Here is a 54738-nt window from a genome sequence, read left to right as displayed (position 1 = left end):
GACAGGCACAGGAAAGCAGAGGCGCTGCGGTGCCAGGCTCGTGTCCTTCCCCTGGCAGAGCCCAAGGAAGGGACAGCGCCAGCGTCACAGGGGTCCCCTCTGGGTGCCCACCCGTGCCAAACCCAGGACAGCATCCTGTGGGATCAGGGGCTTTGCTGCCCTCGGAGCAGCAGCAGAGGAGAGGCACAGGAAAGGTTTGGGAGCACGGGTGAAAAGCCGGGATGCAGAAGAATTTTCCTGCGGGGAACAGGCGCTGCTCTGTGTGGCTGAGCCCCTGTGAGCAGAGCGGGGAGGGGAGGGAGGGCTCCAGAACCCAAAGCAGATAGACAGGAGGGGCTGGGGACGGACAGACAGACAGCTTACAGCTTTGACTGAGGTGGCAGTGCAGCGTTCAGCTCCGTACACACGAGGGAGATGCAGCTCCTGTCAGAAAACCCAACAATCTCAATCAGCCACCGAGGCTGAGGGTCCTGCAAATGAGGCGAAATCCGATGTTTCCTTTGTGGAGGAGCAGCAGGGAGATTTGGTAGCGGGGAAAGAGAGATTTAATGATGGCTCTGTCACAAAGCAGTGCATCTTTTTCTGTTTTTTTAACGACTGTTTTACACTGCTGTCACTTGATTAAAGCCCTTCTCCTCACATGGATTAGGTTCTGCTCACCTTTTCCAGCAGCACATCCTTGGATCCCTCATCCATTTAATCTGCATTGTGTGAGTGCAGGGCCATGCAAATACCTTTAACTCAAAGCCCAACTTTCTCTTCCCTTATCCGGAGTCTCTCTTTCCTTCAAAAGCTCTTCAGCAGACTGGGAGCTCCTGGGGAGAAAGGCTCTTTGATGAGGGGAAAAAAGGACCTGTCCTCACTGAAGCTCCCAGGCTCCTCTTAACTCTTTAACATTAAAAATGTTAATTAAAATATCAAAATATGGCGATGTTCTCATGCAAAATCAGGACAGATTTGTCCCACTGTATTCCCACAGCATCAGTCCCAGGCTTTCAGCCAGCTCTGGAGCTGACAGCTCTGGGGATTTTCAGCCAGGAGGAGGAAATGCTCCAGGTGAGTGACGGAGCAGCTCTGCCATGAGGAAAGGGTGGCAGGATTGGGATTGTTCAGCCTGGAGAGAGGAAGGTTTGGGGTGACCTCACTGAGACCTTCCAGTACGTGAAGGACCTGCAGGAGAAATGGAGAAAGACTTTGGACAAGGGATGGAGGGGCAGGACACAGGGAATGGCTTCAAACTGAAACAGAGTAGGATTAGATGAGAGATTGGGCAGGAATTGTTCCCTGGCAGGGTGGGCAGGGGCTGGGCTGGAATTGCCAGAGCAGCTGTGGCTGCCCCTGGATCCCTGGCAGTGCCCAAGGCCAGGCTGGACACTGGGGCTGGGAGCAGCCTGGGATGGTGGCAAGTGTCTCTGCCGGTGGCAGGGGTGGCACTGGATGGGATTTAAGGTCCCCTCCACCCCCTTCCCTTCCTCTGTGGATGCTTTTACGGATATATTTATAAAATAATGGATTTAGGGCAGTGCAAACACATTGAGCCCCTCCCATGTTCACACGCAGACATCGCTCCCCAAATACATAAAACTGCCCCCATCCATTTGTGACCATCAGGGCCCAGAGTGAAATGAAAGCCTGAAATCTGGGAGATTTCGCCCTGGACCCATCTGGGCTGGGGTTTCTCCTGTTTTCCTGCCCTGCACACAAGGATCTCTTGGTGCAGACAGCACTTGCTCCTCATGAATGGGGATCATTCAGAGCTCTCCATAAATGAAGCCTCTATGGCTGTTCTTGCAGGGAAAATATAAAGTTGCTCTGTGTCATTCTGCTATTAATTAGCAAAGATAAATACATTTCAGGTGGATATTTTCACCAGCAGAGCTTGTGGCACACAAGCAGCATTAAAGCCTTGAAAAGAGGGCGAGAGGCAAAGGTGTGCTGGGAGCTCTGGGGCTGCATTGATGCCTCTGGAAAAGCAGTGTTTATTTTTAAAATATGAAACATCATTTCTCCCCAGGCTCCTGAGAAGGAGAACACTGGAGTCAATATTTCAGGAGGAAAATACACATTTCGAGCTCTTCCCCAGCCTGCCTGCAAGGTAAACACACAAACCATGAATGGCCCGTGCTGGCCCCAGCGTGGCCCTGCTGCCGTTGTAGCCTTCACGTGTCCTGGCACAGGGAGGCTTTGCCTCTCCTCCAACACCCTCAAATCCATGGATCCTGACTCCAAAAATGCTGCTTTAAAACACCAAATCCACCCTTTTTTTCCACTGATGGAGAACCAGAAAATTTTGGTCCCACCTTGCTCCTGCTGAAGGCAAAAGGCTCAGAGTCCCCTGTGCTGGGCATTGCTGAGATCACAACTCGAATTTTGGGGGTGGTTTTGGAAAAGAAGGACATTGAAGAGCTGGAGTGTGTCCAGGGCAGGGAATCGAGCTGGGAAGGGTCTGGAGCCCCAGGAAAGGCTGAGGGAGCTGGGAAGTGGCTCAGCCTGGAGAAAAGGAGGCTCAGGGGGGACGTTGTGGCTCTGCACAGCTCCTGACAGGAGGGGACAGCCGGGGGGGTCGGGCTCTGCTCCCAGGAACAGGGACAGGAGGAGAGGGAATGGCCTCAGGCTGGGCCAGGGGAGGCTCAGGGTGGATTTTGGGAAAAATTTCTCAGGGAAAGGGTTGTGAAGCATTGGCTCAGGTGGAATCAAGGAAGTGGTAAAGTCCTCATCCCTGGGACATCTTAGGAGGATGTAGAGGTGGCCCTTGAGGACATGGTCAGTGGTGGCTGTGGTGGTGCTGGGTGCAGAGAAGGACTTGGTGATCCCAGAGGTTCTTTCCAGCCTGAGGAATTCTGTGATTCCAAGACACCCGCGTGAGCTCGGGAGCTGCAGTTTGTCCTCCCCAGCATGGACAACTGGGAATCATCATCTGCACCCAGGCAGGAGAGGCCTTTGGTTTCTCTTCACTTTCAAAACTCTGCAAGATTCCCCAAATTTCTCATGGTTTCTTCATTGTTCTTGTTCCCCTTCAGATCCTCTGTTGTTTTCCAGACAAATTTCTTGGTTTGCAAATCCCTGGTTTGCCAATTCCCCATGACAGAATTCCACTCTGCTGGACACCTTCATGTTGCCATGAGATTCTCCTAGCTAGCTGAGCGTTTCATATAAAGTAGAAGTTTGTACCTTCTCATGCTCTTTTCATGTAAACACCAGCTATGTTCCATAAACATAGACATTGTTTTCACATTCCGTGTTGGGACGAACAAGACTGTGTGACAGTCCCCTTGACCAATGGGTCGAGAGGTGGGACTGTTAACACTCCAATCCATGGTCATCTTGCTAGGAGTATATAATAGGAAGAATAAACAAAAGGAGGGTCTTCTGCCCTGCTTGCTTTGATGAACAAAGAACCCTGTCTCCGAGTGTCCTTCTGGCTAGGCTCGCGGTGATACCTTCACCTTTAAAGTGCCAAATCTGCCAGGCTTAGGGCCGGGAAGGCAAAGCCCAGCTTAAGAATAAGTCCTGAAAACCTCGTCTTAGGTTGCAGTGCAAGATGTAACAGCAGTTTGTATTCTGTAACCATCTGCTAAAAGCAGCTGGGGCAGGGTTCTGTATCCCTTCCAGGACCCATCCTCCCTCCAGGGGGTCTCTGCTGTCCATGGGCCATCGAGGCTCCCTGCAGGGCTGATACAATTCCATCATCCATGGGAGATGCTGCACCCAGGGGAGGAGCCCGGCATTCCCACCTGGATAAACCCTGGCATTCAGAGCCCAGCACAGCCTGTGTGCTCTGCATTCCCACCTGGATAAACCCTGGCATTCAGAGCCCAGCACAGCCTGTGTGCTCTGCATTCCCACCTGGATAAACCCTGGCATTCAGAGCCCAGCACAGCCTGTGTGCACTGCATTCCCACCTGGATAAACCCTGGCATTCAGAGCCCAGCACAGCCTGTGTGCTCTGCATTCCCACCTGGATAAACCCTGGCATTCAGAGCCCAGCACAGCCTGTGTGCTCTGCATTCCCACCTGGATAAACCCTGGCATTCAGAGCCCAGCACAGCCTGTGTGCTCTGCATTCCCACCTGGATAAACCCTGGCATTCAGAGCCCAGCACAGCCTGTGTGCACTGCATTCCCACCTGGATAAACCCTGGGATTCAGAGCCCAGCACAGCCTGTGTGCTCTGCATTCCCAATGGATAAACCCTGGCATTCAGAGCCCAGCACAGCCTATGTGCACTGCATTCCCACCTGGATAAACCCTGGCATTCAGAGCCCAGCACAGCCTGTGTGCTCTGCATTCCCAGAGGAGACCGGACCCATCTCACCCCACGGCACCTTCAGAGGAAACTGCCCCTGCTCCAGGATCATCTCTGCTCCCACAGAGCCACAGCTGCCACTGCAGGAGGGCTGGGCTGGACCTGACCAATGGGTGTCAGGCTGTGCTCTGACTCTGTCACTCTTCTTTTTTTGTTTGTTTTGTGGGTTTTTTTGTACTACTACATTTATATTTTTAATATTCCTAGTAAAGAACTGTTATTCCTATTCCCATATCTTTGCCTGAGAGCCCCTTAATTTCAAAATTATAATAATTCAGAGGGTTTACAATCTCCGTTCCAAGGGAGGCTCATACTTTCCTTAGCAGACACCTGCCTTTCCAAAACAGTACCAAAAATGAAAACATTAACACAAAATTAAGGCTGGGAGAGGTGGCAACTCCTCATTTGCCATCACACAACTCTGATGGAATAAACAATGTAAGTGCAGATCTTCTTCCATCACAGCGCTTCCCAGGAATGCAGATCAGGGAAAAGCCAGGAAAAACAACACTGGATTTTCCATGGGCCTGACAGTTGTTGTTTAGAGGCGGGATCGCACTCATGCCATTCATTCTGCTGCAGTTTTAGTTCAAAACTGCATTTTAGCTTTGGATTTCCATATTTCAAATAAACACCCCCTGACTGCATTTAATATCTCACTATAAATTTCACCCTGCAGTGAGCCCAAGTGTTAAAACCAAAATGCAGCAGCAGTCCCTGTGTCACTGCCATGGAAATGACCCAGAAAAATGGGAAAGTTTCTGGTGGGAAAAATGGAAATCAGGGATCTCAAGATGTTCCCAAACTTCCAGTGGAGCTCCAGCAGAAGGCAGGATAAGGAAATCACCTCAGGTTGGGCCAAGAGAGGATTTGAATGGATATTAGGAAAAATTCCATCATGGAAAGGTTGGTCAGGAATTGACACAGGCTGCCCAGGGCAGTGGTGGAGTCAAATCCCTGCAATTGCTCAAAAAAAAAGTGTGGATTGGACACTTTAGGATGTGGTTTAGTGATGACCATGGTTGGACATGAGGATCTTAAAGGTTTTTTCCAACCTTAAAAAATTCTGTGAGTTAAATACTGGATTTTTCTTTATTTTTTGTAGCCCTGGACCAGAAATTCTTCTCCAAAGGGATCTGGAGGGTGCCTGAGTCCCACCGATGGGGTAGAATGAAAAGGCTGGGAAGGGAGCAGCAGCCAAACTCTGAGTTGTTTGCTGTTGGTTCTTATTTCATTCTAAACAAACCCGGGAGTTGTAGTAAACACAGCTCTGCTGCCCTCCAGCCTCCAGAAAGCTCCAAGGTTTTACAAAATGCTCCATAATTTCTGCCTGTTTCTGCCTTCCTTTGATGTTCCAGGTGAGTGTTTCCAAGCTGGATTCCCAGTTCCACTTTTCACCCTGCAGAGAAATAATGACAAAAGCTCCAATTCTTGTGTTTTATCCCCATAATGTTTCTATTTTGGTTCGAGGGATGGGGGTATCCCACCCAACCTCCTGCATCCCCATTTCCCACCCTGGAAAAGTGGAATTACAGCAGTGGGGGCAGAGCAAAGCATCCAACAAATGATGCAAAAGAGAGGCTGGGGAGGCAGGAGTGGCTTTGAAAATAACCCCTGCACCGAATCAGGATCAAAGGAATTTCTGTTTATCCTTCCAGCTGCAAAGAGCTGGCAAATATCCCTGGGGCTTGTTGCTGGAAATAGCAAATGCTGTTTATGGCTGGGCCTTGTTTGTGTGTTTTATGGGTCACACTTATTTCACAGGGATCACTTTTTGTTTGCTCCCCGTGCCCGTAGCTTCCCCTGGGACTGCGCTGCCTCTGGGCACAGTTCCTGCCTCTGCTGCAAGACTCTGCTCCTCCATCCATGCCTGGATTTCTCCACCTGTGTGATTCCCCTGTTCTGGCCTGGCCCAGGAGCCCCTGAGGTTATTTCTGTGCCAGAAAAGGCTGGGATGGCTCAAGAACTTTGTGCAATTTTGGGTGTCATAATAGAAAAAAGTTCTAAAGGTGTTAGAGAGCAACCAGGAAGGGACACGGAGATGGGGAATGGGAGCAGTTGAGGGCACTTGGAGGGTCCAGCTGGAGAAGAGAGCTCAGGGATCTGCAGCTCCTCCCAAGGGGCAGCTCCCATCCCTGCCCTGGGACAGGGACAGCACCCAGGGCACGGCTGGAGCTGGGCCAGGGCAGGCTCAGGCTGCAGAGCAGGGAAAGGTTCTTCCCCCAGAGGTGCTGGCACTGCCCAGGCTCCCCAGGGAATGGGCACGGCCCCGAGGCTGCCACAGCTCCAGGAGCCTTTGGACAGCGCTGCAGGGATGCACAGGTGGGGTTGCTGGGGGTTCTGGGCTGGAATCCAGGATCCCTCTGGGTCCTTCCAGCTGAGGATACTCCACGATTTGATGACTCTATGGAAGGACAGCAGGATAAGATTTACCGGTTGTAAATGTGGTCACTGTGTGGGGCAGCTCCTTGTCTCAAAGGTGAATGACCCCAAACACCTGATGGATCAAGGCAAGGTACACAAAAGCCCCAGGAATCAGAGAATTCCAGAATCCTGGGATGGTTTGGAGTGGAAAGGATCTTAAAGCCACCTCCTGCCATGGGTAGGGTCACCTTCCACTGTCCCAGGTTGCTCCAAGCCCATCCAAAATCACTGTGAAATGCTTCCATTGGCAGGAATGTTCCACAAAATCCCCTTTTCCGCTGGAGCATTTGCTGGGTGGAAAAAGCCACAGGCAGTCAGGGGATTTAGTGGTCATCCCTAGAGTCCAGGAACATCTCAAACTCCAGAAGATGTTATTGTTTCAGTCAAGACTCTCTCATTTATCTGTGCTACCAGTGCTGAGATCCTCAGCTCAATCATCAGCTCAATCTTCCCTCTCCACCAGAGAATTGCTGCTCATTTCTCCTCTGCACTGACCAAAATCGAGTGTGGAGCAGTGCTGAGATCTTTGCGTGAGCTCAGCCTGGCTTGGGGAGACATCAATAAATCAGCTTGGGGAAGCCAAACCACAATAACTGGGGCATTTAGAAGACTTTTCTCAGTCTCAAGCCCAGCACTGGTGGGGCCATGGTGGGCTCGTGAACAGCCTGGGCTGTTTGTGTTGGCCCAGCCCTGTGGCATTTCAGAAACCCAAGCCCACGTCCTGTCTCGAGCTCAGCCCTGGCCTGGCTGGGAACTCACAATAAATCCATACATTTTATCGGGTTTGGGGGTTTGGAGGCTCTCACGGGGAACTGGGATGTTGGAATGCTGAGCTCTGGAGAGAAAGCTCTGCCCCAGGCAGGAGATGGGCTGGCCTGGTTAGAGCCAGGCTCTGTTAGACCAGGTGTGAACCCACACTGAAACCAACCCTGTGTCTGCCAGACACGTCCTGGCCATATTTTAGCTGCTGCAGCTCTATTAGCAAAGTCAATTAAAGCAAGAGGACTAGGGACTGATTTACCCCGCTGCAGCCACTCAACAGCCAGGAGCAATCCCCATTATTAGCGGGAATTTAATTAGAGGGAGAATCCGAACCATTGAAAGAAGTGGAGGAGAGGTTTTAACAGGGTTTAGTAGGATCACATGGAGGAACCCTCCTCTGGTTTGGAAACGAAGAGAATTGCCAGCATTTCACACCTGGGCAGCCCCAGTTAATGGGGTTTTGGTGGGAGGAGCCTGGTTGGATGCCCCAGGAATATTTAGGGCAGGATGTGCTTTTCCAAAGGGCATCTCCACCCATCCCCAGGCCACCTCCAGGCCTGGCTTGGGGCAGTCATGGTGAGAAACGAGAAGAGCTCCAGCAGCCAGCCTGGTCCTGTGGCTGTGACAAAGGAGAGGTGTGGAATGTTCTGTGACAGAGATGTCCCACCCCGTCCCAGGCTCTGATCAGGAATATTTTGGGCAGGATTCCCAAAGGGAAGACCCATCCCAAGGTCTCCTGCAGGCCTGGCTTGGGGCAGTCATGGTGAGAAACGAGAAGAGCTCCAGCAGCCAGCCTTGTCCTGGGGCTGTGACCAAGAGATGTGTGGAATGTTCAGTAATCAATTTCATTAACAATTCAAAGATCATTTTTAATCTCTCCACAGAATAAAGCAGGAGACTGGGCTGGGCCTTGCTGCAATAATCTGGGCTCTTCTGCAAAGTTTCCTGGTGGAATTTCGAGTTGCTCTCTTGCTCTTCAGTTACAATTAAACAATTAGCAGACGTGGGGGCAGAAAATTGATTTTCTGCTTGGAGGATTGGAGTGGTTTATGCTTTTGGGGGGGATTTCTGAGCATGTTTAAAAGCACTGGAGCCACTGAGATGTCATTTGGGGCACCCTTCCAGGCTCCAGGTCTGCTGTGGAGCATCCTGGTGCCCCGAACAAGGAGACGGAGCACAGAAAAATGGAATTATCCCCCCTTGATGGGTAAATCAGCTGGAAATATACAACCAACATCATCCTCTTCATCCCCATTGCAGAAATGCACATCCAGTGAAAAGAACAGGGGCAGCACCACATTTCTTATTCATCCTCTGCAAATATTCCATTGAAGTTTGCTGTTAAATATTCCATAGAAGCTGTTTCAGAGCAGAGCAGCCCCCCCCGGGCTGTGATCCAAGCTCTGGAGGAGGCTGGAATGGAGACTTTATTTAAGACTGAGAAAACCCCACTTTTTTCACCCTGTGATGTTTGAAAAGAGCAGGAAATGATCCCGAAAGGGGAGCAGGTGCAGAATTCCAGGGACATCAGCAGTGCCATCAGTGACATCTGCAGGGCCTGAGCTGTGCAGTCACTGGTGAACAGGCCACAGATCCTTATCACTGCTGATAAGGCAGAGCGGCAGATTCTGAGAGGAAATTGAAATAGAAATATCAGCTTTTCCTTTGCAAGCAGCACAAGCGTGAGAAAAGATCAGGCCAAGGTCAAAGCACCGTTTTTTTCTCACTAATGTTTTAGAAATCAAATTATTTCTTCCTTCACTCAGCAATCAGACACCCTCAGAAATCAGACTCACAGTTTGGAAGCCATTAACATTTTTATTTTAATTGAAACTCGTCTTCCAAGTCACATAAAAGCACGGAAAAATGCACCCACTCAGGTATGAAATGGCAGAGCAACGCTGGGTTGGATATTCTGGGGCGCTGTCAATCATCACAAGCAGACAGGGCGAGAGCTGCAGTTCCTGGGGGTTTTTAGCTGATCCCTTTTCTGTAGGAATTCTGGCTGGCAGAGCTGCAGGGCTGGGTTATCCCAGAGAAAATTCCTTCCCCGTTCATCCCTTAATCCCACCTCCTAAAGGTCTCACTGCTGAGCCATCCTGGTGGCACAGAGCAAAGCTGGCAGGGCTCGGGCCAGCCTGCACCCCACAGCAGCCAAATCCCAGATTCCAGGGATGGCAACCAGAGCCAGAGTCAGGAAATTGAGGTTCCAGAGCGGGAGAAGACTCCAGCAGTTCCCTGGCAGGATCTGGCTGGAAAAAGATGGGAACTGCTCTGGAGGGAGCACTGGGACTCTGCCAGGAGGGGAGAGGCAGCAGCACTCAGTGTCACCTCTCCCCCAGGCTGGGCTCAGACGGTCACATAGGGAGGGGGGGAATCCTTGGAAGGCAATTCCAGGGCTTCCTCATAGGATGGCAGCACGGCCTGGAAGAGATCAGAGGTTATGGGATCCCAGGGATTTCATCCTGGAGGGCTCCTCTGCCTGCTTCAAAGCAGGGACAAAGAACCACGTGGGGTTTAGGGCACGAAGGGCAGGAATCAGCAAAGCTGGGGGCAGCGGGGTTTGGATCCAGCTTGTGCCAGTGCCACCCCTATTCCCGGGACTATAAATGGCCCCAGGCTTCTGAACCTGTGGAATCCCAGCCCCATTCCCAGGGAAAGCTGAAGAATTTTGCAGAGGGGGACAGCTGGGCCACCACGGCTGGCAAGACAGGGCTCAGCAGATTTGCCAAGAACAAAAGCCAATACACAGCATTCCCTATCCCTCAGCATTCCCTACCCTCAGCATTCCTTATCCCACAGCATTCCATATCCTCAGTATTCCATGTCTCCCTCTTTCCTGCCGATCCATCCTTACAACACTGAAAATCCAGAACTGTCTTGGGTTATGTAACCAAAAAAAAAGTTTATTCTATTTCATCTGTAGAAAGCAGTTGGGGGATGGTTTCTTTTTCCTTTATCTCTTGTAACTCCAGGGGAGGAGGGCGGATGCCTTCTGATCACAGCCCAGCTGTTAAACCAGGTGGGGCAGTGTTTGTGATCTCTGTCACCACTGCCCACCCTCGGGGATATCTTCTGTTCATGGGCCATTGAGGCTCACCAGGGACTGACACATTCCATCATCCATTGGGAGATGGAACACCCAGGGGGAGCAGCCAACCATTCCCTGCCCAGATAAAAATGGGGACACAGGGACCCCAGACATTCCTCTTTGCCACTGGATTCCCAGAGGAAGAGCGGACCCATCTCAGCACCCCTGAACCTGTCTGCAGGATCATCTCTGCTCCAACAGAACCACATCTGTCACTGCAGGAGGATTTATTTGGACTGCTTCCAACACCCTGAACAGGGTGTCAGGTCGTATCTCTGACTCCGTCAGGGTTTCTAGGGTTTGTTTGCTTTTTTTGTACTACTGCATTTGTATTTTAAATATACCTAGTAAAGAACTGTTATTCCTATTCCCATATTTTAGCTTGAAAGCCCCTAATTTCAAAATGATAATAATTTGAAGGGAGGGGGTTTACACTCCCCATTCCAAGGAGAGCTCCAACATTCCCTGACAGACACCTGTCTTTCCAAAACAAGACAAGAACTCTCAGACAGAAAGGTGAAGAAAGAGCTGATTTTAAACACTCTTAGCTATGGAAGGTGAACTCCAGCTGGAATGAACCCCAGATTCCTGGATCTATTTATCTACTCTGCCTGAGTTTCACCTTTCTTGCACATTGACTTTAAAGATTTTATACAGAAGTAAAATTAAATGAATATATTGTAATTAAAAACTGATTATTAGCACTTGCTACTGGGGATTTGAGGGGCTGGAAATTCTCTCAGATCCCCAAAAACCAGAGATAAGGATCACCAGTCTAAAGGATTCCTGTTGACAGAATAAATTAACTTTTTCTCACCTTTCCCACTGCTTTTGAGCCCATTTTCGGGAATAAATTCATTTTTATGCCCCTTTTCCACTTCTTGTGGCTCCACTTCCAGGAATAAATTCATTTTTCCTCACCTTTTCCACTGTTTTGGGTCCACTTTCCGAAGTAAATTCACTTTTCCTCACCTTTTCCACTGCCTGTGGCTCCACTTTCACCTCCTCCCTCCTGCTGGCTTTGATGTACTTAAAGCAGCTCAGGACACACTTGAACATGTAGGCCTGGAAAAGAGGGAAAGGGGAAGGAAAAGGACATTTTTCCATGGCCCTGCAGGGCAAAAAGGGCATTTCCACTCTTGCCACCAGCCTGGGATTCTTCTGCTCTTTTCTCTGGAGGGAGAAGTTTGGGACCATGATCCCAGGGCCTTAAATCTTAAATCAAGGGCCTTAAAGTCTCCATCCTTCCCTAGGAATGTGGTGATTCCATGAATTCAGAATAATGCTGGGCTGGGGCTGGGATGAATAATCCAGTCAATATAAAGTGATTAAACATAAACTCCATTAAACACAACAAAGAGCTCTTAGGGCACAATATCCTGAGTAGGAAAGGAAATCGTGGCTCTGATGTCATTTTTCGGAGCAGGTTATGAAGTCTGGATTCCATGAATTCAGAACAACACTGGGGTGGGACTGGGATCGATAATCCAGTAAATATAAAGTGATTAAACATAAAATCCATGAAACACAACATTGGACACCTCTGAGATCACAATATCCCGAGGTAGGAAAGGAAATTATGGCTTTGATGCCATTTTTCAGAGCAGGTTACAAAGCCTGGATGCCTCAGGAAAGCACTAGAGGCACCACAGAGATCCAAGGACTGCTCCAAAAATCCATTCATTCAGCAAAATCCCATTTTCGCACCTCCCTGACAGGAGCTCCTGGCACCCCATGGATTTATCCATGCAATAAACGGAGCTTTTCTGAGGAAAAAGGATTGATTGAGGGGTTGTGGCCCAGGGAAATAAGCGGGGTCTGTGGGACTGGCCCTGTTAAATCAATATTTTCCCTGCTCAGAGCAGCACGGCAGAGTCGTGTGCCTGGTGTTTGTGTTGGCCTGGGAATGTGCTCGGGAACAGTTGGGATTTTCAGGGAACACAGGGAGCCACAGATCCCAACACTGGGCTGTGCAGCTGAGCGTGCCCAGGACAATGAGGGCTGCTTGGGTTGACACGAAGCCAAGACAAAGAGAAAAAAAGGAATGAAATATCTGAGCTGAAAAAAAAATCAATCTCAGCATTCCGGAGATCGGAGGTAAATCCAAACTTTGAGCATCTTTTGGGAATATTGCAGAACCCTTCCTGCTTCCAAAGCCTCTTCATCCAGAGAGCAAATCTGGAGCTCTCATAGAAACTGGGTAAAAACCTCTGCTCATCCATGAAAAAAATCTCAGTAAATCTAAGAATTAAATAAAAATCACACAGCAAAGGACTGCATTCCCTGATTTTGGCTTTGAAATAAATAAAAATCACACAAGAAAGGAATGCATTCCTTGATTTTGGTTTTAAAACACATCAAAATCATACAGCAAAGGAATATATTCCCTGATTTTGATTTTGAAATAAATTAAAATCATACAAGGAATGCACTCCCCAGTTTTGGTTTTGAAATACATCAAAATCCCAAGGAATGTTTTATTCCTCTTAATTTCTGCTTTCATATCCCTGTGGTGCTGGAGAACTTTATGATTCCAAAGTGAGACAAAGATTATTGGAATATTTGCCCACCTTCCATCCCTGGAAGTGCCCAAGGCCAGGCTGGAGCACCCTGGGACAGTGGAAGGTGTTCCTGCCATGGCAGGGAGGAGATGAACCTAAAGGTGCCTCCAACCCAAATCACTCCATGGATTTAGGATCACTCGAGGATGCAGAGACCAGCACAGGGAACTGCCTTAAGGGTGCCAGGGCAGCATCACCCTGCCCTTGGAATATTTTTTCCAAGGAATTCGGAACAACTGATCCTGGAGCTCCACAGCCTCAGCCCCACACTGCCCTTGGGATATTTCTTCCACGGAACTTTGAACACAGGTAATGCAGACCCAGCCCCAAGCTGCCCTGAGCTGGGGGGGGAGGTGCAGGGAGAGAATTCCATGGGATTTTACCCACGGAATAGGACAGAGATTGGCTCTGGGATTAAAGGACGGGGGTCCTGATGGCTTTTTGGGGAGTTCAGAAGACCAGCAGTCCTAGGGGTTTTATTATCCCCCCCCATCCCTCCTCTTACAACCCCAGCACAAAAACCCACTGCAAGTCCAGCATTTTGTGGGTAAAGCTGTGGAAAATTCCAATTAATCCATTTGCCAGGTCAGGGAGATTCCTGCCAGCTGGGGCTCGGGGTTATCTCTGCTCCTGCTATACACTCCATACAAATATTAAAAGAGATTTTAAAGCCATGCCTGAAGTGCATCCATGCAAAACTCTCCACTCCTCGCTAGCTTATCTGGCCCACCTGGAAGGCTCAGAATATAAAATGGTTTCAACTCACAAGCAGCACTTTCTGCCCAAGTACCTGGAAGAATCTGGGGGTTTTCTTTGTGGAGCTGAAGGCAAAAAATCAGTTCTCTGAGCCACTGAAGCAATAAAGGAATAAAACCCCTCTCCAGTGGAGCTTCCTGAGGCACCAGCAGGGTTTAGCTCCTGGTTTTAATGAACTTTGGGAGTATCAGGGTGGAGAACCCTGCTCCCATCAGAGTGGGCACAGCCACCCACCGAATGAAAGATCTCACCTGCTGATCAATAATCTCATTTATTTGGGGTTATTTTCAACCTTTTTCTCCTTCTAGAGAGGAATGGGCAGTGATTATTTGGGGAGATAAGAGGGATTTTGCTTTGTAACTCACACAGAAGTGTAAAAGGAGATATTTGGATAAATAACCTCATATAATCTCATTTATTGTGGTACATTACAGCAGAAGACTTTGCTGTGTTTGTTTTCAACCTTTTTCTCCTTCTAGAGAGGAACGGGCAGTGATGATCTGGGGACAGAAGAGGGATTTTGCTTTGTAACTCCCACAGAAGAGTGAAGGCAGGGATTTGGATAAAAAAAGAGGAGGCACAGCTCCTGCTGTGCCTGAGGAGAGCCCAACAAGGCAGATTTGGGAGAGAATCATAGCTGAATTTTCCCGAATTTTTACCTTGAGGAGCAGCACAGCCACGAAGGCAATGGTGAAGGTGATCATCACTTTGGCGTATTCCTCTGTTGGCAGCTTCTCCAGGGCTGGCGGAGAGCCCTGGGGGAAAAGGAGAAGGCCTCAGCCCCAAACACTCATTCCCTGTGCCAGGGGCATCCACAGAGAGGGTTCAGGGTTCAGGCAGAACAAGGAACAAAGGATTTTCACCAGCAGCAGGATCGCAGGGATATTGTTTTCCTCCTGCTGTTTCCACTCCTTGGGCAAAGCCTTGTTTAAATGAGAACTTCTAAAATTTTAATTTCCACTTTTACCACCAGCCTGGGATTCTCCTGCTCTTTTCTCTGGGGGGAGAAACTTGGGATCATGATCCCAAGGCCTTAAATCAGTGTCTCCATCCTTCCCTAGGAATGTGATGATTCCATCTATTCATAACAACACTGGGGTGGGACTTATTAAACATGACTGTTTAATAAAGATGAAAATTGAGGCATTTTCCATGCAGGCAGCTGCACCTGAATCGCTTCTCCCTACAATTTGCATCCATCAGATTCCTACACGGAGAAACAAGGTGTATTTTTAAGGAACACGGGAGCTGTCAGTCAAGAACAGCGCTGGGGAGAACACTGAAAACCCTCTTTGATGTCAAACTCAGCGGTTCTGGATGTTCCAGACAGGTCAGATTAGCTGCACAGCCACAGAATGGGAATTTCTAGGAGTTCCCAGTGTGGAAAATGAGCGGAGCTGGGTCCAGACTTACCCTGCTGTCCACAGGCTTGAGGCTGAGGTAGGTGGGCACCTCCATGTAGGAGCTGCACAGGGTGAGGATGCTCAGGCAGAAATCCAGCAGCTGCAGCGCCAGCAGGGGAATCCTGGAGTGGCCCTGCTGAGGGGGACAGGAATTGGGTCACAATCATGGGATTGGGTCACTTCTGCAGATTATTCACACTTTACACAGAGCCTGTGGTTAGTTCATATGGAGTTTAAGACACTAAATTCCCTTAAATCCAACTCAAACCTTTCCTTCTGCTGGCCCAAAGAGCAAACCCTTCGTGGGGCTTCATCCGAGCTCCACAGACCCCTCTGGCTGGAGCAGTTTATCTCCAGCAAACCCCTCCTGTCGGGGCCACACCCAGAGCACCTCCCCCAAAGCCAGGAGAAAATCAACATTCCAAGACAGGGGAAATAAATATCCCAACTACCACTGGTTTCCTCCAGCCTCCAAGGATTGCATCCTGTCTCCAGCCTGGAGAAACCACCTCACATCTGGATTCAGGATCCTACAAGTCTTTCCTAACAAAAGGATTCCATGACAAACCACAGCCCAAGATAACAATCATTTATTCCAACCTTCCAGGATCCTAAAGGTCTTTTCCATCCTAAATGATTCCACGAAGAATTGCAGCCCAAGATAATGATCCTTTATTCCAAACTAAGGGATTTCATGAAGAACCACAGCCCAAGGGAATGATCCTTCATTCCAACCTTCCAGGACCCTAAAGGTCTTTTCCATCCTAAAGTATACCATGACAAACCACAGCCCAAGGTATTGATCCTTCATTCCAACCTAAATGATTCCATGTGGAACCACAGCCCAGGGTAACCATCCTCTATCCCAACCTCCCAGGACCCTAAAGATATTTCCCAACCTAAAGGATTCCATGGGGAACCACCCCAAGGTACGGATCCTCCACTCCGTGCATTCCCCACCTCCCTGAAGGGCAGGAGGGGCTCTGCCCAGGAGGAGGAGCTGTCACCCACCGTGTGGCCCAGCGAGGACACGGAGATGATCACTGGAACCTGGATGTAGGAGCTGAACATGGTCAGGAGGCTGAGGAGGAAATCAATGACTTGCAGAGCCAGGAAGGGGATCAGGAGCCGCTCCCTATTCTGAGGAGGAAAAGCAGTGCCGGTTATTTCCACTCCACGTGGGAAATGAGAGAAGCTGGCAACACCTGGAAGGACTTATATCGTGCTCCAAGGATTAACACTTCCCTGGAATTTCTGATTGCAGTGACAACTGATCCAGAGAAAACAGGGTATCAGTGGTGATTTGTTTCACCCCTTTGGAAAATTCCTGAGAATTCTCACTCCGTGGAATTGGCATTTCCCATCAGAGCTGTCCCTGACTGTCCCTATGTCTTGGGTTATGTAACCAAAAAAAAAGTGTATTCTATTTCATCTGCAGAAAGCAGTTGGGGATGGTTTCTTTTTCCTTTATCTCTTGTAACTCCAGGGGAGGAGGGCGGATGCCTTCTGATCACAGCCCAGCTGTTAAACCAGGTGGGGCAGTGTTTGTGATCTCTGTCACCACTGCCCACCCTCGGGGATATCTTCTGTTCATGGGCCATTGAGGCTCACCAGGGACTGACACATTCCATCATCCATTGGGAGATGGAACACCCAGGGGGAGGAGCCAACCATTCCCTGCCCAGATAAAAATGGGGACACAGGGACCCCAGACATTCCTCTTTGCCACTGGATTCCCAGAGGAAGAGCGGACCCATCTCAGCACCCCTGAACTTGTCTGCAGGATCATCTCTGCTCCAACAGAACCACATCTGTCACTGCAGGAGGATTTATTTGGGCTGCTTCCAACACCCTGAAAACAGGGTGTCAGGTCGTATCTCTGACTCTGTCAGGGTTTTCTAGGACTTTTGTTTGCTTGCTTGTTTGTTGGGGGTTTTGTTGTTGTTGGTGGTTTGGTTTGGTTTGGTTTTTGGTTTTTATCTGTACTACTGCATTTGTATTTTTAATATTCCTAGTAAAGAACTGTTATTCCTATTCCCATATTTTTGCCTGAAAGCTCTTAACTGCAAAATTGTAATAATTTGAAGGGAGGGGGTTTTACATTCTCCATTCTAAGGGAAAATCCAGTTTTTCCTGACAGACACCTGTCTTCCCAAACCAAGACACTCTAAAATTTACCTCTGCAGAGGGAGAACCGGGTTATTTGGGTGGTGTTTAATGCTTAGAACTCTGCCACCATCAGATTCCTGGGGTTTCCACCCCAAGGCCTGGTCATTCCTCCTCCTGAACTGGGAAATGAGTCCCGGGTGCAACAGGGCAGTAACAGTTCTCTCGTGGGACCTGACTTGCAACAGAGCAAGGGAATAAGGCAAGAAAACATTTCTAAATCATAAAATCTCCTTCATTTAACACCAAACATAGCCCAGATGGAAATGTTGCCCAGATTTGGTAAATCTGGGTGTTTGAAGCTTTTCCCAAGAACCTGTGGCTTCAAACCAGTTCCTCTCCCCCTCTGGAACCAGGAGACCTTTTTATTTGCCTTTTTTCCTGTGTGATTTTCGGATTCTGGAATTTTTATCTGCCTTTTTTCCCTTGTGTGATTCTGGGATTCTGGGGGGTTTTCCCAATTTTTTTGACCATAATTCCAGTGAGCACCATCCAAACCCAGAATGTCATCTGCGGGGAACGTACCTTGAGCACCCCGAGCAGGAGGTGGAAGCTGATGACAAACAGCATGAGGATCAGCAGGAAACTGGTGGTGACATCAGCTGGAAAGGATAAAAATGATAAAAGGAATCACCACTTCAACAAAAGATGTCCCAACTCCATCACACCCCTAAGGGAGAGTTCAACCTGGCACAAAGAATTGTGTCTGTGGAGGAATTAATGCCATGCAGCTGGAATTAACCCTCTTTTTCCTTTTTACACCCATTTTTCATCTCTCTTTGAAGTTCCGGTATCCACCAGGCCATGCAGGTTGTGAGCTCAAGGGAACCAAGGCCTGAAATGTTAAATATCCCAGGCTACAAAATGAAGTATTAAAAAAATCCAGAGGGCTTTTGACTCATAGCTATGAGCTAGAAATAATTTAGAGACTGAAAGGCAGATAAAGGAACCAGCAGTGAAATGCTGAAGGATCTTCAGAATCTCTCAGAGAAGAGCAGGAGTTTTAACCCCTCACCACTGGTGAGGCCAGGGAAAGTGTCTTGGGTTATGTAACCAAAAAAAAAGTGTATTCTATTTCATCTGTAGGAAGCAGTTGGGGATGGTTTCGTTTTCCTTTATCTCTTGTAACTCCAGGGGAGGAGGGCGGATGCCTTCTGATCACAGCCCAGCTGTTAAACCAGGTGGGGCAGTGTTTGTGATCTCTGTCACCACTGCCCACCCTCGGGGATATCTTCTGTTCATGGGCCATTGAGGCTCACCAGGGACTGACACATTCCATCATCCATTGGGAGATGGAACACCCAGGGGGAGGAGCCAACCATTCCCTGCCCAGATAAAAATGGGGACACAGGGACCCCAGACATTCCTCTTTGCCACTGGATTCCCAGAGGAAGAGCGGACCCATCTCAGCACCCCTGAACCTGTCTGCAGGATCATCTCTGCTCCAACAGAACCACATCTGTCACTGCAGGAGGATTTATTTGGGCTGCTTCCAACACCCTGAACAGGGTGTCAGGTCGTATTCCTGACCCTCTCAGGGTTCTCTAGGACTTTTGTTTGTTTGTTTTTGTACTACTGCATTTGTATTTTTAATATTCCTAGTAAAGAACTGTCATTCCTATTCCCATATTTTAGCTTGAAAGCCTCTAATTTCAAAATGATAATAATTTGGAGGGAGGGGGTTTACACTCTCCATTCCAAGGAGAGCTCCAACATTCCCTGACAGATACCTGTCTTTCCAAACCAAGAGAGAAGGTCAGGGGGTGATCTCTCCCCCAAACTCTGCAGCTGTGGAATGCAAGGGACACCTCAAAACTACAATGTGAGGGGGTTTAGGGTGGTTTCTGGCAGCTGCTTTGGGTGCAGGGGGTGATGTTTTATATCCATAGAGTTCCTGCTCAACCTTTGCCTGGAAGAAATTTTCCCTCCAGGAATCACAGCTTGCCCTGGTGTTGATTCACCTCTCCAGAGGCAAAACTCTGCTGCTTTTTTTTTCACCTGCCTCTACACAACCTTTCCCAGAGGCTCCTCCAACTCCTTTCCTTCTGTTTCACCTGAGTTTAAAACAGCACTGGCCAGTTTGGGTTCTTCAATTCCTAAATGCTTCAAGAAAGGGTTCAATCCTGCCAAAAAAAGAGCCAAACTTTTGATTTCACTGTTCCTTTTTTAAAGCAGCGGATCCTTCCCAGAGATGTACAGGACGGATGATCCTTGGGTGTCCCTTCCAGCTGAGGATATTCCACACATCCATGAATAAATCCAGTGCCTAACTCTGTTTTATCCATCACCCTCCCACTGTTTTCATAAAGACCTCTGGGAATTGTGCCTGTAGAATCCCATCACATTCCAGCTGCTCTAAAATCCTTTACTTCTCCATATCACCCTTTTTTCCCCATGAAAATTCATCTCCATCTCCCCCAGCTCTGAGTGTTCACACAGAGCTTTGGTTCCCTTTCGTGAGGGAAGATTCCAGTGCTTGGGCAGAGCCCAAATCATCCTTTCTTCCCTTTCTAGAAGTGGATATTCTTTATTCCAGTGAATATTTCTTAATTTAATTTATTTTTGTTGTTGTTCCCCAGACGATAAAATCATTCCCCAAGAAGCCAAGGCAGAGAAACCTGTCCCTGTTTTTCAGGCAGGTGACAACTGTCACAGCTTTATCAGAATTTATACATTTGCTGTGTTTAGGGGGAAATGCAAAGGTTCCCCCCAAGGCAAAGGGACACAAATCTCCTCCCAGCTGAAGAAAGGACTAAAAATGTCACTGAGAAGCTCAGGAACAATTCCAGGTTTGCTGAAGACCTTCCTGAGCCACATCTGGGCAGGTGGCAGCAGCAGTGCCACCCCTCCCATCCTCCCTCTGCTGACAGGGTTCATTTAAATGCAATTTCAATTCATTTCAATTGATACAAAAGGGATTTTCAATTCCCCTGCTGTCTCCTCTTTAAGTCTCCTCCAGAAATGAGTTTTGGAGATGATGGGAAACCTTCAGTGCGGAAAGAAGCTCTGCCCAGCATTTTCTCCCCCCAGCACGAGGAGCCTCTTCCTTCCCCAGGCTTGAAGAAAAACCCTCTGGGGAAGCTGCAACTCCCTGGGAAGCCGAAAAAGCTGATCTCGAGGGGGAGTGGAGCCATCTGGAGGGGTGGGATACAGGGAATGATCCGAATTATCCACTCACGCTGCACCAGGAAAGGAGAGCTGTGATGGCGCAAAGCAAGGAAACAGCTTTTCCTCTTAACCTGAGAAAACCCCAGTGCAGGAGCTGCTCCTCCCCAGGCTGTGGGAATTGAGACCCAGAGGAGGAAGAAATCTCCAAGAACAATGAAGAGAGAGTCCCCAAACTCAGAAAACCCCGAGGGTCAGCAGGGAGGGAGAGAGGGAAAGGGCTTTTTGTCCTGGAGAAAATCAGGACCACAAAGGGCAGCTCCCTCCAAAGGCAGCCACTGCTGCTTTCCTTCTGCTCCCAGTGGGGTGGGAAAGCCAGAATTCCAAGGCAGAACAACAACCCCACCTTTGAGGAGCAGGGGAGTAGAACCAAGGCTGGGATGTTGTGCACAAAGAGCCAAAGATAAACAGGGAACAGCCTAAACCCAAAACAGAGCTTAACAAAGGAGCCAGACTCAGCCTTTGTGGGACCAGACCTGAAGGAGCCAATCCCAATCCCATTAAAACCCAAACTCCCAAAGCCTTTTCCCTAAAGGAGCCAATCCCAATCCCATTAAAACCCAAACTCCCAAAGCCTTTTCCCTAAAGGAGCCAATCCCAATCCCATTAAAACCCAAACTCCCAAAGCCTTTTCCCCTGTGTTTCGCCCAGCACCAGCACTCAGGAGTTTGCCCAGAGAGGATTTTTCTTCTTATCCCAGGATTTTCTGAGGTCCAGCACAGCTGTGTTTTCCTGCCTCTCTCTCCATGGGTCTGCTCCAGCTCTCTGGCAGGATCCCTAATTAATTGGGAAGTGGCCATTGCCAGCTAATTGCCCAGCTGGATTTTCCAAGCAGAACCTGGATCAAAACCCCCCAAACAAAACAAAAAAGAAACAAAACCCCCCCAACCCCACAAAAACAAAGAGATGAAAAGAAAAGAAAAACCAAGGGAAAACAACTTCCCACGAGCTGGCTGCCTCCTGTTTGTTCCCAGGAAACAGAGTCATCCTCCCTTGCTGGCAGCAGGGATGGGCTGGTGCCATGACAAAAAACCAAAAAAACACAATCAACCAAAAACCCCAACCCCCCCAAACAAACCAAAAGCCAAACAAAAAAACACAAATGAAGAGGCCAAACAAACAAAACCCCAAATAAACAAACACCCAAACAAAAAAAAAAAAAAAAAACAAGTCAACAAACAAAAAAACCCAAACAAACAAAAACCTCAAACAAAACTCCCAAACCAACAAACAAAAAACAACCAAAAATCCCAAATAAACAAACAACAACAAGCCCAGCCCCAAAACAATCCAAACCCTCCACAAAACAGCAAAACAACCAAACCCTGAAAGAGGAAGGAAACCCTTGAGGTCACACTTGCATCAAGTTCTTCAATTCTCATCAAAAATTGAAAGTGGGAACACATTTTACAGGAATGGATGGATGGATGCTCTGTTTTCCTTGTGCTGATCCCAGCCCTGGCTCTGGAGCCTCCTGGGTAATTCCATGCTGGGTAATTCCCTGCTGGGTTATTCCCTGCTGGGTTATTCTCCGGGAATGCTCTGCAGGAAAGGGTTTGCACCCTGCACTGGGGGCTGAGCTGAGCAGAGCAGCCTCCAACCCCTCCACAGGAATATTTGGGAATATTGCTCCATGGGAAACATGGGAACCATTGCACTGCCCCTTGCTCGGGTTCATTTCAGCAGGACTCACCCAAATTCCCATTTTTTGCTCACTGCTGATGCCCTTCCCTTTGGAATTAGGTGAATAAAGTCCCTTCCAATCCAGATATTCCATGATTCTTTTGGATGAACCAAACCTTTCAGTGGTGATGTCAAATAGCCCTGGGGGATCCCAGTGCTGCCCTTTTCCTTGGAAAAACATGAAGCCAGCTTTTATAACTTCACCAGGCAGTGCCTATTCCTGGTTTGGTGCTTTTCCCTATTTCTGTCTCCTATCCTGGGGACAGGAGACTTTGGAGTGTGCAGGAATCCACAACCAGCCTCCTTTTCCTCCACGTACAGGGAATTTTCAGCCCAGGAGCAGCCTCTCTGGAAAAGCAGGGAACAGCAATTCCTGGCTGCCAGGGGTTGTGTTTTTCTCTCTGTGGGCATGGACAGGGCAGGGAGGGGGCCTGGGTTCCTTCTTTTGCTCCCAGGGTTATCTCTGCCTGTGGTTTTACATGGAAAATGACTCAAGAAAGGAACCCCCCCTGCACTTGTTACCAAACAGCTCCTGCAGAACATCCTGGTTGGGCAATATTTGAGGGCAGTTGTTTGTTTTAGATGGAACCTCAAGAGACAGCTCCAGGTCTTTGCAAGGATCTGAGCTGGATCTCTCTGGAGGAATTAAATCCTTCAGGAATTGTGAGCTATGGGACAGCTTGGCTGCCTCTTCCAGCCACCAATGTTCTGGAAAAATCCACCAGGGGCTGGGAAAATCTGGGAATGGGGGTCACAGGGAGAGGAAGGGGTGGTGTGGCTCTGTCCAGCTGAGAGGCAGGAGATCTGTGGGAATGGCTCCATGGCAATGGTTCCATGGCACGGAGGGGTGTTGGTGGCAGAGTCCCATGGCCCACACAACCATGGGATCAGTGTGGGGTGGGATTTGTTCCCTCTTTCCATTGAGGAGTTCTTGGACACTTCAGTGCTTCCCTGGAAATGCCCAGAATGTGAAGGAAGTCAGGAGTATGTGTTAGGCTGGAATGATCCACAGGTGGGGAAAAGGGAGAGGAAGGGAAACCAGGATTGCCAGGGGAATCCACAGGAGATTAAGGGAAACCAGGATTGCCAGGGGAATCCACAGGAGATTAAGGGAAACCAGGATTGCCAGGGGAATCCACAGGAGATTCCTGAGGGAGCTGAAGGACTCTGTGGGTGCTGCAGAGTTTGGGCTCTGATCCTCTGAAATAAAAACTTCTCTGGGCTCCACACTGACCTCCAACACAGCCTTGGCCTGAAGCAAAACCCAAACAGAGCCTGAATTAATTCCTGAGCTTTTGACCCAGAAATCCAAATCATTTGATGGAAAAGGCAACGGGAGCAATGCAGATTGAGGAATCCCTCCCTGCCCCACAGCTGCCTCCCAGCATTGCCAGGACCCACCAATTCTGTAGTAATCCTTGTCCAGGTCTCTGCAGAAGCCCTTCCCGTTGGCCACCTCCAGGGAATACTCGATCAGCAGCAGGACACTCATGACCTGGAGAACAAAGCAAAAAACACAATTCAGGGGCCTTGGGCCAAACTCACAGCAGTGAATTCATTTCCAGGGAACACGGGATGGATGAGTCTCCAAGTGAGCCAAATGCAAAGGGTTTAAATCCCAGGAAATTCTGAGACAACCGTTATCAGTTTATTAATATTTTGGATTTAACTGCCAGCAGAAGGAGGATAGAGAAATGACAAAGGCAGTGAGTTTTGTTTCAATGGTTTCAATCCTGGTTTTATGTTTTGAAATTGCCTTTTGCTCCAGAGTTGAGGGAAATGCAATACCCGTATTCCAAAGCATAAAAAGAAACACAAAAATTATTTAAGATCCCCCTGTTAGTGTAGCTGTGCCACTCCATTGACAAAACCATCACTTTCCCTCTTCTATTATTTGAGGAAAACCTCCAAATGTTCTTTTTTCACATTGAACCAGAATGAGTTTCCCCAAGTTTTCCAACAGGACCATCAAACCAGAGTTCAATCTGTGCTGAGTTTAAAGGGTTGGGAGATGGAGGGAGGTCCAGAGTGGTGGGCTCAGTCCTGGCCCTGCGTTCTGCGCTCCCCAGGGACGATGTGGGGTGAGAAATCCATGTCCAAGCCCATCTTAGGAGATTCCATGGAATCAGGGAATCACAGAAAGGATGGAACTTGCTGGGCTGTTCCCTGTTGCCATCCTGGGAAAGCTCTGCAGGAAGGGGTTTCCACCCTGCACTGGGGCTGAGCTGAGCAGAGGAGCCTCCAACCCCTCCACAGGAATACTTGGGAATAATGTTCCATGGGAAACCTGGGAACCACTGCCCACATTTGGAAGGGATTTGCCCAAGGGTTGGAAGGGATTGGAGACTTAACCCATCCCACTCCTGCCATGGCAGGGACCCCTCCCCCTGTCCCAGGCTGCTCCCAGCCCCAGGGTCCAGCCTGGCCTTGGGCACTGCCAGGGATCCAGGGGAGCCACAGTTGCTCTGTCCATCCCTGTGTGTGTCCCTGGGTGGCCCTCTGTATCTCTGGGTGTCCCCATGTGTCCTTGTCTGTCCCTGTGTCCCTGTGTCTGTCCCTGTCTGTCTGTCTGTCCCTGTGTCTGTCCCTCTCTGTCTGTCCCTGTGTCCGTCCCTGTGCGCAGGGAGGGCAGAGCAGCCCCAGGCTCTGCTCCAGGCCCAGCAGTGCCCCCAGAGCCACGGGCAGGGGCTGAGCCCAGCAATTCCCTGCACAGGGGCACAACTTCTGCCCTGGGCAGTGCCAGCCCTGAGCAGAGCCCAGAGAGGGGCTGGACTCTCCTCCCTGGGGCATTCCAGAGCCACATGGACACGATGCTGTGCCCTGAGCTCTGGGATGGCCCTGCTGGGGCAGGGAGTGGCCCCAGTGACCCTCTGGGGTCCCTCCAGCCACCCTGGCAGTGACCCCGAGCCCTGTGGCCCTGCAGTGTTGCAGAAGTGTCCCAGGCCCTACCTGCCACCTGTTATGAACACATAAGTTCAACAGTTGTTAGTTGTAAAAGTATACGTGTGTATCTTATAAGTTTTAATTCCAACTCACAACTCTGTACAGTTGTAAGATGTTACAGTTGTAATGTTGTTAAAGTATTAACAGTACTACATAAAGATGACACCAGAACACTTTTCTGAGTCACAGTTGGTGAACACGGTCAGCCAATCGTTCGACGCCCAGAGGAAATGATTGGTCAGGGATGAATCTTGCCAAGGCCCAACCAAACCCCGGTGGATGAGCCAACCATGCCAGGGATCCTGAGAGCACCAACAGAGGAAGGACAGAGCATGTAAAAGGACTGACAGACCCTGCTGAGGGTCACTCTCTGAAGTACGGTGTGTCCCAGAGGAGTGTCCAGTGCTCTGACTTGTCATAAAGGGCTTGAGACTAGCTCAGTCCTTGTTCTCAGTGGTCAGTCTTAAATAAATCATTGGCCATTTTTTTACAACATCGGAGTCATGGCCTCATTTGTAACACTGCTCACATCAGCACCAGCTCAGGCAGAGCTGAAATAACTTTTTCTGCACAGATGCAGAAAACTTTTCACTTCAGGCACAGCCCCGAACCGCGGGCCGGGAGGAAGCGGCGCTGCTGCGGCCTGGGCCCGCCTGCACACTGGGGCTGCTGGAACGGCACAGGCACGGCTGGGGCAGGCACAGGATGGCTCTGCATTTTCAGAGGGAGCCAGATGGGGTTTGGGCAGCGGGGATGCCCGGCCAGGGGTGCTGACCTGCCCTTGCAAAGGAGCTGTGGAAGGGAATGTTGGAGTCCAGGACACGTAGAAAACCCCTCTGGCTGCCTTGGGGAGTCTGAGACCTCGGCTGGGACCCCAGGAAGGCACTGCCTTCGACCTTAGTCCATGGGAAAAGCTTCCAACACTCAGAGATGAACCACAAACAACAAAGATTTGACATCAGCAGTAGTTTGGTTTGTCACAGGGTGAAAATGTGTAGCTTTGGGTTTTTAGAATGGAAGTTGATGAGAGCAAGATGGAGAATTTTGGGCAGTGTCTCATGTTCTTTTAAAAATACTTGTTGTTCGTGGTTCATCTCTGAGTGTTGGAAGTTTTCCCATGGACTAAGGTTGAAGGCAGTGCCTTCCTGGGGTCCCAGCCGGGGTCTCGGATCCCCCAAGGCAGCCCAAGGGGTTCTCCATGTGCCCTGGACTCCAACAAGGGCAGGCTCTGCCTTGGCCCGGAAAGGGGGAAGTGAGGCTGGGAGGTGACAGGAGCTGAGCACATCCCCTCCCTCTGCCTCTGTGTCAGCCGCAGAAGATCTAGAAATAATCTGAGATCAAATTCGTCAGCTTTCTGAGCCCCAGCTGCAGCTGCAGCTTCCAGAAGAGCTGTGGCACTCTCAGAGCAAGCGCCCGCTAAGGCCCGCAGGGCTGCAGAGGGGATGGGGAGCCCCTGGCCCACCCTGTCCCTCCGAATTTCAAATTCTGTCCAGCGTCTGGATGAGAAGGAAGGATGTGTCATGTTTGCCCTGGGCCTGTCTGATACCAGCTTGTTCAAGAGTCACTCTGCTGTCTTCCCTTTTTTCCATGAAGTCGATGAATTTTGCAATTTGCTCATGAGCTGGCAGGAAAGGGAGGAATATCCAGATCTCATTACACGAGGACACGACAAAGTTAACACGAGTTCAGCTTAATGGAACAGCATTTCAGCTCCCAGGGCAGCTCTGAACCCCGTCAAGGATGAAATTGCATTGATCCAAAGTGTCTTTACAGCTGCTGGTGCCCCTTGGGAGGGGAGGGATCCCTTGATGGAGACACATGGAGATCACACCTGACTCCAAGGTGGCTGAGAGGTTTCGTGTTCAAGTTCCCAAACAGGTTTTGCTTCCTTTACTTCTGCTGTTGGTCCAACCCCTCAATTGCCAGCACGGGAAATATGGTCAGAAATTGCTTTTCTGGGTTTCACTCAAAAGGAGGCCTGAGCAAAATGGATGAGCTGGGCCCTAAATGTCAGGTTTTTTCTGAAAGAGGAGTGTGTGAGAGCAGGACAGCAAACCCCAAATTCCCCCATCCCATCCAGCAGATCCAGAGGCTGAAGGTCAGCATGAGGAACCCTCCTGATGTCTGTCAGAGAAAAACAAGGCCCTGGTTTCCTTGCTGGTGTGAAAATGAGCCACCCAACCCAGACCAAGTGCAGTTACACAAGATTAGAACGTGGCAGGAAACCCCAGCCCAGCCTGACACTTTTAAGGCAAAAGTTGGTTTAAAATTTTCCTTTTTGTGTAGAAAGAAAGAAGCACTGAGCTGTGAGCAGGCAGAGACCTCCAGGCCTTTCCCTTGGCATGGAGAGCCAGGCCAGCACCAGGACACCGCTCCAGAAGCTGGCTTTGTCACGCTGGAGTGTGGAGCCTTCCTTATTCCTGTAGGGAATGCACATCCAAGGGGATGAACCCTCTGCAGAGGGGCCTTTGGGGAAGAAGGCAGAGGAGGGTGGATGTGGTGCCTGCTCTGCACTCCTTGCTCAGCTACCCCCACTGCAGATCCACCCCTTAGCTCTGGCAGAAACCAAAAACTTCTCATTTCAGACAGAAAAATACTCAGTTCCCTTTCCCTTTGCAATGCCACAGCAGGAGAAAGGCAGGTCTGAAATAGAGGATTTCACTTCCAGGTACCCCCTCTGCAGCCCTTCCTCTCATCTCCTACAGCTGGAACTTTTGGAGCAGTCCATTAAAAGGAGCTTCACATTTCTTGGTGGAAAAAAATTGAATCCTCAGGAAATGAGTGGCTGCAGCTGTGCCAGGGCAGGCTCAGGCTGCAGAGCAGGGAAAGGTTCTTCCCCCAGAGGTGCTGGCACTGCCCAGGCTCCCCAGGGAATGGGCACAGCCCCGAGGCTGCCACAGCTCCAGGAGCCTTTGGACAGCGCTGCAGGGGTGCCCAGGGGGGGATTGTTGGGGGGTCTGGGCAGAGCCTGGAGTGGCACTTGGGGATCCTTGTAGATCCCTTCCAGCTGAGGACATTCTGTGATTCCATGATATGCTGAAATAATGTAGGGCTGAGATAAATCCAGTCATTAAATCAAGAGAGATAAATTGGGGTGTGTGACACACAGAGCCCCGGTTCCCTGGGGATAATCCTGCTGCAGCTGCAGTGGGGTTAAACTGTTCTTACAGGTCATGCTGGGCTTTTTTTTTCTGAAATATTTGCAGCTTGACTGATCTCCAGGTGATTTATCTTCGTGCATGCGGCCCTGGTGTGAGGCTGCTCCTCCTCTGCTTCACAACGGGGGTTTCTGCAAGGGGGGCTTGAAACCATGGGGAGAAGGGCACTGGGGTGGGGACAGGGTGTTCTGGGTGCTCTGGGTGCTCTGGGTGCTCTGGGTGCTGGGGGGTCCTGGTACAAGCAGGGGACACTCTGCACAAAAAGCACCACACAGAAACACTGCCCTGCCAGACCTTCACCTTCTCCCTCTTGAATTTCCAAGTGGCTCTCGTGGCAGAGGATGAAGTGAGGAGTGCCTTGAGCTCTCATTTGGTTTCCTTTCACAACATTTCATCTTTTCCTGCTGCCTCCTCCCTTGGTTGTGCTGTTCCAGGAGAAGCAGCTCAGGCTCTGTGGGACCCCTGGCTCAGCCCCAGCCTGTGGAGAGCTCAGTGAATCCCACTCTGGGCTCACCTGAGTCATGTCCAGAGGTGAGGACAGGACCTGGGAGGGTTCCAGAGGTGAATTTCTGCTCTGTGAGTTACAGAGCTGCCAAAGAGAGGAGCTGGAGGGCAGCTGAGGCCAGACAAGGTGCAGACGCTGCTTCCCAACGCTCCTCCGGCTCCAATCAAGGACCAGCAGGAAAGGAATTCTGTGCCTGCACAGGAGCAGATTTCCAGCCCTGATCCTGAATCTCTCTGTCAAACACCTCGAGGCCTGTTCATGGCTGGAGGAGCTGATGAGCAGGACAAACTCCACAGCGCTGTCTTGGAAAGTCACCTGCAGGTCACCTCCCCGCACCCAGTGGAGCTTTTCTGATCACACCCCCCCATCCTCTCCTCATTCCCCTCCTTCTTCTTCTCCTTCCCTGTCTGTTCCAGAATGCCCAGGATTTATTCCAGCTGTCTCTGAAGAGGTCAGCAGCGAGGCAGAGCTGATTAATGGGAAGAGAAGGCATTGCCACAGAGCCTGAGAGCTCTTGGATGGCACTGCTCTCACCCAGCATGGCTGGGATTCATCCCTGGCACCTGCAGCAGGAATTTATCCTGATCCAAACCCCCAGCACTGATGGAGCAAAGCAGCCAAGGTATAAATCCCCTTTTCACTTTCCCTCCCCCTGCCCAGCTGCAGCTGCACTGTCAGAAAGGGAGAGAAGAGGCAGGGCAAAAATGGTTGGTATTGTGTGATATCTCTTAAAGAAGGAAGACAAGGCCTACCCAAAAATTACCCTGTTTGGCAAAGGCAAAAGGGATGGTACAGCTCCTGCTGCTCCAGGGAAGAGGAGGGACCTTGGAATGTCCTTCCCATGCCACAGCTGCTGATCCCATGGGATTTCTGCAGGCTGCAGGTCCAAGCAACCTGTGAGAGCCCCGTCATCACCCCAAGGGCTCCCAAACCCTGACTGTGCACACGCAGCACAGCGATTATTTTAATAACCCAGCCATGCAAGAAACCACATCCTCAGGATGGCTGAAAGCACCTGAGCCTCCTCAGTGCTGCCAGGAGCGTGGGAGAGAGGGGCCTGCAGGCTCTCCTGCTCTGCCATCCCTGCCCTGAACAGCTTTTGTACCTGGCTGGGAGCCAGGATCCCAATGGAAACCAAAAGAGACACAGAGGAGGCAACTCTGCCCATCACCCTCTGCTCATCCAGCTCCCAAATCCCTCCAGTGCCTCATTGCCACATCCCCACCGCCAGTGCTGCCCATTCCCACCCAGCAGGTTTGGGATACACTTGGGTAGGAGCTCCTGCACACAGCAGAAAAACAGGAAGCACAGCACATTTCCCTGAGCTCCAATTGGCAGAGCCAGGGAAAAAATCATTCAAAACCCCTCCCAGTACAGCGAATTCTTCTTCTCCCTATCCCCCACCACCTTTTGTTCATCCCTCTTAACTCATTGGGTTTTCCTCTTGGGAACAGAGAACATTCCAGTGTCAGGGAACCCCGTGAACCACAACAATGCGCCTCCTGGAGAGATTCCACCTCTCTTTCCCTGTCTCCCTGTCCCTGTCCCCCTTCCAGGCCCAAGACTCACCATGTGGAAGATCCCCAGGGCCACCGTCGCTGTCTTGATGTTGAAGCAGCAGCATTTGGGGGGCTCAGGGTGGGTTTGGGGGGTCATTTTTGGGTCCCTCTGAGCACTCCTGAGTTAATGAGGTCGAATTTGCGGCCGCCCCACGGAAAGCGAAGCGAGAGCAGCTCGGCTTCCTTCCTGCTCTCTGAATGTGTGAAGTCATCTACAAAGTCACATGAGGCCTTTGGGTTTCTCAATCACAAAGAAAGCAAAACCGGGGGGCTCTGTGAACACATCCAGCTGGGAAAACGGAGCCCCAGCGCTGCTCAGGTGCCCAGCACGGGGTGCCAGGAAAGGAGGACCAGGAGCAGGACGTGGCTTTGTCCTACAAATAACCCCAGGAACAAAAACAGGGGCCAGGAATTTCACCTCAAACTCAGCCTGCTGTTTTTGCAGTGAAGCATCCAAGTTCCTCCCTTCAGAGCGGGCGTTCCCTGCCAGCCAAGGCACCATTCCCTGGAAGTGCTCCTGGGAGCTGATGCTGGAGCAGCCCTGGCCTCTGGCAGGAGGAGGGTGGCAGGGGGTGCTGATGCCTCGTTGGGACTACCTAAAAACAGAGACCAGACAGAATTAAGGGAATAAAAAGCAGCTCTTTTTATTGAAGAGCCTTCAGGTACATTTTGGCCAGACAAAGCTCCCCCAGGGGCTGCACCCAAAAATGGTGATGGGTTTCACACTTTTACAAGTTTGGTCTATTTGCATCTTGGAGATTAATCTTCCAATTACAGCTTCAGACAACAAAGTCATTTACCCCAGGTTTGCTTTCCCCAGGTCACTTTAGTTCCCATCTCTCAGGCCTCTCAGACCAAGGAGGTGTCCTTGGTTCCCAGGCCTGGAGAGGAATTGCTGTGTCTGCCCAAAATGGGGAAGCAGCAGCTCACACTGTGTGTGGGGTTTGGAGCTGTACACTAAGGAACTGCAGGGTTACAAATGTATGAAAAATATAAAAGCCAAAATCCTGAGGCATCAGTGTTGGCTGAGGGATCTGCAGCTCTGGCCCCATCTCCTGGGGATGGAATTTGTGTCCTCATCTCCTGGAAATGAAACCAGCGGGATCTGAGCGTGGTGGCTTTGTCCCTGTGCAGGACATCGGGCTGTCCCCCTGCTTCAACTCACCCAAATGTGCTCTTTGACAGAGATTTTTTACCATTCTCATTTTAAACCCTATTTTTGATTCTCTCTTCCTCTTCCCCCACCCCATAAGGCAGAAATTCCCTCCTAAGCCCCCTGTGGAGAGGATTGTTCCAAGTTTTGGGCTTTCTGACCAAGTTTGATGTGTCCCAGCAGGGGACACTTCTCCAGGAGGGAAATGTCGGTAAATAAAATGAGAATTGGGCAAACACTCAAATAAGCTCTTGTGGGTGTCACATCCCAAAAACGCTCCCTGAATTTGCTGTTTGATGTCTCCAGGAGTGCTCCCAGCACAGCATCCCCACAGTGCTTCAGCAGAGGGGCTTTTTGGTGGTTTTTACAGAATTAAATGCAGAGATGCCACCTGGATGCTTTGTAAATACAATGCAGCAGCAAATATTCCCTGAGGGATCCTTGGTACAGCAGGAAAGTGAAATCTCTTCACCAGCAGGGAAAGCACAAAGCTGCAGGTGAGGACTGAGGGCACCACGTCCACCAGCACCCCTGGAGCTGCATCCACCCATGAGAAATAGCCTTAAAATCAGGTTTATTTTAAAAATCAGATAGTTTTGAGCATCTTTCCTTTACAAACCAGATGCAAACACGGGCTTGGCTTTGCCTTCCCCACATGAAATGTGTTTTCTTTAGGGGCTGCCTCCCCTCCAAGCCAGTTTGTGGAAGGAGGTGCAGGAGGATGAAGAATTTCCTGCAGATCTGAAAAGCTGGTTTATGATCCGACCCTGCCTGTGCGTGGCAAATGCTCCTTCCCTCTGCTCTGCCCCTCGTCCCCTGAGAGGCACACAGAGCTCTCCTTGTGTGCCCGAGCATTCCAGACCCAAACTGAGCTCTGGGTGTGGAAAAACAAACACAAAACGTGCCCCAGGCTGGGTCTGGGGCAGTGCTGGAGGCCTGGGGGCCACTGGAGGCCTGGCAGTGCCACCCCAGTGTCCCCTCTGGGGACTCCAAGTTTTAGGAGGTCACTCTGCTCACAGGGACACAGCCTTGGCTTTTCATGGAATGCTGGACATGGATTTTAGGTATTTCGTGGTGCTTTGTCTGTGATTCCTTTCTGTCTGGAATTCCAGCTGGAATTTCTCCTTGGAGAGGTCATCAGAGCATCTCCCACCAGGAGAGGACCAGGAGAGGCTGGGACCAGTCCCTGTCCCTTGTCCCCAGAGCAGGGAAGAATTCCCAGCCCTGTGTGAGCTGCTTCTCATGAAAAGCTGAGCTGGAGAGTGGGGCAGTCACTGGGAATAAATCCAGTATGGCAAATACATATAAACATGCCAATAATAAATAAAAATAAAATAAATAAGGGGAAAATTTATATAATAGATAGAATATGTATAGTATTTTCTAACTAAATATAAATAAATATATAAACAAAAATGCAAATAAAAATGCAAATATAAAATATTATAAATATAAAAGTAAATTTAGATATACCAAATAAAATAAATAGCAATAAATATAAACATAAGTGAAAATCAATATAAAATAATATCATATGTGTAATAAATATAAATATAGACATGCTAAATAAAATAGATATAAACAAATATAAACAAATATATAAATAAATATAAATATAAATTAACATAAATAAATATAAATATATGTCTTGGTTTAGGGCAAATTTGGGAGGAAGCTTTTGAAGTGGTTTTCCTTATAAAATAAATTCAATGTGCCTCCCCTCCATGTTTGGGAGACATGAATGTCCTTTGAGAAAAGTGGAAAAAAATGTTTATTTAACCAGCAAAGTACTCCCAAAACGTGGAAAAAAATGAATAATATTAAACAATGGAAGCTCTCATTGTTCCATTGATGAACAATGAAGAGATGGCAAATTCAGAAAGTCCTTTTGTGGATCAGAGAGAGAGGGGGAGAGAAAGAGGGAGACTCCTTCCCGTGGTGTATCCTCGGCTTTCCCTCAGTCTCTCTGGGCTCAGGTCCGGTGTCGCGGCCGCGGTGCAGCCAGGGGATCCCCGGAGCAGCCCTGGTGTTCCCGGAGCTGAACAGTTCCAGAACCCTTCTGGGCTCAGCTAACCAGAACAGACCTAGCTGGGAGCCAGGGCGAGCTCTCCCCCGCTGCCCGTGGGAGGGAACACAGAGCTGCAGGTGCAGTTTCTGCAGACACGCTGCGCTTCTTCTCCCCCCTTCCCTCTGAACCAGCCTGAAAGGTGCAGGACCTAACACCCAGCACGAACAGGACAGACCACTGGGGATCCTGACGCCCTGGGAGGCTGCCTGGAGCAGAGGCTGGACAGAGTTAGAGGAGTAAAGCAGGTATTTATCAAAAGGCCTTCAAAGGATACACCTTGGGCAGCACCAGAGCCTGGCTGGGGCTACACCCAAGGTGTGTGGATGTAGGGTGTGGATTTAATTAGCATTGCCAGCTTGATGACCAAGATGCCGGGGCAAGAACAAGCAGAGCTTTGAAGATTACAAGAAGATTGGATTGAGCCTTGGGACAGGAAAGAGGATTGACCCAAACTTCTGCAAGCAAGAGATGTGAAATGTATGAGTTTGTCTGTGTGATGTTTAAACTAATCATTGTAGTAAAAGAATAACTTCCCAGAATAGTATATAATCATTCAGAAATCACAGTAAAGACGAATTCTTATCAGCAGATCAGTCTTCTGCTCTATCAATCATTGACATTCAAGGTGTTGCAATTGGACACAAAATAAAGATGCTTGACTCCAGTCAGCAGGCAGAAGAGAATCAGAAGGGTTTATTTACAATTCATTCAGCCTATTTATAACCTCCTATGCTAAAAAGGCACATTATTGGTGCATAGGATGGACACCCCCCTCCATTGGTTCAGTAACACAAACAACACCTGGGAGAGAGAGGTTGTTGTGGGAAAGGAATATTTTTTACTTATAAATGTTATGGCAAGAAAAGTTATTTACACAAAGCTGCTTGGGAAAGGAGAAACTGCTGAAAAGTTTCTCTTGGGAAAGCCAGCACCCTTAGGCTTCAGAAAATCAGGCCCACATTCAAGGGACACCCCTTGGGCAGTACAAGAGCCCAAGATGGACCCAAGATTGACAACAGGTCATGAGTTTTCCCATTTTTATAAGTTTTGGTCCATTTCCATAGTGGGGTTAATTGTCCAATGACAGGTTCAGGCTATGCAGTCCCATCCTCCCAGACTGTTCTCCTCAATTCACTGTCATTTGTACTCTTTGGGCCTGAAGCTGCAGTGGTTCTCGGGCTGGAAAAGGATTGTTTTGTCTGACTGAGCTGTGAGAACTGGCTCACACTTTACATCGAGTTCAGAGTTATATACCAGTGCAGAATCTGGAAAATATGAAAGCTAAAACTTAAGGCATCAATACAAACACCATAAAGTCGCCCGAAGACAGCAAAATAATGCATTTTGATAGGTATATTTATTATATTATGTAAAGATGCATAAGTATAAAAATACAAATAACTATCTATGAAAAAAAAAGTAAAGTAATATAAAATCAATGGGAGAATCTGGCGGAGGTTTGGGGAGGATTGGGGGGTTCAGGGGGATTTGAGGGGAGTTGGGGGGCATTTGTGGAAGTTTGGGAAGATTTGTGAACTTTGGGAGGGTTTGAGAGAGTTTAGGGGGATTGGGGAGGATTGTGGACGCTGGGGAAAATCGGGAGGGATTTGGGGAGCATGAGGAGGTTTAGAGAGGATTTAAGGGGGTTGGGGGGAATTTGGGGGGATATGGGAGGGATTGGGAGTTTAGGGGGAATTTAAGAAATTTAGAGGGGATTTGGGTGGGGTTGGCAGAGAATTTAGGGGAATTGGGGAATTTTTGAGGGGCATTTAGGGGGAAATTTAGGGGTTTGGAAGGGACTCGGACAAATTCCCTGCCTTACCCTTTCTTCCCATTTCAGACATGGTTTGGGGCATTTGTTGCTGTGTGGAAGGGACAAGAGGTGGGGTTAGGACACAAAGCTTTGGGTCTGCGCTGCCTTCACAGGTGGGCAAACAGAGCACGAGGAAACTCCCAAGTTTTCGCAGAGCTCCCCCAGAGCCAAGCTGGGCTCAGCTCCTGCACAAACCTCCTGTCAGCTCCCAGTTCCCACCAGCCCCAGTCCTGGGAAATGTTTCCTCTGTCCTTCCTACTTGGCTTCTCCCAAGGCTTTGCTGGGTGGACTCACCCTGCACGAGAAGCCAGACAGGGTGAGAACCCTAACAAGGGAAATGTTGCATTAATTGCCAGCGGTGCAATAAATCCCTGCCAGAGCTCGGCACTGGGGCTGCCACCACAAATTCCTGCTGCAAACCAGGCGTGCTCAAGCAGCTGCTGCTGCCAGGGAAAAGGGAGAGTCTGGGTGAGTGGCTGAGAAATGGCTTCTCCTAGTGGAGCGTCCTAATTAAATGAAATGGATTTTTAAAAATCCCAAATTGATTTGCACTGGGAGTTGGGTGAAAAAGGAGAGACAAAAGGTGGAAGGGAGGTGAAGAGCTGTGTTGCCACGCAATCACAGGATGTGCCAGATCCCAGCTGGAAGTGTTGGGGGCACAGGGGGGCAGGTGGGGCTTTCTCCAGAAGTCATAGAATTGTAGGATCATGGAATGGTTTGGGTGGGAAGGGACCGTAAATCCCATTCCACCCCTGCCCTGGCAGGGACACCTCCCCCTGTCCCAGGCTGCTCCAGCCCCAGTGTCCAGCCTGGCCTTGGGCACTGCCAGGGATCCAGGGGCAGCCACAGCTGCTCTGGCAATTCCAGCCCAGCCCCTGCCCACCCTGCCAGGGAACAATTCCTGCCCAATCTCCCAGCCAGCCCTGCCCTCTGGCACTGGAAGCCATTCCCTGGCTCCTGTCCCTGCAGCCCTTGTCCCCAGTCCCTCTGCAGCTCTCCTGGAGTCCCTTCAGGCCCTGCCAGGGGCTCTGAGCTCTCCCTGGAGCCTTCTCCTCTCCAGGGGAGCACCCCCAGCTCTCCCAGCCTGGCTCCAGAGGGGCTCCAGTCCTGGAGCAGCTCTGTGGATTCCTCTGGGCTCTCTCCAGCATCCTTGATTTTGGGGGCTCCAGAGTCAGGGCAGCTCTGCAGGGTGGGTCTCACCTGAGAGGGGCACAAAGGCACAATCTCCCTTTTCCAGGGTTGGGGGGCTCTGTGCTGGGTCATGTCCAGTTTAGCCCATCACCACTCCCAAATCCTCCCAGGGCTGCTCCATCTGCTCCTCACCAGCCTGGATCCATCCCAGGAGTTTCTCCACGTCAGGGGCAGCACCAGACTTGGCCTTGTTAAACCCGAGTGATTCCCATGGGGAGGGGGCTGTGGATGGCCTGGATTTTCCAATTTTCCCAGTTTTGCCCCTCCAGGACCTGGAATTGCTGTCCTGTGCTTGCCCTGTGTCCCCTACCTGTCCTGCTCTGTCCAACCCCCCTGAGCCCCACACCAAATTTCTCAGCCTGGGAGGGCTTAGAGCTGCTCCTAACACTCAACAGAAGGATTTCCAGATGTCAGAAATTATTCATTTCTGAGTAAGAAATCCCAACCCCTCCCACAGCAGCCAGGAGCTCTCTGAGGCCTCCAAAGACAAAATTATCATTTTGCTTATTTGGAGTGACAACAGAACCTCTCCTTTAATGTGACTTTCATCCAGCAGCTCATTATGCTTTATGTCTGTGCTGATGTGTGTTTGGCCATTTATTATTTTTTTTCTCCTCATGCTGGGCCCTGCTTTAGGATTTATGGCTGCCCTCTTCCCTGCTTTATTCCTTCATTATATTTTATGGCAGCTTTGCTGTGCTTGATGTCCACGCAGCCTCCCTGTGGATCCACCTTCCTGGATTTTATCCATTACCTTGCACGGCTCCTGCCTCACTCAGAGATAAAAAATAATAATCTGGAGGGTATTTAAATGCTCACAGAGATGAAAGTCCATTGTTTTCATTCAGCTGGATGGAGGGAGCTGCTGTTTTAGCTTTTCCTCACAGAGCTCTGTGAGAACAGGACGATCCTTTGGTTTGAAGGGAGGCAGCAGTTTCCCTGCAATACTCACCCTGAGAGGATAAATCAATAAAACACTGCTGCTGTTTAATTGTCATTAATGGGGATTCATGGAGAGATCCCTCCCACCTTGATAAAAGCCTTATAAAATTAAATGCTGAGTTCAGCTTCCCGTCAGGAGACTTCACAGGATTGTGGGATGGTTGGGGTGGGAAGGGATTTGAAAGCTCATCCCATTCCACCCCCTGCCATGGACAGGAACACCTTCCACCATCCCAGGTTGTTCCAAAATGCTGCTCCCTCACCTGGAGCTGATTTGCAGTCTGAGATATTTGGGATGATTCCTGCATGGAGCAGCCGGGGTGAGGGGCTGGAAGCAGCACCTTGCTCATAAATACTTCACTGGCAGAGAGGGATCCCTTTTGCAATGACCCAGAAACCATGAGCAGATCACCCCAAAATGGGGAGGATTTGGGGCTTTGAGTGTGTCCCCCAACCCCTCAGAGCCCCCCAGGGATGGGAGGCTGTGCCTGGGATGGGGCTGGGACACAGGATGATCCCACGTGCAGCCACAACCCCCAAAAGTGCTGCTGGAACCCAGCTCCAAGCTCCTGCAGCACCAGCTCATCCCTGGGAGCATCCACAGGGCTCCAGAGGACTGGGAATGCTGGGGAGGGCTGGTCCTGTTCCAGCACATGGATCAGGTCAGGCCAGGAGACAAAACTCCACAAGAGTGGTTCTCCTCCAGAGCCAAACTCACCTCATCTGAGGGCAAAGAGGAGCCCAGATCTGGGCCCTGCCTGCTGCAAACATCAGGACATTTCCTCCATCAGCTTTTCCCACAGTGGGAAAACAAGACATTTCTGGGATTTAATCACCAGGGAACACCTTATCCCTTCCTGAGCTTCCCAGCCCAGCTCAGTCACATCTGCAATCACCTCCTGTTCTCACCTTTCCATCCCTGCTTTGCTCTGGAGAAGGGAAAACAAGAAACCTCTGGAATACTGGGCTGGAGAGGGAGCATGGCTGCTGCTCCATCTGCAACCCCCACAAGACTTATTAGGACACACCAAAAGAGGTGAGAGCTCCTGCACAAAGCCTGGCAGGACACCCTGTGTGGGTAACTCCTGTATTTCCACGTGCCCCGGGCCCGTAGGGAGGGAGGCTGCTCCTGCACCCATTCCCAAACGGATTCACAGCAGGGAGAGAAACTCCTGACACATTTTTATAACAAACCAGCCATGGCCAACAGCAATCGTCAGGAAATGCAGGAAAACAGGGATTTTTGGGCAGCAGAGTGAAACCTCCTCAAGCACTCAGAGCTTTAAGCTGAGCTCAGAAAAGCAAAGGGTTCCTGGAGCTGTCGTGGTGGTGGAGGAGTTGTAGGGAAGGAGGGAAAATGGGATCATAAATTCCCCCTGTTCTGAGTGGAAAGGGAAGTTTTGCTGTGCTAAACATGAGCAGCTCAGTAAAATTCCACAGGAGAAGGGGGAGACTTCGCCATTAGATCGTGCTGTTTTCTCCTAGGAAATGGGAGAAGGAACCTGCTGGTGGCTGCTGTGCACTTTGCAGAAGCAGCAGCTGTTTTTTCTCCCTCGGAAAGCTCCGTGTGGAATTATTTCTGCAAGGTTGGAGCCCCCGCTCTGCTTCTGCAGGGCTCCAGCTCCTGCAGGGTGCTCCCCATGGCCGCTCCGCAGTAAATCCCATTTTCGGGGGATTTTCTCAGCACAGCCCCATCCCTGCTCTCTTCTGCCTCGGTGCAGGGGGTGCTGGGCAGGCCAGGGTGGGGAGGTGGCACCTCAGAGTCACTCTGGGCTGTGTCTTGTCCACAGGAATGTCCCTGAGTGTGGCACTGCTGTCCCCACCTCTGGCCCCAGGAGCTGGCAGAGCCCCCGAGTCCCCAGCATGGCAGGGCCCTGGGTGTCCCCACAGCACAGCTGATCCCAGCTGATCCCAGCTGATCCCAACCCTCTGGAGCTGGCTGGGAGAAACCTTCCCAGCATTTTCACCCACTCCCGCAAGGAAACATCAACGTTATGGAGCTGCAAATTCTTGTGATTATCCCCAGTACCACTGATCCCAAATTCTTGTTTAAATTCTGTGTTTGTGTGCACAGATCACACAAAGTCCATCTTTTCTGCAAGGGTAAGAACAATCCATGTTCTCCAAATATTCCCACAGTTATTGGTGACAGAGGCCCTGCGCAGGTGCCTCACCTTTAGCACAGATCACACAAAATGTTGAAGTCTAAACCAAAATATTTGAAGCCCAAACCTCAGCTGAGGAGAAGCTGGAGCTCTCCACAAAAGCATCAAAACTTGGCAGAGTTTTTAAAAAGAAAAATTCTCCACCCACAAATACAAGAATGGGAACATTTTGTTTTGCCGTTTTCCAAATGAAACATTTCACCTCCTCAGGTTGGGAAAACATTTGACCTCAGAATATGTCTCTGAGTTATATATGGGGAAAAAACCCTGCAGCAATCAAATCAAAATGTTTCACTTGACCAGATTTTGACAGCCTGGTTTTTCAACACACCACAGTTTTTAATCCTTTCAGGTTTTAACCAACCTGAAAAAAGAAAAAATTCTTTCTTTTTTAATTCCAAATTTCAGCAGTGCCCAAGGCCCCACACTTCAGTCATTCCCAGCTGTAATTAGCCAGAGCTTCTCTGCATCTCTCAAGAACCCAATCAATGATTACTCGAGTGAGCTGCAGAGGCCTTGCAGAGATTGAAGCAGAGAAAGAGTCCTCAAGTTGATTTCCTGGCCAGAAATTAATTCCATCATGGGTAGAAAAAAAATAGAATTTATCCTGCAGCCCATCATGAAGGGGCTGAGCCTCCAATTCCTGCTCCCACCGAGTTAATGAGGTCTTGGGATGGGATCTGGATTTGGTTTTGAATTAAGTGGTTGCACCTCTGGGGTTTGCACAGAGTCCTCCTTTGCTCTCCTCAGCCTTCATCCCAAAATCCTTCGGGGGTTTCAGGGGAGCGGCTGGAAGTGCCAGGGCAGGTTCCACATCCCGTGTGGAATCAGGGAATGGGTGAGGTGGGAAGGTGTCGCCCTGTTTTTGAAGACTTTTCTGAGCCTTCTGCATTGTTCTTCGTATTGGATCAGAATTTTTACTTTATCACAGTTTGTCCTATAAACAATGGCCGTGTTTTGCTGGCTTTCATTGTTGATATATTTTTAGGTGGGCGGAGAAAGTTGATTGACAGTTGCCTTGACCAATGTGGTTTGATAGGTGGGATCCCATCCTCCAATCCACGGGCACCATAGGAAATGTATAAAATTGAGTTTTGTAAATAAACTCGCGCCTTTTTCCTGCTTTGCTCACCAGCATGTCCTTGTGCAGTTCTTTGTGTGTCATCTGTGACAGGAAGGGACCTCCCAGTGCCACCGCTGTCATGGCAGGGACACCTCCACTGTCCCAGGTCACCCAGAGCCCCGAGGCCACCCTGGCACTCATCTCTGAAGGTGCTTTGCTGCCTGCAAAACTCAAATCGGGTGAAATTGTGTGGAGAAATTTTACTCCAATAGTTTTTCCAGCAAAATCAAGGATTCTGTAGGGCTGGAGCACTCAGCCCTCACGTGGGTATCTTTATTTGAGTCATTTTAGTGCTTTAACCTAAAGCAGAAACCTGAATTGGCTCAAACTCTAATTTGATGGTGAATTTGGGGATGGGGCTTGTTCAGATAAATTCCAGCTGGAGTCAGGCAGAGTGGAGATGTCAGCTTAGGCTGGATCTGCCTCAGATTTAAACAATTCCTCATTAAAATGGACCTTGTCTTAAAAACCTCAATGATCACAGGGAGTTTCACTGGAATGGACCTTGGGTGAAGCCCCTCAATGACCAGAGGCAGTTTCATCCCTGGGAGTGGAATTTATAACAACAATTTTAAAACCGTGATCAAAAGTTCTTCAAAACGATTGAAAGGAAATTCTCTGAGAACTTCTCGATGCAGTTGTGGGACTGTGGAGTTGATTGGAGCTTTTTTAAGATTTCAGTGAAGAAAAAGGAGGAAAAATAGGGGGAAACATTTGGCAATTACTGACCCATTCTTCTGCAGCAACACAGCCTGAACCAGAACAAAACACAGAGCTGCCGCTTCCTGTCTTTTCTGCACTCCAAGAAAAATTATATGAGCAGAGCTTTTTATAAACCCAGCAGGAGAAAAGAGCAGAGATTCCATGAAATTCGCTGATGACTTCATCTGTTTTCTGTGGATACAGTTGGGAGGGCCTAGAGATGGGGCCGATGGGAAGATTTTCTGAATAAAAATATCCCTTCTTTACATCCCCATTGGCTGTTCCCATGGATTTTCAATGTTCCGCAGGTTTGGAAGCAGCTCTGAAGGAGCCCCATTAGCTGGGAGTGTCCTCTGATGCTGGTGCCTGTCCAAAATCCTACTTTGATTCCCACATGTTCTCCTCAGAGGTTGAAACTCGGCCCAGGAGCCTCAGCAGATTTTAATTCTGGCAATTCCTCCTTTTCTGGTGCCTTTTGAACCCGAGGAGGGGTCTGGGTTTAACCAGCCCTTGGCATCCCAACCCAGCCTTCAGGGCTGTTCTCTTCCCTGCTGGACGCACTGAACGAAAAGTTGGCAAACTTAATTTTTGAATGCTGGAATGAAATTTTTATGGGGAAAAATTATGTTCCTCTTAAGCAGCTGTAATAAAATGTGAATAAATGGGATTTTTTTCCTGAATGGTTTGATCTCTTAGATTAAAAAAAACAAAACGAAACGAAATGAAATGAAACGAAACAAAACAAAACAAAACAAAACAAAACAAAACAAAAAACAACAAACCCCCAAACAAACAAAAAACCCCCAAAAAACCTCCCTAAATGATTCCTTTGCCATCTCTGTGTCCAGCTGCTTCTTTTTTGGGATAGTGCCTCAGGATTCCTGGGTTTTCTTGTCTCCAGGGATGAACCTTGGAGACCTGGGCCCATAGGACTCCACTGGCTGTGGTGGTGCAGTCCCTGCACACAAATCCATCCACCCCATGGGCACAGGGAATTTCTGCTGAGGGAAAACCCTGTCCTGACAAGGGAGGGACTGCATGAATTACAGAGCAGGGAGAGGACTCTGTGCTCTCCCTGGGATTGGAACCAAATTTTGGGATCATGGAGCCAAATTTTCCCAACCCGGCTCAGCAGCGGCTCCACAGCTCCAGCAGGGAGGGTTTGGTGCCAGGGGTGGCTTTCCCTGGAGGAATTCCTGATTTACTGGCAAGGGAGCCTCTGCTGGAAGAGCTCCATCCCTGCCAAGCCAAAGAGTTGGGATGGGAATCCCGGGAATCCCTGAGCTGACCTCTCCTCACTCCCAGGCCACCCATGGAGAACCTGTTGTCCAAAACCCCACACACCTGGAAAGCTCCAAAATCCCAAAGGCAAGACTCCTGGAGAGCTCCAAACCCCAAAGAGAAGACACCTGGAAAACCCCAAAATGACACTCCTGGACAGCCCCATGAGGAGACCCCTGGAAGGCCCCACTGACCCTTCCAAGGGAGGATCACAAATCCACATTACAGGAATTCTTGGAGGAGCCTTGGTCTGACATTCCCAATCACCACCAGATCCCAGAAACAAAAGGGAAACAGGAGCTGTCCTGTCCTTGCTGATCTCAGATGGGCCCTGTTGCTGTCACAGCCATGATTTAGGGCTCCAATTTATCCAAAATCTGCTTTTGAGGGGCCAAATTGTTTATTTTCCATTGTTGTCCTCCAGTTCTTTTATTGGTGCTCCATCAAATCCAGGGTTGGGATCACAAACCCCCTTCTCCAATCCCAGACATCTGAACCCTGTATCCCATCTTTCTCCCCTTCCCCATGGTTTAACTGGAATGAACACGAAGCACAGCTGGTTTAACTGGGAGTGAACACGAGCCATGTCTGGCACAGCTGGAGCTGCTCAATCCTCCTCTGGCTCCTCGCTCCCAAAATCCGGAGCCTTGGCAGTGGCTGGGATTCTGCTCTGGAAAACACAGAGCAGAGCCTGCCCCTGGAGCCATCTTCAGCTCCCGAAAATTCCCTAAATCCCAGAGTTAAAGGTGCTTTTCACAGAACAGGATTTGTTTGGATGAAGCCTTTCCCAAACAAAAGCCATCGTCATTAACAGGGGAAATCTGAATTGACCTATCCCAAGCTGAAATTCCAGAGCAGTGCCTACGGAATGAAAATCAGTATTTTACATTTGCTTCAGTGAACAGTGTGGAGTAATGGAAGGAGTTAATGTGGAATTGTAGGAGCCAGGGAATGGAGAGCGTGCGGAGAGGAGATAATTCCCAGTTTTAGCAGTGAGGGTCCTTGGGAGCCAGCAGTGGAGTGAGGCTGGGATGGATGCAGCAATGTGGGACAAGTTTGGATTTCTGAGGAATGCTTTGGGTGGTTCTGATGTTCCTGCCAAGGTCAAGGTGATCCCAGTGGGATCTGGAGTAGGGAGTGAGGGTTCCGAGTGCATCCGTGGGATACAAGAATGCCCAGGTGGGAAACAAGATCAAACTGGGGGAGTTGGAGGAGATAAAAAGGGATTTGGGGAGTGCTCGGAGCTGTGCACCCAAGATAAGGCCACAGGGCTGCCAAAGCAGCCTGGAACAGGAGTTATCCAAGATTTTCCTCTCTCAGAACATTCCTGTGCCCCGGGACACTGCAGGTTCTGGACTGGTGTCCTGCCCGTCCTTCCTGGCTTTTATTCCAGCAGCTTCGATCATTTTCCCGTGGCTCTGGGGAAAGGCTGGAGTTTCACTGGCCTGTGTTCCCCACAGCAGTCCTGACACTCCAGAGCAGAACCACACACTTGGATTTTGGGATTTTCCTCCATCTCATTCCTTCGGTCAAGAACATAAAGGTGACAGAATTCCCTACCCTTCTTCCCAAAAAAGAACCTCCTGTGATCTGTAGGAACCTGGATCATGGCATCTCCTTTGCCCAGCTCTCCACACAAGGAACTGCCTACAAATGGAAAGTTCCCGATGATGAGATCGCAGCTCTGCACCTTCCAAAGGCACAGATCCCATTTCCAGCCTGGCTGGCACAAACCCCAGGGCTTTTCCAGGCTACTCAACAAGTGCAGGTGGGCAAAGGAGCAAAGGCAGCGTTTTATTGGGAAAAGGGGATCCCGAATATCCCCTGGTGTGGAACACACTGCAGTCAGTGCTCCCAGGGTAGGGAATCCTATTTAGGATTTCTCCTATTTAGGATTTCTCCCTAAAGCATTTCATGGTTCCTTGGGTCCTTTCTGGGGCTGCAGTTAAACACAGCACTGATAAAAGGCAAGATCAAGATGAAAGTGACTGAAGAAAAGTAGGAAATTTGGGATTTTTAAAATATTTCATCTTTTTCCACTGAGATCTGACCTACAGCACCCACCCCGTCCCTGGGAAAGAGGGAGCTCTGTCCCTCTGGGAAATATTCCCAGCATTTTGTGCCTTTCCCTGGAGCAGAGGTGACTGCCAGGCTTCCCTGCAGGATCTGTTAAGGGCTAACCAGGACAGGGGAATCCATTCTCTGCAGGTGTAATTAATTGTAATTAATTCCATCTCTAATGAAGCTGGGTTTGGCCTTTTAGAACCTTAAAAATTCCCTTCATAACAAAATCTCGTCTGCTTTAATTTTCTGCTGGGGGAGGAAAGGGAAACAACCAAAATCCACAAAAAGTCAAGGATTTGAAGTGGTAAAATCATTCTTTATGGCTTTATTTGAGGTTTTCCTTTTAAAAATTCTCCCTGCAACCAGAACCCCTGAGTGGAAACAAATCCAATTTCATTTTCCTTTCCTTGGGCAACTGGGCTCTATTTATTTCCTAATTTTTTTTACCAAGCTAATTTATTTTTGGAGAGAGTTCAAGTTGGGGTTTTTTTTCTATTCCAAAAAGGGGTTCCAGTCTTTAATTTCTTCATTGGAAAATCCAATTTTGTCACCTCGGAGCAGGTCCCTCTGTTATCCCCCACAGCTGCAGGAGAGCACTGGAGATATGGAATTGTTCTGGGGAAGAAAAGCCTGGAATATCAATGATTTTTTCCTCCTATTTCTATGGAGTTTGTGTTTCTTCTGGCACAAAACCAGAGCAAATCCACTCTTTTGGAGGATTGAGTGAATCCACGGGAAAGCAGCTCCTGTGCTCTGTGCTGTGACCCTGGGGCCACCAAACAGCCCCCAAAGCCTCTCCCAGAGCTGAGGGAGGGGAAATGGAACAAAATGTTGTGAGTTGACATCAGGATCAGGAGAGATCCCTCCCTCATGGGGAAACCAGGCTGGAATTAGGGATTTTAATTGTATTTATTGCTAAGAAAATAATAATGAGAAGTAAAACCACCTTAAAACACCTTTCCCCCACTCCTTCCCAGCTTTCCTTCCTCCCCACCATCAGTTCCACATCCAGGCCTGCCACCACAGGATTTTTGGGTTCCCAACCAGCTGCATTTGAGGTCTCAGGGATGGGGGGAGAGGCTGTGGCAGCATTCAGAGCAGCCTGCACAGGAATTCTGCAGATTTGGGGTTTTTTTATCACATTTCCTCTGTCACCCCCTTGTCCCTGTGGCACCCCATGGGAATGCAGCACTCCCATGCTGGGAAAAACACTGGAAAAATGCACTGGAGAAAGCAGCAAAGGGTTTAATTTCCAGCCCACTCAGATATTTCACCAAAACCCCGCATTTTCCACCCTAAATTCTGCTTTTCATGGGGGTGAGGTGAGAAGCTTGGCTGCAGGGCTGGGCTCGGAGCAGCGAGGTTTGGGTTGGAAATCGGCTCTTGGCCTCGCCGTGAATTCTCACAGCTTTTCTTGGTTCTGCACCTCAGGCTGGGAATTCACCTGACATTCCCAGAAGCCAGCAAGGACACAAAGGGTGAGAGTGAGCTGCGTGAAAAATGGATTTACAGAAGTTTGTTTGTGGTTAAACACAGCCAGGAATGAGGCAGAGGGTCCTGAACTCACGCCAGCGCTTGGGGTTTTGTTTTTCCCTTCTGCTCTCACCCCCTGGGCTCACAGCAAAGTTTCTCCATCAGCACCACGGATCCAAACAGGACAAAAAGGCTGCCCCAGGAAAATTCAGATTTACATGTGCTCTGACTGTACCAGCCAAACCTTCCTGGCCACCACAAACCCCTGTGTGGCTTCTCCTTGTGTCCCATCCCTGTCTGGGATGTAATTCCTGCCCTTTCCCAGCTTTCCCCTAAACCTGTTCCCTCAAATCCCCAAACTTTCCTGCCCCACATCCAGAGGTGCCAGCTGCTTGCTGGCTCAGCCCTGGGAAGGAGCTGCCAGTGTTTATCAGCAGGCTCTGGAAGGAAAACAAAAGCCCTTTCCTAAAACTCCTGCACATTCCCAGGCCTCTGGAGTGGCATGAATGGAACCTCAGTGTGGGTTTTCCTCTGATCCCAACAGATCCCAGCTGTGCTCCCAGAGGGACTTGTGGCACTAGGAAAAGGTCCTAGAAATGCAAAGAGAAGTCCAAGAACACATTCCCAGGGATAGGGGCTCCTGGAGGGGATATTTTGGAAAAGCAGCACCGGGACACACAAAGGGGAGTTTGTGTCGGTCCCTGTGGATGCCTGGAAGGGGCTTTGGAACATCTTGTTCCATAACAAACCTGTCTGAGGAGGGAATTAACACCTCCTCCTGCTGCCTGCGGGGCAGGAGCACATTCCTGCTGCTCTGGGCATTCTGGGATGGTTCAGGGACAATTCCAGCCCTGATTCTCCTGGAATTTCTGATGATCTGGCATTGCCCAGGGACAGGCCTTGATCCCATCATTCCCACACCAGACCCCCCCTTCACTCCAAGCACATCCATCCTGCTGCTCAGGAAGAATTGGGAAAAAACATGGGAAAACTGCCCAGGAATTGATCAGTCAGTGCCTGATCCAAAGGGGGATCCAGAGGTCGTCAAAATAAGGGAGAAAGGAGCAAAGGAGAGGTTTCTCCATGGATATGAACATCCTGAGGCAGAACTGGGACGTGAAACTCCTGCCATGAGTGTGTAGGGAAGGGTGGACAAGTTCAGGGATGAGAAATCCACATAAATCCACTTTACAGGAACAAACGAGAGGTTTCTCCATGGATATGAACATCCTTGGGCAGAATCAGGATGTGAAATATCACATCAAATGGAAAGGAAGCGCTGTTGTGCCTCCAGGAATTCCATGTATCCATGTGATTGTCATGGAATATCACATCCAATGGAAAGAAAATGCTGTTGAGCCTCCAAGAACTCCAGGTGAGATCCAGTGGGAAGAGCCAAGAGCATCTAGCTCCTGGTGCAAAAATCACTAATCAGCAGATCCTGCCTCATCTTTGGAATCTTTTCCCAACACTCTGCTGATTCCTGAATCCTTCTGTCTCAGCATTTCTGGTTTTTGGGAAGCTCACCAGGAAAAATCAAAACAGGAATAAACAGCAGCTTTTAAGGCAGAATCCGCTTCAGCCAGTTTTTAATTATTTATATTTATTAAAGATGAGGAAAAGGAACATTTCCATGTCCTGTTCACCTGGGAATGCCGTGGGATTGAGGGATTGCAAACAGCACCAGCTCCAGCACAACCCATTCCTTAAGGGGAAAAAATACATATATATATATTTATATCTGTTATTTATACACATTCTCCAAAATCTAGGGTTATTTCTTCCCTGGATATTTGCATTTGAAAGACGGGACTGAATTAATTTCAGACTAAATGTAAACATGGCATACCTGGATCCGGGAGGACAAGCTGTCCCTGGGCTGTTTTTTTGGGAATCTGCAGAAGGATGAGCTCTGGCTGGGTCTCACCTCATTCCCGGAGCCTGGGCTTGCATTCCAGCCCCTCCTTGGGAACGGAGGGAAGTGTGGACAGAGATGGGACACATCTGCTCTTCCCACCGCACGGAAAACAAATCCTGGATGACTCCCAGGGAATGAAGGCCAAGCTCATCCAGGTTTGGCTGGAAAAAGGAGCCTCTTGTTCAGCCCCGAACCCACACTGGGAGGATTTGGATCCAGCTGCCTCTGGATGTGGGATCTGGAGAGCCCAAACCCCTCAGTTTGGGGCTGGGGCATTGCAGGGCACTGGTGTGAGGAAGAAGGGGTGGAATTTGTCACCTCACAGGGACTTGTGGCTGGATTAAATCCCTGAGGAATGTTCCTGATCTGGGAAAGGTCAAAGGCAGGATTCCGACTTGAGTCTGGATTCAATCCCCTCATTTTTCCAGCGAAAGATCACAGATGGGTTCAAACCTCTCGTTTTTTCCAGGGAAAGATCAAAGACAAGGTTCAAGCCCCTCATTTTTTTCTATGAAAAGGTTGAAGATGGACTCAATACCATAATTTTCCTAGGGAAAGGTCAGGGTCAGGGTTCAATGCCTTGTTTCTCCAGCAAAAGGTTCCTGATCTGGGGACAAAGATGGGTTCCATCCCCTCATTTTCCAGGGAATCGTTCCTTTCCTTGAGGGAATCGGCTCCGTGCTCCTCCCCAGTTGCTCCCAGGTGTCTGCTGAGCTTCTCCTCTGCCCAAGACCTCATCCTGAGCTGGTTCTGCTCCCAGGAGAGCTCAAACCCTTTATGAACCCCAAGCTTTGCCCCCACCCCTGGGCTGACGCACATTCTGCTTTTCCATGGGGGATATTTGGGATTCTCCACAGAGATCCCAAATGGGAACAACCAAAACTGCCCCAAATCACTTCCCTCTGCACCCAGCAAGGGCAGATCCTTCTCAGGCTCTCTGGAGATGCTGCTGAGAATCAGGGAGAGCCCTAAAAAGCAGGACTTGTTTTAGGCCAGCTCTGGAAAGCCACAGTTTGGTTTTCCTCAGCGTTCAAGCTCTGGGGGCACTTCAGGGAGCAGGAAAAGTCCCCAGATCTGGATGGGGAGGCCCTGGCATAGAGCAGCTCTGGATTCTCACCCCTGGAAGGGTCCCAGGCCAGGCTGGACACAGCCTGGGATAGTGGGAAGTGTCCCTGCCCACGGCAGGGGATGGAATGGGATGAGTTTTAAGGTCCTTCCAACCCCAGCCATTCAGGATTCCATGTGGCAGGAGTGACAGCAGCGATGCCTGGAAACAATCCCTCCCCCAAGGGATTTGTGAAGGGGGAATTTGGGAAGCAGCTCCTCAGCTAAAAAGCTGCCACTGGGGGTCAGAGGCTTGAAGGGGACACAAAATGTCCCTCTCCACAGCAAATCCATTTATCCCATGGGACTTGGATGAGATTTCCCTGCAGATTGAGAGGATTTAATGCCATCAACGAGGGGGCAGGGGAGGAGTTAACCAAGGCAGAGGGACACCCAGGGGGGCAGTGTTCTTCTAGCGGGAGACTTCCTTTGTTTTCTTCCTATCACTCAACACCTTTTTCTGGAATTCTCCTGAAGGGGACAACTTCTTTTTTGATGGACAAAGCTCTGGGGAGGGACAGAGAAAGTTCTGGGGGTCTGAGGGAGGGACTGACTCGAACCTGGGAAGATGAGGGGCAGGGAAAAACCATGAACACCAAGCGGGTTACAGGAATGGATCTCTCTGAATCAGGCATCATAAAAAACGCACCACGACACAAAAGTGCCCAACTTCCCACAGAATCACCAGGGATCAATTTAATTCCTTGAGAATTTATTTCATTTACAGCACCCTGAGGGCACCCAAGGCATGGAGAGTGCCTGGAAAATGTGGGATAGAATGTCAGGAGAACAGTTCTCCTCTGGAGGGACATTGGGAAGCTAAGTTGTCCTGTGTTGGAACCCTGGATGCTGAAAATGTCAGGCTTTCTGCTCTGACAGGTGGTGACCCTCAGGAGGGCACTGCCTTTGACCTGGGGCCGTGGGAACGGCTCCCAGAACTGAGGGGCAGCACTGGGAGTGTGTGTGTGCAGTTTGTACAGGAGTGTGTGATGGCACAGCGTGAAATACTCAGAGTCTGGGGATTTGGGATATAGAATATAGTATTCTATAAAGAAAGAACAGTACGGAGGGATCTGGCCTTTGCCTGGGTCCTTCTTCTTCAGCTTCTTCCTCCTCCTTCTCGGGTTTTGGTGATCTTTTCTAACTGGTTGGTGAAAGCCCGCATTGAGGACACTGAGTGATCTTTAATTGGGTTATAAATAAAAATAACTTAGGTGTTGGGTTTTAATTGGTTTTGCTTCTTGTTCAAAGCCCTTGAAATGAGTTAGAAATGGCCATTTTCTTGGCTTCTTAGACAGGGCTCACACCTTGTGAGAATGTAACTTAGATAAGAAATAACAAACAGCCAAGCCCGAACGAGATACAATCGTGTCCAGTGTCTTCTGTCCAGACCTAGCAAGAGCTAACACCAGCACATTGGTGGTGCCCCGTGTGAGGATCAAACTCACGACATTCGGAGTCCTGGAGCAACCCCACCGGGATCCCGGAACCTCTCGGGTTGGTTTTCCCCAGATATGTTGGTTAAGAGTGGTTTTTCCTTGAATGCCTGTGCCAGAAACAGAAGGAGGAGTCGGAGTTCACCAGTTCAGGTTTCTCAAGGTTGTTTATTGTCTCTTATCTCTCAGTTCTTTCCGTGCCCTGCCAAGGTCCTTGCTGCAGCAAGAGCACGCGGTGACTCCCCCCAGGTCGGGAGGGCTCAGACCTTTGGTACCTTTTCTCTGACCCAACCATCACCCAAGATGTATTTTTTATTTACTGTTGATTACCAATACCTACTGCCTATGTTAGACAGGTCACTTCTATCCTAAACCAATCCTCTGTGACCCACCACAGCAGAAGATGGAGGACAAGGACAAGAAGGAAGAAGGACAAGGCCACACCCTGATTCCTCCATCCTGCCTTTCCTGAGTCCATTCTAAAAACTCCAAATTCTACATTTGCACCCTGTGATAAACCAACTACTATTTACATCAAACTCTTGAGGCTTGTAATTCTTCCTGCAAGGTTGGCAGTTTCTCCCATGGACCGAGGTCACAGACAGCGTCATTTTGGGCCCTGTGCCAGGGTCCCACACCCTCCTGCCAGGGTCTCGGACAAGAACCCTGGAATGGTTCGGGTTGGAAGGACCTTAAACCCACCCCGTTCCACCAGGGACACCTCCCACTGTCCCAGGGTATTCCAGCCTGGCCTGGGGCACTTCCAGGGATCCAGGGGCAGCCACAGCTGCTCTGGGCCACCAGGGCCTCGCCAGAAGAAGGAAAATTTCATCAAAACACTGATTTTGCTCTGTGTGTATTTGCTTTCGTGGACAAAAATGGGAACCTTCCATAACAAGTGACTGTGGAACAACAGTTCCAAAATCCCTGTTTTCTGCAGGAAATTTTGCTGCATGCAGGACTCTCCCTGTTATTCCAGGCACTCTTCAATCCATGAAACCCCTCAGAATTTGCAATGTTTGATGTCACTCAATCTTTTTCCCAGTCCCAGTCCCTTTGTCTGCCTTGGGAGCTGGAGCTCTCAAACCTGTGTCCATTCAGTGGGGCTGAATTTGGAAAATCCAGGAGAAATCTATGGTAAAAATTTATAAATTAAATTAAATTATACCCCCTCCAGTTTTTCAGTCTGATTCCCAAAGGCCACAGCCCAGCCCTGCACCCTTCCAGAGGGAGCAGAAATTTCCTTGGAGGATTCCAGATCTACTTTCGAGTTGGAAATCTGGGAAATGCCACAACCTTTGAACCTGCCCCAGCCCCCGGGGTCTCCAGCACAGCCAGAGCAGGGAACCAAGGGAAAAGCTCCCAAAATTCCAAGAGCAGAGAGAATTCCAGCCTTTTCCATGAGCCCTGATCCCAGTGGCCTCTCTGCTGAGGGAAGTATTCCCTCTGCTGACTGGACCAAGGAACTCTTTATGGACACAAAAAAATCTTCATTTTTGGGAAGGGAGGAAGATGAGAAAGAATCATTTTCTAAATCTGCAGGGAAATCCCCAAAGTCAATTTATTTATGGATGAATCAGCCAAATAAAGTTTAGGATGAGTTTTTCCTCATGGAAAAGTCCCAGCTCTCGATCAAGTTCTGTTGATGAAGTTGAAGAGCTCAAAATTCCTCCAGGCTGTGTTTGAGAAGTGCACCAAACCCTGAATATTTGTTTTTAAGGAAATGAAACAACACAGGTGCTCTGTCAGAGCTCAGAAATGCTCCAAATATCCAATAAATTTCCCTCCTAATTCCTGTTTGGTTTAGGATTCCAAATTGTTCATCCCTCACTCGTTATCTCCGTATTTATTTTGCCCCAGTTCCAGAAGCACTGATGTCATCAACCAGCTGATTGCTCCACTGCTGCAAAAACTTTCGGGCTTAGGGAGGAGGAGGAGGGAATTTTTCATGGCTGTTTTTGGTCAGATTTTCAAGATTTATTCCTCCAGCACCCAAGATTTAGGGATTGAAGTGATGCTCCCCTGTCCATTGTGAACAGTAGAGCAGAATTCCGGCTGGATTGGGTTATCCAGCTCCTTGGCAGCAGCAGCTGTGCCTGTTTAAGGTTAATTTGAGCTCCAGTTAAATTATTTGATCCCTAAAATTTGACTGATCATGCCATGGGGTTTCTCCTCTGTGGAGTAGTCCAACCATTCCTGTCTGAACAGCTCCATTCTTGGCTCCTCACAGGAAAAAAATGGGATTTTACCTGTCAGCTGTGCTGTCTGATGGCTCAGGTGGAGAGAACTGGTTGAGATAAACCTTTGGAGCACTGGATAGAACATTCCCACCTTTTTTGGGGGGTTCTGAAGGAGTTCAGAGTGAGTTATCACACAGGGCCAGCCCTCAAATCCAAATTCAGCTCCAGAATCTGTTGGGTTTGGCTTCAGAACCTCTCAGATTTGGGTCCAGAACCTTTTGGATTCAGCTCCAGAACATCTCAGATTCAGCTCCAGAATCTCTCCAATCCAACTCTAGAATCTCTCAGATTCAGCTCTCCAGAGTCTCTTAGATTCAGCTCCAGCATTTCTTGGATTCAGCTCCAGAATCCATCGGATGCAGCTTCAGAACCTCTCAGGTTTGGCTCCAGAACCTTTTTGATTCAGCTCCAGAATCAAGACCCAGAGCTGCAGGCTCAGCCCAGCTTCTGACCAACAGCAAGGCAGGAACTGCACATTCCCACTTCATTTCCTGGGGCCTCATCCCTTCTCAACATTCCCTTAAAATCCCACATCCCCCAAAATTCTGGGTGTGATCGGGCATTCATTCTGCACTGTCAGGATGGGCTGACGCAGCCCCAGGTAGTATCACTTCTCCCAGTCCCAGTTTTTAATTTTTCTCTTCTCCTTCCCAAGTCCTTCAGTGCTGCCTGTACAATTCCATTCTGCCAGGAGGTGTTCCTAAAAAAAAAAAGAAAAAAGGAATGAAATTTGCCTTCTCTATGCAAATCACAGCCCTGTGCATAATCAGGGAGGACACGAGCTCACCCAGTGTCCTCCAAAGAGCGTTTGGAGATGAGAAATGGGCAGCACTCACCCACCTCCAACCTCCAGGCCTTGCCCAGGCAGATGTTAAAAAGGATCATTCCTAATTAAGGCGTTTATTTAAATCAGCTGACATTAATTGTTCTAAAATGGAAACAGGATCTTAAGGACTTTCAGGGCTCCTTTTCCGGTTTTGGTGTGAAGGGTTTGGAGCTGTTGGGACGGGAAATGTTCCCTGCTGAAAGGGGCTGGAGTAGGGACACCTCTGCTGGTGGGGGTTGGACTGGATGGATAATTCCTCTTTGGGAAAAGCCTTTGGGATTCTGGTGTTCAGGATCCCAGAAATGAGGTGGGAAAAGTGCTCCAAGGTCATCGAGTCTGAGCTGTGCCCAATCCTCACCTTGTCCCCAGCCCGGAGCCCTGAGTGCCACATCCAGGAATTCCTTGGGCACCTCCAGGGATGGGCACTCCAAACCTCCCTGGGCAGTTCCCATTCCTGAGCTCCCTTTCCGTGGGGAAATTCCTGCTGCTGCCCACCCTGAGCCTCCCCTGGCCCAGCCTGAGGCCGTTCCCTCTCCTCCTGTCCCTGTTCCCTGGGAGCAGAGCCCGACCCCCCCCGGCTGTCCCCTCCTGTCAGGAGCTGTGCAGAGCCACAGGGTCCCCCCTGAGCCTCCTTTTCTCCAGGCAGGGATGTGCCAGGCCATGAAATCCAAGGAACTGAGAACTCCCGAGCTCTGTGGGATGTCAGTGCTGCCCCAGCAGGACCTGCCCTCTGTCCCACCTGTCCCTGGGACTCTGGC

At 49.5% G+C, this 54738-nt stretch overlaps 1 protein-coding gene across 2 annotated transcripts; it reads right to left on the bottom strand.

Moving 5' to 3' along the window:
- Window positions 1–9283: 9283 nt before the first annotated feature.
- LAPTM5 (lysosomal protein transmembrane 5) lies at window positions 9284–30683 on the bottom strand. Of its 2 annotated transcripts, none has more exons than XM_063418949.1 (8): window positions 30492–30683; window positions 23718–23811; window positions 17994–18070; window positions 16314–16442; window positions 15313–15438; window positions 14559–14654; window positions 11555–11647; window positions 9284–9915 (listed from the first exon to the last, which is right to left on the bottom strand). In XM_063418949.1, exons 1-8 carry the CDS (start codon window positions 30576–30578, stop codon window positions 9841–9843), a joined length of 777 nt encoding a protein of 258 aa, XP_063275019.1. In that variant the 5' UTR covers window positions 30579–30683; the 3' UTR covers window positions 9284–9840. The 2 variants fall into 2 exon arrangements, with proteins under 2 accessions (XP_063275019.1, XP_063275020.1); XM_063418950.1 differs by having other exon boundaries at window positions 15313–15435; window positions 30492–30679.
- Between the last annotated feature and the right edge of the window lie 24055 nt (window positions 30684–54738).

This window comes from Prinia subflava, chromosome 24, assembly GCF_021018805.1.
Source record: "Prinia subflava isolate CZ2003 ecotype Zambia chromosome 24, Cam_Psub_1.2, whole genome shotgun sequence".
Lineage (NCBI taxonomy): Eukaryota > Metazoa > Chordata > Aves > Passeriformes > Cisticolidae > Prinia > Prinia subflava.
The sequence above is the reverse complement of the archived record's forward strand: the minus strand, read 5'-3'. Positions and strand labels throughout refer to the sequence as shown.

Bases quoted from the DNA above. Each gene is read 5' to 3' on its own strand.
- LAPTM5 (XM_063418949.1), bottom strand. From the start codon at position 30,578: ATGACCCCCCAAACCCACCCTGAGCCCCCCAAATGCTGCTGCTTCAAC. The intron at 11,648-14,558 runs GTAAAAATTCGG...CCTCTTTTCCAG, and splicing joins TGGCTGTGCTGCTCCTCAAG to GCCTACATGTTCAAGTGTGT. The intron at 9,916-11,554 runs GTGAGGAAAAGT...GATCTCTTCCAG, and splicing joins AGCCACAGGCAGTGGAAAAG to GCCGTGCTGCCATCCTATGA.